At 31.4% G+C, this 70,420-nt stretch overlaps 7 protein-coding genes across 9 annotated transcripts in view; 2 read left to right on the top strand and 5 right to left on the bottom strand.

Moving 5' to 3' along the window:
• NADP-ME4 (NADP-malic enzyme 4) overlaps positions 1 to 1,834 on the bottom strand; it is a 6,451-nt gene extending 4,617 nt beyond the window's left edge. The window contains exons 1-2 of one of the 2 annotated variants that reach the window (XM_089720781.1): positions 1,530 to 1,834; positions 707 to 990 (exon numbers count right to left, since the gene is read on the bottom strand). In XM_089720781.1, the coding sequence (XP_089576907.1) occupies positions 707 to 990; positions 1,530 to 1,556 (311 nt within the window). In that variant the 5' untranslated portion in view covers positions 1,557 to 1,834. Of the gene's footprint in view, positions 1 to 706; positions 991 to 1,376; positions 1,506 to 1,529 lie in introns of those variants that run through there. The other variant, XM_089720783.1, reaches the window with a different exon arrangement.
• Positions 1,835 to 4,874: 3,040 nt separating this feature from the next.
• LOC105631545 (ABC transporter G family member 36) lies at positions 4,875 to 11,725 on the bottom strand. The gene is made up of 21 exons (XM_089720769.1): positions 11,326 to 11,725; positions 10,934 to 11,143; positions 10,766 to 10,850; positions 10,528 to 10,687; positions 10,353 to 10,429; positions 10,218 to 10,271; positions 10,022 to 10,112; positions 9,625 to 9,926; positions 8,904 to 9,499; positions 8,647 to 8,807; positions 8,410 to 8,519; positions 8,182 to 8,335; positions 7,969 to 8,088; positions 7,756 to 7,883; positions 7,329 to 7,661; positions 6,877 to 7,251; positions 6,664 to 6,797; positions 6,361 to 6,588; positions 6,045 to 6,216; positions 5,691 to 5,945; positions 4,875 to 5,599 (listed from the first exon to the last, which is right to left on the bottom strand). Exons 1-21 carry the CDS (start codon positions 11,595 to 11,597, stop codon positions 5,327 to 5,329), a joined length of 4,290 nt encoding a protein of 1,429 aa, XP_089576895.1. The 5' UTR covers positions 11,598 to 11,725; the 3' UTR covers positions 4,875 to 5,326.
• Positions 11,726 to 13,239: 1,514 nt separating this feature from the next.
• Positions 13,240 to 21,761, bottom strand: LOC149499401 (ABC transporter G family member 36-like). The gene is made up of 22 exons (XM_089720753.1): positions 21,604 to 21,761; positions 20,431 to 20,783; positions 20,121 to 20,330; positions 19,960 to 20,044; positions 19,704 to 19,863; positions 19,518 to 19,594; positions 19,285 to 19,338; positions 19,077 to 19,167; positions 18,223 to 18,524; positions 17,160 to 17,758; positions 16,859 to 17,019; positions 16,649 to 16,758; positions 16,413 to 16,566; positions 16,201 to 16,329; positions 15,967 to 16,115; positions 15,528 to 15,860; positions 15,073 to 15,447; positions 14,783 to 14,916; positions 14,468 to 14,695; positions 14,192 to 14,363; positions 13,857 to 14,111; positions 13,240 to 13,763 (listed from the first exon to the last, which is right to left on the bottom strand). Exons 2-22 carry the CDS (start codon positions 20,751 to 20,753, stop codon positions 13,491 to 13,493), a joined length of 4,374 nt encoding a protein of 1,457 aa, XP_089576879.1. The 5' UTR covers positions 20,754 to 20,783; positions 21,604 to 21,761; the 3' UTR covers positions 13,240 to 13,490.
• Positions 21,762 to 27,176: 5,415 nt separating this feature from the next.
• LOC105631547 (ABC transporter G family member 29) lies at positions 27,177 to 35,368 on the bottom strand. The gene is made up of 21 exons (XM_012213701.4): positions 35,068 to 35,368; positions 34,470 to 34,874; positions 33,990 to 34,199; positions 33,797 to 33,881; positions 33,541 to 33,700; positions 33,371 to 33,447; positions 33,210 to 33,263; positions 32,578 to 32,668; positions 31,744 to 32,045; positions 31,064 to 31,662; positions 30,696 to 30,966; positions 30,455 to 30,608; positions 30,189 to 30,341; positions 29,923 to 30,098; positions 29,498 to 29,830; positions 29,036 to 29,410; positions 28,817 to 28,950; positions 28,487 to 28,714; positions 28,222 to 28,393; positions 27,844 to 28,098; positions 27,177 to 27,749 (listed from the first exon to the last, which is right to left on the bottom strand). The coding sequence occupies exons 2-21, from the start codon at positions 34,868 to 34,870 to the stop codon at positions 27,477 to 27,479; spliced, it is 4,503 nt and encodes a 1,500-aa protein (XP_012069091.1). The 5' UTR covers positions 34,871 to 34,874; positions 35,068 to 35,368; the 3' UTR covers positions 27,177 to 27,476.
• A 10,919-nt stretch (positions 35,369 to 46,287) lies between these two features.
• On the top strand, positions 46,288 to 48,734 carry DTA4 (downstream target of AGL15-4). The gene is made up of 3 exons (XM_012213702.4): positions 46,288 to 46,917; positions 47,058 to 47,409; positions 48,289 to 48,734. Exons 1-3 carry the CDS (start codon positions 46,388 to 46,390, stop codon positions 48,562 to 48,564), a joined length of 1,158 nt encoding a protein of 385 aa, XP_012069092.1. The 5' UTR covers positions 46,288 to 46,387; the 3' UTR covers positions 48,565 to 48,734.
• Positions 48,735 to 49,836: 1,102 nt separating this feature from the next.
• On the top strand, positions 49,837 to 53,985 carry SHH1 (SAWADEE HOMEODOMAIN protein). Its single transcript, XM_012213706.4, has 9 exons — positions 49,837 to 50,021; positions 50,491 to 50,576; positions 50,703 to 50,748; positions 50,837 to 50,975; positions 51,743 to 51,806; positions 52,593 to 52,644; positions 52,844 to 52,987; positions 53,354 to 53,476; positions 53,589 to 53,985. Exons 1-9 carry the CDS (start codon positions 49,989 to 49,991, stop codon positions 53,640 to 53,642), a joined length of 741 nt encoding a protein of 246 aa, XP_012069096.1. The 5' UTR covers positions 49,837 to 49,988; the 3' UTR covers positions 53,643 to 53,985.
• An 8-nt stretch (positions 53,986 to 53,993) lies between these two features.
• Positions 53,994 to 60,368, bottom strand: LOC105631550 (casein kinase 1-like protein HD16). 2 transcript variants are annotated; one of them, XM_012213703.4, is made up of 17 exons: positions 60,152 to 60,367; positions 59,523 to 59,964; positions 57,719 to 57,850; positions 57,548 to 57,621; positions 57,346 to 57,415; positions 57,174 to 57,229; positions 57,020 to 57,091; positions 56,747 to 56,841; positions 56,574 to 56,640; positions 56,330 to 56,459; positions 55,967 to 56,185; positions 55,723 to 55,865; positions 55,225 to 55,399; positions 55,005 to 55,095; positions 54,767 to 54,924; positions 54,486 to 54,674; positions 53,994 to 54,402 (listed from the first exon to the last, which is right to left on the bottom strand). In XM_012213703.4, exons 2-17 carry the CDS (start codon positions 59,955 to 59,957, stop codon positions 54,343 to 54,345), a joined length of 2,166 nt encoding a protein of 721 aa, XP_012069093.1. In that variant the 5' UTR covers positions 59,958 to 59,964; positions 60,152 to 60,367; the 3' UTR covers positions 53,994 to 54,342. The 2 variants fall into 2 exon arrangements, with proteins under 2 accessions (XP_012069093.1, XP_020533916.1); XM_020678257.3 differs by having other exon boundaries at positions 55,723 to 55,853; positions 59,523 to 60,368.
• Positions 60,369 to 70,420: the final 10,052 nt, after the last annotated feature.

The raw sequence follows: 70,420 nt of genomic DNA, 5'->3' as shown, positions 1-70,420 counted from the left end.
ATCTTATGGCAATCAAAAACATGAAGAAAGAATGCATAAACTGAAAGCTCCAAATGAAAATTGAATAACTTAAGTAAAAACTGCTAAAATACTCTATGCAAGTCCTTTCTTCTACAAAGCACAAGGGACAAAAAAAAAACAAAAGAAAAAGAAAAAGAAAAAAAAAGTCTTAACAGGTTCTATGGTTGTGAGACAACTGCAAGAATCCTTAAATTATTATGCCCCTGACACTATTTCATTTATTTATGAAAAGAATCAAGTAGGGTAAAAATAAAAAGAAAAGAAGAACAAATAGGATTGCATAAGAACAAGAATCTATAAGGAATCACAAACACCGAAAAATAATAAGATAATATAGTAGATAAATATACAAATTTCTCTTTGAGAAAAGAAAGAGATAATTCAGAAATGAATGTCTAATTTTCACAAATACAGTATTTATCCTTTCAAATATTACTATTATTGTCAAACCAATAGTTGCTTCCAAAATAATACGCCAAAATAAATAAATAAAAGAACCAACCTAACCAAAACGGAGCCACAAAGTAACACAAACTTGTGCAATACATCAAGTATCGACCACACAACACGCTAAAAACATCGATATCATCGAGATCATGGCGTGACTGAATTAGTAAAAGAAAATGAAAGAAAAAACCAAGAGGAGATCTTCACATCGATTTTGACTGATAAAATCAGAACTTACCTAGCAACAGAAAGGGACCATGGCGTGACAAGCTGGTCCTCGGTGGCTGTATCCTCTCCATACACATCACGAACGCCACCAGTAACGGTGGCTTTGTCAGAGTCGAAGTCAAGTACGGAAGCTCCATCTCTGATTTCCTGCAGTGAGCTCTCCATTACAACGCTGCCGTTCCGATCCCTATTAGGATTCAAAGCCACTACTTTTAATGTTGAAGGAGCTGTAGGTACTAGTCCTTTCTGTTTCCCTGAGAAAGGGCTACACGAGCCTGAGATGCTCGTGTTACTCTGTTTAACACAAACCATAAACGAATAATAATTAGGAAATAAACAAAATTTATTTTTTGCTTTAAGTTAATAATGGCAATCATCAATAAATTATTAACATAAAAAAACTCGATAAATAAAGAGACCCAGAAAATGGAAATCATGAAAAGGGGTTGTAAATCTTAATTAAAATAATTAATTGCAAAATGTTTAGAGAAGTAGAGAAAAATATCCGTGCATTTGAATTCAAAACAAAATCTATAAGTGAACAAGGATAGATAGCGAAATGGATGAGAAGACAAAGCCCAGATACGGTTAATCTACAATATTTTCAAAAAAAAAAAAAATTAAAAGTTAAGTAATTTTCGGTTCTTCTTAAATAATCCAGATATAACAAACATACTCACAAATGCAAAATCAGCTAAAGAGAAAGCAAAAACAAAAACAGAATAATCTACGAAGTTGCCGATACAAGATGTAAAATGCTAGATTCTTTGATTCATTAATGCAAGTGCGTGAGCATGAAACTGTAAATAGAGAAATGAGTATGGTTTATTTACCAGGAAACTGCTATTCAACGAGATCATGGCGGAGGAAATGTGGAGAAAGACAGAGTCTTTCGCGTTCTAAAAACACTCTCACTCCGCAGAGGAAAATAGAAAACAAAGGAAAAAAAAAAAACAGAGAGAGAGAGAGAGAGAGAGAGAGAGAGAGAGAGTAGAGAGAGTCTTTAGGAGGAAATTTATAAAAGCTTGTCCTAGCACTGGGCTTCCCTCTTTCTGCGCCCTCTCTCTCTCTCTCTCTACTTAACGGGGCAGGGAGACAGAGAGAGGAGGAAGATGGAGAAATGGCAGCGAAGGAAGCTAAAAACGTGTCTGAACTCCCTTTCCCTCTTCATAAAATGACATGCGTGCAACTGCTTTTGTCCAAATATTACCGGTGTGTCCTAAAGTTTCATGTGGGACCCCGTTCTGAGTTTGGGGTTTAGATTTGTAAGAGTGAATTACCTACACCCGTGTGTGCGTGAGCCCATACATTACATCAAACCAATCTAATACAATTGTGGGACAATTATATTTTTATTATTGTTATTTGACATAATTAATAACTTTGTCCTTATATTTTAAAAATTATATTATTTTATCCATATTATTTGGATTCATAAACAAATTATCTATCTATCTAGTATTTGAGATTTAAGTTGTTAAGTCTAGTGATATTATAAGACTAATTTTATATACATATGAATTAAAAGGAAAAAATTAATTTTTTGTTTCTATATTTTCATATATTAAGTAATTCATCCTGGTATATTAAAATTTTCACTATTTTATCTAAGTATTTTGGATCTTTCAACTGCTTAAATCTCAGAAAATCATTTTATTTTCCTAAATTTTAGATATAAATGAAATTTTTTTTCCTAAAAAAATCTAGCTATTCTCAAAAAGAAAATATATAGTTAAGTTGATTAATTAATCATTTAAGGTAAAGTCAAGGCTATTATATATCAAGACAAGTAGCTAGAATCAAATATTATGTTTTTCAAATTAATTTCATTTACTTATATTTATTTCAAGCATTTTGTTAATTCTGATTATAAAAAGAGAAAATTTATGAGATGAGAGATTTGTTTTTATGGTAATTGTAGGATTGGAGTACCTTGAGATTAGCAGAAGAGTCTTGTCCTTCCCTTATTACCAACCTAAGATTCTCCATCAAAAATATTGATTTTCATGGCTGTTATGCAAATGTCATGAATGGGAACTTCTCCTCTACGGGAATCAAGAATGACAAGATTTTCCTGCATTTTTGGGGCTTCACTGAAAGATAAATTTCTTCCGCCCATACAACTGAGTCTGTTTAGTAAAATTAACCGATACAATGAGTCTGTTTTGTAAAATTAATTATCTTGATAGCGATCAATTATTTTAATAATATTTTAGCTATTTGAGTAAATAGTAGTTGTATGAATAGTTTTTCAGGATTAAACGTTTATACAATGCTATTTTAACTTTTAAAAGGTAGTTGAAACACTATATTACCAACCAGTATACGTTCAAAATTATTTAAAAAGCTGTTGCCGAATATAACAAATATAAAATTATATCACCATACTCTTATTCCAAATCATTTTTCAGACTTTAAAAAAAAAAAAAAAATGAAGCATTAGCACAAGTTAGTCATTTTCTTGAAGAAAAATATTTGAAAACAACATTCCAATATTTTTATCAATGGGAGAAAAGCAAAATTCAACATTCCAATATTATAATTAGTTGAATTTTGCTTATTGATCCAATATAATCCATAATTAATACTGGTACTTAAAATAATTGATCCAATAAAACCGATAAAATTCATGAAAAGTTTGAATTTATTTAATCTGAATCGAACCAGACCAAACCGACCTTACCTGGCTCGATTGATACCCCAACCAAAGCATTAGATGCCCTTCTCCAATCTGTTTTTTCCTGAAAACAATAAGTACACAGAATGGACAATTCTGTGGGCGAGGCTTAAGCAACCACATCTTGAGAACTCCTCCTCCGTCCCTCCACTAGGCAATGATGTTGCAACCAACCCATCCAACTTTAAGAACAGTAAAACTACAAGGACGACAACTATATTACTATTGCACCTTCAATCCTTGTTATATTTACCAAAAAAGCTAAGGCTATCACTTTCAACATTTTCTCTTTAATAATTTGAAAAAAAAAAATTATCCTTATTATTTGTAATTTTCTACTCTAAATTTAAATTATATTACTGGTGTTGTCTAGTATGGATTTATAATATATAACATCCCTATACAAAAACATGTCTCATGGCAAAAAATGTATCAATATCAATTTCCTGAAAATGAAAATGATTCTGAAAATGATTGACATTGAAAGATTTATGTACTGTACATGCATATATGTGATAATGTGAGGGCGAGAGAGTTTTGTGGCATTGGATGAGCCTAGCAATTAACGATGGAGTCGTAAGGGTTAGGTGGGAAACCAAATACTTGTGGGCAATAACAAGGGTAGGTGAGAGTTGGCCCTTAGTATTAGGGAGATCATCTCTATCCATATAATTATAAACATTTCCCTCTTCTTAATATGCATTAAAGGGCCTCCTAAGCAAGTGTTGCTGATGTATGTCTCACCTTTCTATTAGTTCTCTTTTATCTATATAATAAATATATTTCAACTTATTTGGGATCAATGGTTCGACATTCTTTTTTTCTTATTTCTAAAATTAAGAATTCGATATTTATTAAGAGCTAATATTGCTGAATATTTTTATAAAAGAGAATTAACAAAGTCAGTGAAGTATGTTCTAATTAGTTTTTTTTTCCTTAATGTCAATAAATAAGTATAAGAAAAAGCAAAATTTTAATAAATTCTTTCTTAAATTAAAAAAATGACACTTTAAATTGATGCAAGAAAACGGCATCCAAAATTTGACATGCACTTTTGATTTATAATTTGACCCAACCGGCTCAATGATAGGTCCGACTCATAAAAATTGCCAAACCACACAAGTGGTGGGAGATAAAACATGTAGGCATTTTTGGTGGGTCCACAAATGCTACAATTTCTAGGTAGAAATTGACCCCTTGCTTTTTGCCGGAACATGTGACTTGACTTCCATATTTGACAAACTCATTTTTAAGGACCATTTACAATATTTATTCATTTATAAATAGTTTAGAATCATATTATTAATCTTTTTTTTTTTTTTAAAAGAAACTTTATTATTAAGGAATTTCCACGAAATTGAGGTTCTTTTTTCAAATAATACTCTTCTGGTGAGTTTGGAATTGATTTTTTTTTTTTTTAAATTACACTATCAAATTGGTAGGCGTTGATATCATTTAGTTGCTTGTCTACTTCAAGATTTTGTAGGCCATATAGATCAAATTGACACAGCCAAATGATTTAATAAATTTCAATCAAACTATATTAAATTAAATTACATGAGTTACGAAATTTAAAATGGGATTAAAAATAGAATAACATTCAATTGTTTTTGGGTAGAGCTGAGCGGGGTGTGATATATGACTGAATAAATAATGGCAAACTGGTAATTTCAAGGGGACGCCAGGACACGTTGCTGAGAGAAGGGAAGGAGAGAGTCAGAAAGACAGGAATAATGTCTTTTGTGGTTCTCTATCGAAATTCGGTGCACGAGACTTCTGTCTACCCTTGTTAATTGGGCCCCACGTGTAAGCCGACATGTTCTTCTCACATCACAACCGGGAGCTCTGACTGGGCTTCACGTAACCTAACCTAACCTATTCAAAGCCCAAAAAAGACCAAACCCAAGCCCAAAATCAACATAAATCGGAAGAGTGTAGGACTTTCTTCTTCAACTATCTAGTTTGGAAGTTGAGTTTCTTGATACAGAAGGCAAAAACCAGCGCAAAAAAGGCACAAAATGCCACCAAGATTGCAGCGGTTGGACCCATGAAGTTGAGATCATACCCAAAATGGTTTTGCACATACCATTTGATGCTCGGGTCTGGCTCTATTCCGTTCACCTTTATAGTGTCTTCAATATCACCGTACTGTGTCACAATTAATCCATACACAGTCCACGCCACCGGGCAAATATAGTAGTACCATATCCACCACTTGGGAATTCTCTGCAATGTCACAGATTGGTTTCGAACATGTCTAAACGAGCAAAGACTTCAGTTTATAGTTAATGAAAGAAAGTAATGGAAATGAACTTACTGGTTTGGGGATGAAAAATCCAGAAAAAAGGGTGAAGAGAGCAAAAAATGCGGCAGCAAAGATAGCTGCAGCTTCTTGATTTGGCGTAATTGAAACAGTCATCATTCCGTAGTATGTGAAGTAGAGAAAGGAGAAGAAGGTGATGAAGAAGAACCAGAAGAACTTAGCCAATGTCCATTGGAAGCTCACCATAGAATATACTATAAGAGAATAGTATGTAGTTTGGATGAATACATATGGTATTTCAACAAAAACCTGCATTAAGAAAAAAATTAGTCTACAGAAAAAACTTATGCAATTAATTAAATTTTTCTGAGTTTTTTTTTTTTTTTTTTTTTTTTTTCCTTGTCTCACCTGTGCCATGGCATAGGGTAAAGCTGAGTACATCCCTGCAGCTCTTTCTCTATAGAATACAGTTCTTTCAACTGCTACAACAGGCTGCACTGTGTTGCAATTGTTGATTCCAACGAACATAACTGATACGTACATTGCTCCAATGATCATGGCTAAATCAGTTGTATCCTCTCTAAGTAATTCAAAAAAAAAAAAAAGATGAAAACAAAACTTATCATTATCGCTGCAACCCCAACCACCCCCCCCCCCCCCCAAAAAAAAAAAAAAAAAAAAAGAAAAAGAAAAAGGAAAAGAAAATGGAGACTGAAAATTATACCTTTTGATTCCAACCTGCCAGAATATTGTGCCCAACAAAATAGCAGATACTAGGCTAAAAAAGAAGCGAACAAGATTATAATTGGGACTTCTCCAATAAGTCCACCATTGTTTCCAGAGGCAGAGTTTGAATTGCCCCCATGTAGATTGTGAATACTGACTAGGGAAGTATAGGTCTGTTGCCCCTGTTGGTGGTGTCCTCAATTCTTCTACTGCAGCTTTGGTTTGCCTATAAAATATAGGAATCTTAATGTTAGCTAAAACATTGATAACATTTCACAATGGTTACCATTTCTATACTTACTGATACAGAGCTGATGATCTATAATGCTCAGCGAAATCTAATTGAAGTCGAACTTCAGTTGCAGATGAGCTTGCTTCGAGCATCCAGGCTGCTGGATTTTGTCTTTCTTTAATTCTAGGCACTCCTGGAATTGCCTGAAATTAACCACAAGAGAAAATATATCAGTTATATTTTTGTTAATCAACTATAGTTTTAAGGAAAATTAATGCATACCTCAAAATATTCAATCACTTTGTGAGAATGCTGGCCTAATGGTCCGGAGTAGATGAGTTGGCCTCCTCTCTTCATTAGTACTAGCTCGTCAAAGGCTTCGAAAATGTCGATGCTAGGCTGATGAATTGTGCAGACAACTGTTCTTCCAGTATCTACAGTATTTCTTACAGTTCTCATAACAATTGCTGCTGCCCTTGCATCTAGACCAGAAGTTGGTTCGTCCATGAATATAATTGAAGGGTTTGCGACAAGTTCAACTGCTATTGTCAATCTTTTTCTTTGTTCTGTCGATAGCCCTGTTATTCCTGGTAACCCAACTAGTGCATGTCTCAGGTTGGTCAGTTCAACTAATTCCATCACTTCTTCTACAAAAACCTGAAGGCAAAAATCCATTTAAAAACTTTGTTGTAGACTAAAATGAATTTTGAGTTTCTAAAATTCAAGATTCTTACCATCTTTTCTTTGTCGCTGACTTCTTTAGGAAGTCTAAGAAAAGCTGAATAGATCAAAGACTCTCTGACAGTGACCTGAGGAGAGTGAATATCAGTCTGTTCACAGTAACCTGAAATTCTTGCAAACGTTTCTTGATTTTTAGGGAATCCAGAAATCCTAATATCGCCTTCTACATAGCCTCCAGTTTTTCTGCCTGCTAAAACATCCATTAGTGTTGTCTTTCCGGCTCCACTTACTCCCATTAAAGCTGTCAAGATTCCTGGCCTAAATGCTCCTGTCACTTCTTTAAGTAACTGCAGCCTGTCTTCTGTCACTCCTTGACACTTCATTTCCTGAAACAAAGGCATTTCAGGTAGTTACGTAGGTAAACATCAACTGATTTACACTATCACGTTATTTATATGAAGAAAAAAGAAAGATTCTCACCGAGGGCATATCCACATAATAGTTAACACTATCAAAGGACATGGATAGAGGTGGAAATGGAAGAACCATTCCTCTCTTGGGAGAAACTCCATTCTTCGCTTCTGTACTATGTCCTGACAGGATTTCACCTTCAGTATTACAATTTGACGTCAGTAAATCTGAAGTACTTTAAGTATAAACTATATCAAACTGATTTAGAATTCCAATTCTTACTTGCACCGTTTCCATTGGTTGGTGATATCTTTGTTTTCAGTTCTTTCTCTTGTGATCCTTCCTTTTCAGATTGCTCATCGGCTACTTCTTCAGATATAATTGCTTGTGGCTTACCAAGAGCTGTTATCAAGAAATGGTATTAAAAATGGTGAAAGAAAGAAAGATTAAAATTGATTCTTGATAAATTTTAATCATAGATAAAAACAAACTTACGGTTTAAATACATAAGTGAGAAAGTGAACAGAACATTGAAGAGAATTGTGAAGCCAAGAAGCGCTGCAACTCCAATCCAATACCAGTCTTCATTCTGTTCTACACCAAAAGTCTCCAGCACTGATGCACCTAACTTGGTAACATTGTCTGCTGCCTGAAATGCAATTTTATTTAATTCCATGACTTATCTTTCTTATTGTAGTATATTATTTCGCATTACAGACATACCATTCGATTCATCCATCTTGGTGAAAGCATTTCATTGACTGTCAAGGCTTTGAAGCTGTAAGAAAGAGGTGAAATCCAATGAGCCCATGTCCACCATACGGGAATTCTTCCTGTTACAATAAGAGCTCAATTCTGTAAGTTCGCGATAGGAGAATTCTTAATTGCACAGATCAAATAGGAGTATATGGATAAGTTTATGAAGCTAATGCAATTCCCTCAAGAAAGTAAAATTTTTACCTTTTGGAAGCATAAAGCCTCCCAGAAGGAACAAAATGAGGAGAGAAAGTGCTCCTCCAGTGTGTGCAATTATCATAGTCCTGCACACTCCAGACATGAGCCTAAATAGTCCAGCAGCCATTTGTTGAATCAACAATATTACCAGAAGGTGCTTGAAAAATCTGCAAAGAAAAAAAAAACAAATTGTATATACAACTAACCATAATAGTAACACTATGCATACTAGTGCAGATCCAATCTTGACATGATAATTTTACCTGCTCGATTCTGGTGCAAATCCAATAGTCCAATATGTCACAAGAGTCCAAATAATAGAACAAAAAACAGAAAATGGAACTCTAAGCAAGAAATTTGGTATGGTGAATGCCCAAGGCGGATAAAATAGGAGATCTCTATGCTTGTAAAAAACAGGAAGTCTCTTTATAGCCATAGAAAGCTCTGCAAATCCATTAAACATGTTCACAATCATTGCAAATATAATTGCACCAACATATAGAGATCCATCATCGAATGTGATGCTAAGTGTTGTCTTCAAAAACACAGTTGCTGTAATGACTGCAACGATAGTAATTTGAACTCCCTTAAATATGTAAACAGGCAAAGTTCTCTTCATCAAGAGCTTTTCCCTATCCATAGATGCTTTAAGAAGCTGCAGTTTTGAGATTGTGTATTGTTTGGATACAAGAGCTGATTTATGACTTGCAGCCTTATTGTATGGAACTGAAAACTCATTGTCAAGCTGGAGGCCAAAACGGAAAAACTTGAACAGTCTTGCAAACTCAGTAACTGATATATATTGGTAAGGCTTACTATCATCTGCCCAGTACTGTTCTTGATCTTTCTTTGATGTGACCTATAGAATAGGTGAATAAAAAACACATTAGACTAAAGAATAAGGCTCTTAAGAAAATAATGTGAAATAAATTACATTAGATGATTCTAAATGCATCCCAACAGCAACAAAGTAATATGCTTTACCTCTTGCAAGAAATCAGCAGTGCCTTTCCTCTGGGGACACTTGAATCCACAGCTCTCGAAAAATGCAAGTACATGCTCTCGAGGGCCTTGATACACAATCTGACCTTCCGATAACAGAATGATATCATCAAAGAGATCGAATGTCTCAGGATCAGGCTGAAGGAGAGACATTAATACAGTGGCATCAGTAAGATGCACAATTTGCTGCATGCACTTAACAATCTGATGTGTTGTGGAACTGTCTAGACCAGTTGATATCTCATCCATAAATAAAGTTTTTGTAGGTCCAACAATCATCTCTCCTGCATAAAAAACATGAAAGAAATTACAGCTACACCACATGTTCTTGCAGACGCTAAAAGGTTTTATTTGTAAATTAAAAATAATTATAATTAACCTGTTGTTACTCTTTTCTTTTGTCCACCAGAAATTCCTCTTCTCATTTCATCTCCCACAACTGTGTCCTTGCAAATGTCAAGCCCCAAAAGCTGTTACATCCAGGAAATATAATTATAATTAGTTAATACTATTAATCATTGATCGATAGAGTTCGAAATCAAAACTGTATGTTAACAGTAGAATAATGAAATTACTTTGAGAGTGTAATCAACAATTAAATTGCTCTTTGCTTCTTCCATTGCGGTTGCCTGTACAGAAACAAACAGTATTTTTAGTTTATTGAATGTAACTATTTGGGTTCTTCACTAATTTTAGTTCCTTAAAAATACCTTCATAAATAGATCAACATCAGCGTCAGGGGCAATGCCAGCTTCCTTCTCCTTCCTATCAAGCTCAGTTAACAGGTCTAAAATTTAAAGAACAACATGAACATTAGTTGTTGAAATAAAATAAGTTTGAAGCAAAAGTGTGCTCATTTAATTTCACTTTTGATTAATTTATTACCATATCGATGACCAACTCCTTGAAACCTTGCCGAATAATCAAAGGTTTCTTTAACCGTTAAATCTCCTAAATGTACATCATTCTGGCTAACGTAGGCTGATGTCTTTCTCGGCTCAAATTCATCAAGTTGATGACCATTGTAGCTTATTTGTCCTTGTACCTGATTCACAAGCACAGATACATTCAAAACTCATTTAACTGCATAAAATAACCCTCAAATTGACTTGAAATAACTAACCTTTAACGTAGGATCTAACTTTCCCGCCAATGCAAGGCAAAGAGTTGTCTTTCCAGATGAAGGTGGACCTAACAATAAGGTCATTCTGCAAAAAGAATGGTGCTTTATGCAAATTACAATTTTGTTATGCAATGTTCTAAATGGTAATGGAATATCAGAAATAGGTACCTTGACGGTTTTATAATTCCTGAAACATCCTTAAGGATAGTGTAGTTTGTTCTCTGGGCTAATCTGATCCCACACAAACCAACAGCTGATTCTAAAATATTTCTTGAAGTGTTCAAAAGAGTTGGGAGAGCTCTTGTGCCCACATAGCAATCAGCTTCTATTTTTAGTTGCTCAAATCTAACTTCAACTTTCGGTAGTTGGATTCCAACCCTAAATTAAATATCAATATCTCTGTATATATGAGTATCTGTGAAATATCTAGTAATACTGAAATCATCTCGAGAGAATGAGATTGAAAGTTCTTGCAACCCTAATAGAGGCCTAACAAATAAAAAAGGAAAACAGAGAGAAAATAAATAAAATAGATGATGCCATTAATTAAGACAACTCACATGTCAATACGAGCTCTCAACTTTGTCAAGAAAGTGTCATTATCTTGTTCAGGAACCTTAAAATTTCTTTCAATAAACTGGTTCCTGTCGTTGACATCATCAAAGTTCCTAACATCAACCAACTTGCACTGTTGGTTTTTATTTTCTACTAAAGAATTGAGTAAGCCAGTCCTTAAACGAGTGTAAGTTGGCAGTTTTTGTATAGCTGACAATGTAAGAGCTTCTTCATCCTCGTTTCTTGATTGAGAAGCACTCGCAAAGACGTCTTCCATAGCTAATTATTCTTGGCCCTTATGCGCCAAAAGCAAATAACTTGTTCTTTAAATAAACAAGCTGAAATAACAATTTATGAAGTTTCTGTTTATGTAGGACTCTAAGTAGAAAAAGAGTCCTGTAAGCACAAAACTATTGATCAAACGATAATGTCGATAAAGAAACTGACTACAATTATTAAAAATAAGTGGTTCCAGAGTTCCGTGCCATGCAAAGGTAGTGACATATTTTATGTACCGATTTATCCGGTCAATTTCCAACACCAATTGCATGTCCGATTCAAATCTGGAATTGGACATCCAATTCAATTCATTCTCGTACTCATCAGTTTTGACATAATTAATATTATTCAAATAGTCATAGGAGGGATTACTACACTCAATGCCTCGCGAGCAAGAAAATAGCACCATAGTGTACTTTGAACAAATTCCACATCCGATAAGTAAATGTTGGTGGTTCCTGGGCTTATAACAGACCGCCTATATGGATATATATACACATCAATTGGCAGTCACAAACACAAACCTTTCGAAGCTTTTTGATTAAAAAATTCTCAGCAAACGGCAAATACATAAAGAAATGCAAAGACAAAGGGTGAAAGCAACCAATTCTGCAGCAACTGGTCTCGTGAAATCTGGTTTAAACCCATATTGGTCTTGTACATATACTACTGGGAAAATCCAATAGTACCAGACCCACCACTTGGGAATTTTCTGAAATTAAAAAAAAAAATGTTGAAATAATTAATTATTTTTAAATTTTGGTAAAAGGGTATGAAAAGAATGATGCAAACAGGATATGTTATGTGCGTAATATATAATCCACTCTTCTCAAACTCTCAATTCAGTTCTCTATTTTTCTTATATTTGGTTCAGTCTAATCCAAAATATATGACTTTTCAATCAATATAAAAAAAAAAAAAATTAATTTAACGTTTTATTCATTATAGTTTATATTTTCAGTTATATAAATTTACTTTAGACACATGCCATTAAATTGTTTAGTCATAGGTTAATCTTTTCTAATATTGTTGATTGTATTGTTACTAAATTTTTCTTAACCTCATCTCGATGTGTCGAGGTAATTTTGTTGTTTGTGTTTCTTATTAGTCAATTTAATAACATTGTTCTGCTTAATAATAATAATAATAATAATAATAATTATTATTATTATTCTAATAATAATAATTATTATTATTGTTAAGGAATTTCTATAAAGTTTGGAATTGAACTTTTTTTTTTCAAAGAATATTATTCAGGTCAGTTTGGAATTGATTTGATCCTTTTTTATTTTTTTCCAAAATTAATAATAACAATATTATTAATTAATTTTTGAAAAAAAAAAAAAAACAAAAAGAAAAACTCAATATCAAAGTGGTAGGCGTTGAACCATTTGTTGTATGCAATATAAATCAAATTAAACTAAATAGGAAGAGAATAAGACTTTCTTCTTTAACTATCTAGTTTGGAAGTTAAGTTTCTTGATACAGAAGGCAAAAACTAGGGCAAAAAAGGCACAAAAAGCCGCCAAGATTGCAGCAGTTGGACCCATGAAGTTAAGATCATACCCAAAATGGTTTTGCACAAACAATTTAATGCTTGGTTCTGGTTCTATCCCACTCATCTTTATATATCTTCAATATCACCATACTTAATATACTGTTTCTATTAAAAAAAATTTGACCATATGTAATATATATTTGTTTGTGTAATTATATTATTTTTACATGCTTTTCTAATCAAGTTTAATCTACTTGTAGTATGAAATTACAAATATATTTTTACCCCCTATAAAACAAATTCTTGCTCCTTCACTGGCATATGAATACAAGATTTATATATATCACAAAGCACAACTTATGATTTGGTTTACAAAGCCTGGAATTTTTATTTCTATCTTGTTTGGAAATTCAGAAATCTTATGCAGAAGGCATAAAGAGATGCAAAGAAAACGGTGAAGGCAACCAATACTGCAGCAACTGGTCCCATGAAATCTGGTTTAAACCCATATTCGTCTTGTATGTACCATTTAACTGTAGGATCAGGTTCAATCCCGCGAGCTTTAATGGTGTCTTCAACATCTCTATATTGGGAGACAATTAGTCCATACACTGTCCACGCTAATGGGCAAATCCAATAGTACCAGACCCACCACTTAGGAATTTTCTAATATTTCAAAACAAAAAAAAAAGTTAAAATAGCTAATTATTTTCAAGTTTTGATAAAAAAGGCATGAAAAGAATGATAATAAGAACATACCGGTCTTGGGATGAAGAAGCCAGAGAAAAGATTGAAAAGAGCATAAAATGCTGCAGCGAAAATAGCTGCTACTTGCAGGTTTGGAGAAAGGGAAGCAGTCATCATTCCATAGTAAGTAAAGTAGAGGAAAGAGAAGAAGGAGATGAAATAGAACCAAAAGAATTTTGCTGCTGTCCATTCAAAGGCCACCATTGCATATACAATTGCTGTGTAATATGTAGTTTGAACTAGCACATATGGCATTTCAACAATAATCTGCAGGCCATTGGGTCACTCAAATTCAGTTTAATTGTTTTCAGATGAAAAGACCAATCAAAGTTTAAACATAAACTCACCTGTGCAAGAGCATAAGGTAGTGCAGAGTACATCCCAGCTGCTCTTTCTCTATAAAAGACAGTTCTTTCAACTGTTACTATGGGCTGTACTGTTGAACAATTGTTAACACCGATAAAGAAAACAGACGCATACATGGCACCGATGATCATTGTCAAATCATTTGAGCTTTCCCTGAATAGTAGACAAACAGATCAAGTTAAAACTTTTTAGCTGCTAAACTAGTGAAGTACACAGTTATTAATATGCTAGATAAGAGTGACAAAATAGAAATAGACCTTTTCCGGCCAACCTTCCAAAATACAGTCCCAACAATTAGAGCAGAAATTAAAGTGACGAAAAATCTAACAAGGTTATAATCAGGACTTCTCCAATATGTCCACCATTGTTTCCAAAGGCAAGATTTGAATTGGCCCCATGTAGGTTGAGAATATTTAGATGCAAAATAAAGGTCACTTGCTCCTGGTGGTGGTGTGCTTAATTCCTTTACTAAAGCCCTGTTTCTCCTGCTCATAAATGTTACTTGCTATTATTTGTTTATCATTTATCAAACTTCAAAAACCCAGATAATTTAGCATATGCTGTGAACATACTCATATAAGGAAGATGATTTGTAGTACTCTGCAAAGTCAATTCCAAGTTGGATTTCTGCTGCTATGGAGCTCACTTCAAGCATCCATGTTGCTGGATTGTACTTCTCTTTAATTTTAGGAACTCCAGAAATTGCCTGAAATATGCAAAAATGTGCATTTAGAACATGAAAAAAAAAGTTGATTTACTGGTACTAGAATCGTGTCTGCAGTCGCGGGACTGCCGGTTTGAATCCTGGTTAAAGTCAAATTAACAAAACAAACAAGGAAAATGTTTTAGGAAGATGAATTACTTCGAAGTATTCGATGATTTTATGCGAATTTCGACCCAATGGGCCTAAGTAGATAACTTGTCCTCCTCTTTTCATTAGTAGCAACTCATCAAAGGCTTCAAATATGTCAATGCTAGGTTGATGGATTGTGCATACAACAGTTCTTCCAGTATCCACAGTGTTTCTTACAGTCCTCATAACAATTGCTGCTGCTCTTGCATCGAGTCCAGAAGTTGGTTCATCCATGAAAATGATCGAAGGATTAGCTACAAGTTCAACAGCAATTGTCAATCTTTTTCGTTGTTCTGTTGACAATCCTGTAACTCCCGGAAGCCCAACTAGAGCATCCTTTAGATTGTTTAGTTCTACCAACTCCATCACTTCATCTACAAAGCTCTGTATGAATAAAACCCACAATTGTTTCAGCACTTTTATTCATTACCTCATAGGCTTTTTATGAGAAGTATTAAAATTACCATCTTTTCATGTTTTCCCACTTCTTTCGGGAGTCGAAGAAATGCTGAATAAATTAAGGATTCTCTAACTGTGACTTGTGGCGAATGGATATCCGTCTGTTCACAATATCCAGAAATTCTTGCAAAGGTTTCTTGCTTCTTGGGGAATCCCGAAATCCTAATATCGCCTTCAATGTATCCGCCTGTCTTTCTTCCTGCCAAAACATCCATCAACGTTGTTTTTCCAGCTCCACTGACTCCCATCAGTGCTGTAAGGATTCCAGGCCTAAATGTGCCTGTTACACCACGAAGTAATTGTAGCCTGTCTTGTCCGACTCCTTGATCCCTCATTTCCTATTATTAATCAAAGATACAAAAGAGTTTAAGTTCTTGTATTCTTATACTGCTTGATAGCCTTGTCAAGAAATAAATTGCAATTGGAAAAGGAATTAAGTCTTACAGAGGGCATATCCACATAATAATCCACATTATCAAAGGACATGGCTAGAGGAGTGAAAGGCAGGACCATTCCTCTTTTGGCAGCAACATCATGAGCTACAGATGTATTTCTACTTGAATGGTTGCTCGTTGTCCGGACTGCCATCTCTCCTAAGACATTCCAATTTTAATATAGTATGAGTCAGGAATTCAAGAATTAATGCTAAGTAGAGAATGCAATTTATACATATCTTACTTGAATTGTTTTCTTGAGAAGGAGATAATGAATTGGCTCTTCTTGGTTCAACCCTTGACCCTCGCACATTACCAATCTCCATTTCCATTGCTGTTTCTTCGGAGATTATTGCTTGTGGCTTTCCAGGAGCTATTATACAAAAGTTTGATAGTCATGCACTCAAAAGAAGAAAATTCAACATCAGACATTGAAAGGAGACTGATACAACTTACGACTTAAGTAGGCAAGAGCAAATGTAAAAAGGACATTGAAGAGAATTGCAAAACCCAAAAGAGCAACCGCACCAATCCAATACCAGTCCTCATCAGGGAAGATATCAAAGTTCTCGAGCACTGCTATGCCTAATCTAGTAACATTATCTGAAGCCTGCAGATGGTAATGTCCTTCAATAACTTGTAGAGAAAAAGAATGTCTATTTGTTTAAAATGACTTCTTTTGATCAACTTACCAGTTTGTCCATCCACCTGGAGGCGAACATTTCATTCACGCTAATGGCATTATAACCATATGTTATAGGTGAAACCCAATAAGCCCATGCCCAACCTTTTGGAATTTCACCTGTCATAAAATGCAGCAAAACTTATACTAGTGATGTCACAAATTAACTAATGTGGTACTAAATTTGCTCTTATTTAAAGTTCTTGGCTTTCATACGAACCTTTAGGAAGAATAAAACCTCCAAGCATGAAAATAAGAAGAAGAATCAGTGCCCCGCCTGTGTTAGCGATGATCATAGTCCTGCAAATACCAGCAATAAGCCTAAACATTCCAGCTGCCATTTGCTGGACCAGAAACACTAGTACCAAATGCTTGAAAAACCTGCAAATGTCATACCCAAAAAGTTCAGTCACAATTCAAACTTCAAACTCTTAATCTCGCAGTACTGAAGATGACTCTGGTGCCACCTAGCCAGAGGTAATTAGTTATTTTACTTCAATTTTACGACACTAAACAATTACCTGCCAGCTTCAGGTACAAATCCTATGGTGAAATATGCGATAACGACCCAAACAATAGACTCCAGTATAGCAATAGGCACCCTTAGAAGAAGAGTTGGGAGAGTAAAAGTCCAAGCGGGATGGAACAAGAGATCTCTATGCTTGTAAAATACAGGAAGCCTTGTAATCATCAGTGATAGCTCTGCATATCCATTGAACATGTTATGGATGACACTAAATGTAAGTGCACCAACATAGAGTTGCCCATCACTTTCATTTCTTGTGTGCATTTTTGTTCTTAAAAACACAGTGGAAGCTATGAATGCAACTATAATAAGTTGGACAGCTTTTGAGACATAAACGAAGGCATTTCTTTTTATCAGTAGCCATTCTTTGTTCCAACAAGCTTTAAGCAGTTCCATTCTTGGAACCGAGTATCTTGTGAATACTAGAGCTGCTCTGTGGCTCTGGGACTTGTCAAATGGGACTGAGAGTTGGTTTTGCAGTTGCAATCCCACATGGAATCTCTTGAATTTTTCTGCAAATTCAGGAACTGATATGTATCTGTATGGCATGCTTCTGTCTGCCCAGTACTGCTCTTGGTCTTTCCTTGAAGTAACCTGTGACGATTACTCTAATTAATTAAATATGTGTAAATTTTTTTATAATTTGACTAACATGGTAATTGGTAAAATAAAAAAATTTAAGCTATGGACTCAAAATTTAAACTCTTCCACTAGAAGTGAGCATTCAAACCAAACCAAATCAAATCAATACTTGTCAAATAAACCAAAATTTTGTAAAGCATAAATCCAACTGAACCAAATAATGTACGTGACAAAAGACTGAACTGATTATGTAAAGGACTGAATGGAACCGAACCAAACTGATTCGATTCAGTTGACCTTACCGTAAGGAATTCAAGTACTCGTCAAAGGCATAATAAGTTCAAAAGAAAGCCCATCAATTGATCAAATGGGATGGGCCTGGAGAGAGGCTTGAAGGCTTTCTTTGGATTTGTTAAGCTACGATACAAACTACGATAATAAGGTGCTTCCACATAAATAATATATGATGATCGTACCTCTTGCAAGAAATCTGCGGTTCCCTTTCTCTCGGGGCAGCGGAACCCACAGCTCTCAAAGAATTCAAGGACGTGGACTCGTGGGCCCTGGTAGACGATTTGACCTTCCGATAAGAAGATGATGTCATCAAACAGATCGAACGTCTCAGGAGCGGGCTGCAGTAGGGACATGAGTACCGTAGCCTCAGTGAAGTGTACGATCTGCTGTAGGCACTTCACTATTTGATACGTTGTGGAGCTATCTAGACCTGTTGATATCTCATCCATGAATAGTGTTTTTGTGGGCCCAACAATCATCTCTCCTGTATTAATCAAAGATTAGCTTAACCAACTGTATTTGGTTTCCAGTCAAAAAGAAAATATCAATAGTTTGCTTAATAAAAATTTAGTTTCCCTGCGATATTGGAACATGTCTCTTAATATTTTTTTCTTTTAAATATTTATGTAAATTAAATTATTATATAAAACAATATAAATCTTTCAAAGAAAGACAAAAATATGGAAAAAAAATATGATACTAGAATTTGAATTTTTAATATTAAAAATTTATATTTTTTCAAAAATATAACATCATTCAATATGTAACATATGATATTTTTTTTTAAATAAAGCATTAATTTATTTCTTTACTTTAGTACTAGGATATAAAAATACTCTTAACTTTGAATGTTAGTGTAACTTTATCATATTTCAACCATAACTTGAAATTAAATTTTAAGGTATATTTGTCAATAATTTAAAAAAAAAATTTGAAGAATTTGTAGCGAATTACGAAAGTTAAGGTATTTTTGTTTATGACGTAGGTACGAGGCCTTAAAAAAAATGCATACTAAAATACAAATTAAATACTAAACCTGTTGTTACTCTTTTCTTCTGACCACCAGATATTCCTCGTAGCATTTCATCTCCTACAATGGTGTCTTTGCATATATCAAGTCCTAATATCTGTTACATTAACAGAAATAAAATTAAAAATTGATGATAATAATAATAAAGTGATTGTGAGCCCCAAAATTGGAAATGCAATATTTACTTCACAACTTTGGAAATTCTTCAACTTACCTTTAGAGTATAGTCTGTAATAAGATTGCTTTTCACTCCTTCCATTGCAGTTGCCTGGAAAATTACAGATAATTATGGATTATTCAAATTATATTTCAATAATAATGATGAAAATGAGGTAACTTTGCCTTTTGCTTTTGCTTGATATTTTGAAAAAAAAAAACAAAATTTCCAATTTTAAAAATCCATAGACTTTAAAATTTAAATTTCACATAAAAATGAAGAATGATTACCTTCATGAAAAGGTCCACTTCTGCCTCTGGGAATAAACCAGCATCCCTCTCTCTCCTTGCAAGCTCTTTTAGGAGTTCTATATATTAATAAATGTAATACAGAAAATTCAATTTAACTAATTAATTTGGTTCGATAAATTAGGAGTACTGAGATGCAATTTTGCTTTCTAAAATATAATTAATTACCCTCTCTACTACCAATCCCCTGGCACCTTGCAGAGAAATCCAGGGTTTCTTTGACTGTCATAACTCCAACATGAACATCATTTTGGCTAATATAAGCAGATGTCTTTCTGGGCACAAATTCATTGAGCTTATACCCATTATATGTTATCTCTCCTGTAACCTGCAAGTAAAATTCAATTTTGATTTTGTTTATGTATGCTTTATTCGAATAATAAATTACCTAAAATTAAGCCCAATTAAAATTAGGGTCACTAACCTTAAGATCTGGGTCCAACTTTCCTGCCAGAGCTAGCAACAAGGTTGTTTTTCCAGAGGATGGTGGACCTAACAATAGTGCCATTCTATAACAAATGGAAAATATGTCAGAAATTAACAATCGAGCGTCTATCTCATGATATAAAAATGTCTGACATTTACCTTGACGGTTTTATAATCCCAGATACATCTTTCAGGATTGTAAGCTTTGTTCTCTTGGCAAAACTAATCCCAAACATGCCAAGACCTGATTCTACCATGTTCTTGGCGCTATTTAAAAGAGTAGGAAGAGCTCTGCTGCCAATATAGCAATTTGCTTCCACAGTTAAATGCTCAAATCTAACTTCCACAGTAGGAAGTTGAATTCCAACCCTGCAATTACAAAATATATATATATTTATATTACTATATATAAAATAAAAAATACAGATTACATGCAATTACTATTTTTCTTGAAAAATTTAACAGTTACCTATCGACTCTCTGTCTCATTTTTTTCAAGAACTTCTCATTGTCCTCCTCTGCAACCTTAAAAACAGTACTGATAAAAGTGTGTTTATCATTCATGTCAAGCTTTCTAACATCAACTTCTTTATGCACTGTTGTGGTTTCTTGAAGCTCATTCTGTACAATAGATTTCATAATAGTTGTTCTTATCCTGTCATAAGTTGGTAACTTTTCTATAGCAGCCCATTTTAGAGCTTCTTCATCTTCAATGGCAGTACTGTGATGGCTATTTCCTCTTGAAAATACATCTTCCGTGTGCCAACTTCTTCTGCTAACACTTCTGCTCATTTTCTTGGGCTTCTTTGCCTCTTTGAAGTTCTTGCAAAATTAAAAATTATTGCATCAAATTATTGTTAAATTTATAAGAATTCTTTATCAAATTACGAAAATCATGTTCAAGAATTAATTTGTTGTTAGGACTCATTTATATTTTGTTTGGTCGCTAAGAAAAGGTAGTAATAGAAAGAAAAGAAAGATAAAAACTTTGGATTTTTGCACTCAAATAATTAACAAAGTCTAAGGGTCCTAGCTATTGTTGAATTTTCTGAGTCGATGAGGTTAAACAGTTTCAAACATTTGACTCTGTGGACGGTAAGTTCACACATCATTTAAAGAAAACGCCACCAAAATTTCCTCTTTTTCAATATGCATGTACTTTGCGTAGCTACCAAACACAGGGATTATATTTAATTTCAATAATGTGAAAAAAAAAAAAAAATCCCAGATCAGTTCAGTTTGGGTTCTAAATTATTTGTCAAAATAATTTAGTGGAAAAAAAATGCGAACTTTGCATAAAAATGGTTCCAAATAATTTGAAAAAAAAAAAAGAAAAAAAAAAACTTTTGTTGGCAGATAAAAGATTTTAGAGTATGACAATCTCATCACAAAATCCCATCATTACCAACTTAACATGGACATGTCACTGAAATCTTCAGATGTCTAGGCGACTTCAGTTTCAGTGCAAGTCTTTATTATTATTATTATTTTTTCATTGCAATTATTTTTAAAATCTCTTTTTTGGAAAGCAATTTCATATATATGCAAAAGTTGCATAAGATGGGATAAAGAAAAAAAAGGGTAGAAGTTGCATGGAGAAAAAAAAAACAGAAAGAAAAGAACAGAAAAGAAAAGAACTTACCCTGGTTTAATTCTTGAATATACAGAATAGAAATGGAGTTAGAGGAGAAGGCCTTCAAAGATGGATTCTTTGAGAGAACTAATTTGGGGTTTGCTAAATCCTGAGAAGCTCTCCTCTCTCTCTATCTCTCTCTCTTTTAGTTGTAAGGAGAATAGCATGCAATGGAAGTTGTAGGGTAGGGTATAAATACAAGAGGAAATGCAAATTTCAACGTCGACGACTAAATGGAACGTTATTAGCTGCTGGAGATTACATACAGAAGGTGCATGTAAGTCTAATTGAAATTTTTGTATTTTGATGATATTGATTTTACTTCCTATAAAACAGAAATAGAATATTTCATATATTTGAAAAATCACCAATAACAAATCCCAATGAAAAGAAAAAAAGATATTGACGAGATCATGTATTCAAAATTGGGCACTTGTGTGTGTATTTTTTATTTTTTTTTATGATGAATAATTAGCATGTAATAATTAACTACATTTTTTGGTATTATCATTAATATCATTAATAACTAGTGTTAGAATCTGCGTGATGCGCAGAACAATATTTAAAAATGAAATAATTTTTTTATAATTTCGACATAAATACAACACGAATATTAGATGGTTGATACGAACAGAACACTTTTAATCAGCTTAATATTATAAATAAGTTAATTGGATAGTGTTGACCCATATATAACTTTTGTAACCCACTTAATATTATAAATAGGTTAAGTTTTGTGTTGACCTATATTCAATCTACATAACTGTTTATAGTATTTTTAACTTTTAACCTATTTAACTCCAATTATATTTAAAAATAAATTTTCACACGTAAAATGCAAAAATTCTTCGAGATTTATAATTAAAATAAAATAGAAATACAACAATAAAATTTAAATAGGTTTTAGTTGAAGTATTTATATCTAGCACTAGAATTACCTCTTTACTTTTAAATAAACGGGTCACTCTCCTAACTCGCGTGTCAATCTGCAACACAATCCGTTTATATTCGTATCATAAATGAGTGACTTGTTTATGACACGAAGTTGTTTAATCTCAACCCTGACCCATTTATTTTGCGTGTCGTGATCCATTTTGGCACCCTTAATATGACCTGCATCAAAAAATGTACACACAGTATTAATGTATTTTCAATAGTGATAATAATTTTGAGAATTTAACTAATAATATTGAAATAAGAAATTAAGTATTTTTTATTTTATGCTCATGATTTATTATAAATAATTGTTTATTTATTTGAAATATTAATGTATTACACTTATTTAGTGGAGTGTGTCATAAGTGTATGGATCTCCTACTTTTTTAAAAATTGTCGAATCATATATGTTTCCGTATTGCGTGATGAAGTGTTTTTTTAATTTATTTCTGCATTTTTTTTTATTAATGAATAATCAGAAAAAATAAGAAAGGACTAAATCTTTTTTCGAAAAAACTTTTATTACTTATTTTTTTGATATAAAAGAAAAATAAAATTAATTTTTCTCTATAAATTTATTTTTATAATTCTTTATTTTCCTTCTAATTTGAAGAGAAAATTATTGGAATTCTTTTCCCTTATATTTTTTCTTTCAAAAAAATAAGTTTTGCCTATTAATATTAATTTAATTTTTTTCCTCTTATATGAATTAATATTAATATTAATCTAGCTCCTTGTATAAATTAAATATTTCTTATTTTATGGCTTGAGTTATTTGTATTTTAATTTAATTTAATGTATCTTGATGGGATGTAATTAATAGATATTATCATGATAAAAACATTATCTAAAAATAACAACTTATCTTCTTACAATTGATGTCATTACACCTTATTTTCTTATAACCGTGCTAAATAATTATTGTCCTCCTTATACTTGACAGTTTCATAGTCTTACATTTGACTTCCATAAAATGCAACTGCTCTGCATTTTTTATATAAATATATATATATCACTAAATTGAAAAAATTTATAAAGTTAGACAATTAGGTTAGTGATTATGTAATATATATAATGTTTACACAATTAAGTTTAATAATATAGAAACTTAAGAGTTTCGATTTATCTTTCAATGTTTCTAAAATATCTAAAATTAACGGTTCGATCTCATCTTTTGATGTCTCCAGAATATTTTTTGCATCTTAATAAAATAAATCTTAATCTTAATTTAAATATAATTAATGTGTGTCTCTTTACAAGTATTTTTTTTAACCCTTTAATTCCATCAATCGATGACATCACTGATATTTCTTTTGTCACAAAACCTTTTTCATATGAAAAAATAAAAAAGAAAAAGAATTGATAGATAGACATATTTTAACTAAAAAAATTGGTTACCTTATTAGAGAAAAAAAAATTATGAGGAATCTATATTTTTTGCGTTAATTATTATATAATTATCGTATTAAATTCGATAACTAGTGAGATTAATTTATCATTATATGCCAAAACACAAATTTAACCAAAGTAATTAAGGTTAGAATATAATGGTTTAAATCAATTTCACATGCTTGAAACAGAATTTGCGTTAAGCAGATGCAAATAGATTAAGTTATCACAATGGAGCTTAGTCGAATTATTTCTATTTCTAGGGTAATTCAATTCCTATACGTCTTTCAATTACTTGACTTAAATGCTTTTTATATGTCAACTCAAAAGTCCTAATGCCCAAAATTAGCTTTGGGAAATGTCAATCGAACCTTCTACTAATTAACATTAATTTTTTTTTTCATTAGGAATTTAATGAAATGAAATAGTATTATTATTCCATCCATACATATATAATAATACCTTCACTTTTTTTTTAAAAAAAAAAAAAATAATACATTCACTTTCTTTCTATTTTTTATGAAGTAATAAATTATCTTTTTTAAATTTATCTTTATTTATATTAGACATGTACAATATAATAATATGTCATAAATGATAATCTGGTCAAATTATTTTTGGTATCCCATGTCTCATGTTACTGCCAAATTAGCCAAATTGAAGGCTATTTTTAGGTTCTCAGTTAAATTTTTAGTACAAATTAAAGTTATAATTAAATCATTTTATTTTATTTTTTATTAAGGAAGATTAATTGGCAATGGCATACAATACAATTGTTGGAACTTGCACAGAGTAATTTTCTCGAAATCATAAATTTAATAGCTTAGTAACATATGAAGAGGACGAAATCCTTCCTTTGAGGAGTTTTTGTTCAATCCTTATCAACAAAATCAAAAGGGACTTTTTTCTTTTCTTTTTTTTTTTTTTTTGGTTCATTTGTTGGAAAAATGTGCAGTAAAAATGATGTCAATATTAATTGGAGCTGTGTGAAGAATAAAGACAAGTACATACATAATTGCAGAAAATTTTGAATCTTTACGTAAGCTTAGCTAATTGGTGTAGTCTTCGTTTTTTACTACTATTTTGATTTCTTCTACACATTCTAAGTTTTCGATCTTGTCAATATAAACTATGAGACAAAGAATACAAATCTAGAATATGTTCATTACACACGTAAGATTGAACAAAACTGAGAAACAAAGAGGTTGAAAATCTTGCCTTTCTTTATTAATAAAATGATTTATATATAAGAATTATAGCTCATCTAATCTCTTTGTGCAAGGTAAATTCCTAAACTTATGTAACAAGAATAATCTCCTAAAAATAAAGTATCAAGATTTTACAATAGAAAAGTATCTACAGAAAGGAAAAAAAAAAAAAAAAAAAAAGAAAACAAAATCGTGAAAATCATGGCCATAGAATCATGAGGATCATTCAATATCTTCCAAAAAATATTTTCAGAATATGGACTCAAAAAAGAAATAGTGAAATTTTCACCCGTCGTATAGAGTTAGAGATGAATTGGAGATAAATTGAGTACTCGTTAAGATATTCGAATCCATCTCAAATTTATTTAAAATTTCATTTTTACTATCTGAATTGGTCATAAATCCAATTAAAATTATTTGTTCAACGCTTGATTCATTCAACTACCCATTTAGTATTAAAATATTTTATTTATTTTTGAAATAAAAAATAAATAAAAAGTTTAAAAGATTTGATTTGATAATATATATATATATAAAATAATTATAATACTAAGTATAACTAGATAGACATAATTATAATGCAATTCTAATTACAATATTAATTAAATGAGTAATAAATAATATTTACTAGTTGTGGCTTAGTTAGCTACGTAGACTGAGCACGTGGGAAAAGTTCTCGAATTCGATCTCCACTAAACACACCTGTAAAGAGGGACAAACAACCTTAACTGTGGTAATTTTTCACCACATTAAGATATCATTCACAGATCCCAATTTCATCACTTATTGCAACTTTGGAGAATGATACCTTAATTTAGATTTGTGTTCATAAATGATGCTTTAATTTGGATTTGTGTTCATAAATCCATAGTCAAGAAGGATCAAATTTCTCTTTAATGAGATAAATGATACATGAAATTAGAAATAAGATTATAAATGATAAATGAATTTGGAATTTTTAATGTTTATACAAACATGATATATCTATTGTTTTTTTATGTGAATACAATCTCCACATTTGATGTTTAGATAAGCAATTGATATTGTATTAAAAATAAAATTTGGTTATTTTATAATAGAAGACTTAATTTTTTTTATCAGAACATTTATAAATTTATTCATTCCTCAATCAGGTTAGTTAATTTTTGAAAATATTATGTTGTTTTACACTTTTTTTTTCCAATTTGGTTAATTAAAGATGTTCGACTTATTACATGTTTAATATGAAATATCAGTATAATTAAATCAAATCATTACCTAATTAAGGAAAAGAAATTAATTGCATATATATAGTTGTAAAATTATTTGAAAAAGTTTAATAATTAATGTCACTAGATTCGAATAAATAAATAAAAAGATATAATCTATTTGGTGAATAAATATTTTATCACCAAATGATGTGTATTTCGAGGAAAGATATTTTGGGTGAATCTACATTTATTTATTAAAATAGTGTTTATCACAAATAGTGTTTTTTACAACATTTATTACAAATGAACAATTATTTATCATTTGTAAATAGTATTTCAATTGACATTAATTTTTGCAATTAGTTTTTTACAACATTATCATTTTTGTCAAAATCTCATGGACTGTGGCCACAAAAAATATCAGTTACCAAACACGTACACGTGTTTTCAGTTTGCCCGCATGTGCGCACGCGTGTGATATAACTCAACAATATAATATAATATACTCCAAAAAGATCGTAATGTCAGACTAAGGGTGGTGTATGTGTTCCAGTCGACAGTTTGACAATAAAGAGCTATTCTAATTCTGACGTTTGTATGTAAGAATTTATTTAGAGAAAGGCCAATAGCAAACATTTGGAAATTAAATCAACTGACAACTTTCTCATTCTCGGGAAGATATCATTTCAGAGTTGTGCAGTAATGTAGAAGGATCCAGCGTTGGATGGTTGTCAGCGAGTCAAATTTTTGCTGGGAGTGATTTATTAATCATAATTAATTATATGATTATTAACCTTAATTTATCTGATATTAAATACGAATAAAGAAAGACATAATATAACTAAGAAGATGTTCAAAATTGTTGCACACAAATGAATTTCATTGAAGTAATTTATGGAATACAGATATCCTTGACATTTACAAAATACACCTATCCAAGCTTGTTGCTTGAATGTTTTAATCATTATCTTTACTAATTAAAAATAAATCATAATACAAAATCCAGAATATATATATAATCCTATAAAATCAATACAATTATTACACAATAACCACCAGTTCTGATGGCTTCTTGTCCTCTATCAGTACTCTATCTTTCTATATATTTATATCTACAAATTTACTTCTAGAAAAACTTTATATATAGTGATTAATATCTCTATCTTGTTTGGAAGTTTAGAGTCCTTATGGCATAAGCATACACAAATGCAAAGAAGACTGTGAAACCAACCAATACAGCAGCAACTGGTCCCATGAAGTTTGGATCATACCCATAATGATCTTCTATATATGCCTTAATTGAAGGACCTTGAAGTAACCCAGGAACTTGAATAGTGTCTTCATTATCTCTGTATTGTGACACAATAAGTCCATACACTGTCCATGCCACTGGGCAAATCCAATAGTACCAAATCCACCATTTGGGAATTCTCTGCAATTAATATATTGAGTTGTGAGTCAAAATGCATTACTAGTTGTTGTTGTTGTTGTTGTTATTCAAATGGTGTTAAAGGAAATGGACATACCGGTCGTGGGATGAAGAAGCCTGAGAAAAGATTGAAGAGTGCATAAAATGTTGCTGCAAATATGGATGCTACTTGGAGATTTGGCGTCACGGAAACAGTCATCATTCCATAATAAGTGAAGTAGAGGAAGGAGAAGAAGGAGATGAAGAAGAACCAGAAGAATTTTGCTGCTGTCCATTCGAAGGCTACCATAGCATACACAATTAGAGTATAATATGTTGTTTGAATGAACACATAAGGTATTTCACAAATGACCTGCAAGTAATGTTAATACTATTAGGACATAAAAACACAGTAGCAATCATTGAATTTGCAATTGTAAGAGCCTGAAGATGATTTCATAAATACAAACTAATTAGAAAGAAGCTGAATGCTTACCTGTGCCAGAGCGTAAGGTAATGCAGAGTACATTCCGGCTGCTCTTTCACGATAAAAGACAGTCCTTTCAACTGATATTATTGGTTGTACAGTCGAGCAGTTGTTAATGCCAATAAACAACACAGCAGCATACATAGCCCCAATGATCATACTCAGGTCAGTTGTGGTATCCCTGATACACAAAACATAAAATAGAACAATTAAAATTGACGTTATTTTGTATTGAATTGTACATGCAAGAGAGAAAATTGTTTAGTCTGCTTACTTTTTAGTGCCAACTTTCCAGAAAATTGACCCAACCATAAGTGCAGCAGCTAAGGTGAAACCGTATCTAACAAGGTTATAATCAGGACTTCTCCAATAAGTCCACCACTGCTTCCATAGGCAAGACTTGAATTGTCCCCATGGAGACTGAGAATATTGAGATGCAAAATAAAGGTCTTTTGCTCCTGGTGGTGGTGTGCTCAACTCCTTCACTAAAGCCTTATTTCTCCTGTTCATATAAAAATAAATATCTAAGGTCAAAATTCAAAGAATTTGGCATACAACATTAGCAAAATGGAAATTTGTATAATATTTTTTTTCTTTGACTTACTGGTGTAAAGATGATGACTTGTAGTATTCTGCAAAGTCGATTCCAAGCCTGACTTCTGCTGCTATAGAGCTCACTTCTAGCATCCATGTTGCTGGATTGTACTTATCTTTGATTTTAGGAACTCCAGGGATAGCCTGCAATGCCATAAAATTAGACAATTTGTTCTTATATCTTTTGGGTACTTCAAAGGACGAAGAAAATTTCAGGACAAAAGAATACCTCAAAGTATTCAACGATCTTGTGCGAATTTCGACCCAATGGTCCTGAGTATATAACTTGTCCTCCTCTCTTCATTAGTAGCAACTCATCGAAAGCTTCAAAGATGTCGATACTGGGCTGATGGATTGTGCACACAACAGTTCTTCCAGTATCCACGGTGTTTCTTACAGTCCTCATAACAATTGCTGCTGCTCTTGCATCAAGTCCAGAAGTTGGTTCATCCATGAAAATGATCGAAGGATTAGCAACAAGTTCCACAGCAATTGTCAATCTTTTTCGCTGTTCTGTTGACAATCCTGTGACTCCTGGAAGTCCAACTATAGCATCTTTTAGATTGTCTAGCTCTACTAACTCCATCACTTCATCTACGAAAGTCTGGAAAGATTAAACCACGAGATTTCTTTTAGCACTTCATTTTTTTTATTATTTTTTTTTAAAAAGTGATTTAAATGGTGAACATACCATTTTTTCTTCTTTGCTAACTTCTTTCGGAAGACGAAGGAATGCTGAGTAGATTAGAGATTCTCTTACAGTGACTTGAGGTGAGTGGATATCATTCTGTTCACAATATCCTGAGATTCTTGCAAAGGTTTCTTGATCTTTAGGGAATCCTGAAATTCTAATATCTCCTTCAATATATCCACCTGTCTTTCTTCCTGCCAAAACATCCATCAATGTTGTTTTTCCAGCTCCACTAACTCCCATTAATGCTGTTAGGACTCCAGGCCTAAATGCGCCTGTTACTTGGCGAAGAAGTTGAAGTCTGTCTTCTGGAACTCCTTGTTGCTTCATTTCCTGTTACCACCAATTAAGGTTAGTCACAAATAATAGATAGAAGCTCAAATATATAAAAAAAGTTGGAGAGCAATAGGGATTTTGATTCTTACAGCAGGCATGTCCACATAATAGTTCACGCTGTCAAAAGACATGGCTAGTGGAGTGAAAGGAAGAACCATCCCTCTCTTCGGAGCAATACCATTAGCTGCCTCAAGAGATGAATCGGCATTTCTGCTCAGTCCATTGGGGTTGGATCGGCTGCTCATTCTATGCATTGCCATTTCTCCTGATATATTTTTAATTTCAAGTCTCTATAAGGATTTCTACTATTGGGAAAGACAAAAAAAAATGAATTTTTTTCTTTTTTGTTTCTTACTTGTATTGTTTCCATCAGCAGAAGATAATGAGCGAGGGAACGAGTCTCTTTTTGATGTTGTCATTCTCAATCTTGGTTGACCGTTTGAGTCTTCTTCTTCTTCCATTTCCTTTGCTGATTCCTCAGATATTATTGCTTGTTTCTTTCCAGGAGCTATTATACCAAAGCAAAAAACACATTTTAAAAAAAAATTACCACTTCAAAGAAGAGAATATATTTACATCCTCCAAAAAGAAACCTTCCTCAAAAGGAAGAAACAAACTTACCATTCATGTACATAAGAGCAAAGGTGAAAAGAACATTGAAAAGAATTGCAAATCCAAAAAGGGCACCCGCACCAATCCAATACCAATTCTTGTTTTGGAAAACATCGAAGCTTTTGAGCACTGCAATGCCTAAACTTGTAGAACCGTCCGAAGCCTGTAATGCAATCATTTTCTCTCTATCAAACACAAATCTAAATTCTATTTCTTTTATAATTCCATTGATAATTTGAGAAACACATACCGTTTTGTTCATCCACCTTGGAGCATACATTTCATTAACAGCAAATGCATTGTAACCATAACTCATAGGAGACAGCCAGTAAGCCCACTCCCACCAGTTTGGAATTTGACCTTTTGGTATAATAAAACCTCCAAGCAAGAAGATTAGAAGTAGAATAAGCACTCCACCCGTATTCGCAATAATCATAGTCCTACAAACTCCTGCAATCAATCTAAATATCCCAGCAGCCATTTGCTGAGTCAGAAATACCAGTAGCAGATGCTTGAAAAACCTGCAGAGACAGCATTCAACAGTTAGAACTTACAAACAAAAGTGAAATAACTAAAAATATAATCATCTTAAAGAAAATGGGAATGGTTTGGATTTACCTGGCAGCTTGAGGAGCAAGTCCTATTGAATAATATGTAATGCAGACCCAAACCACAGATTCTATTATTGACATAGGCAGAGTAAGCAGGAAAGTTGGGAGAGTGAAAGTCCAAGCTGGATGGAAAAGAAGGTCTCTTTGCTTGTAAAATACTGGAAGTCTTGAAATCATCAAAGAAAGCTCGGCAAAACCATTAAACATGTTAATGATCATAGTAAACAAAAGTGCACCAATATATATTGCTCCATCTTCTTCGTTTCTTGAGTGCATTCTTGGTTTTATAAATACTGTTGATGCTATAATTGCAACAATTATAATTTGGACTGTCTTGGAGACAAAAACCACAGAATTTCTTTTGATCAATAGCCATTCTTTGTCCCAGCATGCCCTTAGTAGTTCCATTTTTGGAACAGAATATTTTGAGAATGCTAGAGCTGCTTTATGGCCTTGAGACTTGTCAAATGGCACTGATAGCTCATTGTCTAGTTGCATTCCTACATGGAATCTCTTGAATTTTTCTGCAAATTCAGGAACTGATATGTATTTGTATGGTCTATTTTTGACTGCCCAATATTGCTCCTGGTCTTTCTTTGATGTAACCTGTAAGAATTACACGAAGTCAATTAGACATCTTTCTTTGACGGTTGTAAAAGATTGAGGTCAAGGTAAACAATGTTTTACCTCTTGCAAGAAATCAGCAGTTCCCTTTCTTTCTGGACAACAGAATCCACAGCTCTCAAAGAATTCAAGAATATGTTCTCGTGGGCCCTGATAGACAATACGACCTTCTGATAAGAGAATCACATCATCAAAAAGATCAAACGTTTCAGGGGCAGGTTGGAGTAGGGACATCAACACTGTAGCCTCAGTTAGGTGAACAATCTGATGCATGCACTTCACTATTTGATATGTTGTGGAGCTATCAAGACCCGTTGATATCTCATCCATGAATAATGTTTTTGTGGGGCCAACAATCATCTCTCCTATATAAAATAAAAAATTATGCTCTATTAATTATTAGAACAAATCCAAAACTTTAATCTGTAAAAAAAAAATAAAAAAAGCAAGTGTTCTGTCGTCTGCCGTATGCCCTTCGCTATCTGAATAGAACTGTACTCCTCCGAGTACACGTAGATACTGAAGATGATTTTTTTATTTATTGTGTTGGATTCAATTAATTATCATCAAAAATGTAATTAATTAATAAAATATAATTAATGGTTTGGCACAGAAAAATGGGAAAGCACCGTTTTCTCCTTTGATTTTTGATTACAGGAGTTGTTGAGAGTCAACTGAAAGATTTGGTCAAACATATATTTGTTTCCACATAAACTCTTAACTAAATATAAAATATATATATATAATTTGTTGACAATTTTTTACCTTTTCTTCTTTGTTTCTTAAGCATGTGACAACTCATTCACTTGCGTGTGCATAATTATCAAGCAAAACCAGACTAGTCAAAAACAATTAATCTCTTAATTAATTGATTAATTAACTAATTAATCAACTAACCTGTTGTTACCCTTTTCTTCTGACCGCCAGAGATCCCTCTAAGCATTTCATCTCCTACAATGGTGTCTTTGCAGATATCAAGCCCTAATAGCTGTTTAACAACAGAGAAATATGATAGTAATTAATTAATATAAATGTTTGTTAATTAACAAAGAAAATGTAGTTAAATTGTGGTTTACCAAAAATTTTGTTAACCGGCCAAAAGGATAGGGTGTCATAGGGTAGGTAAGGGTACGTAGGGATATTTACAAGTTGCAAATTCAAAGGGATTGGGCCATCTCTTCTGATTTTGTTGGTTTCCAACTCACAGAAAAGTCTTCAATTAAGATTTCAATTTTGACCTCTCCTACCCAATAACCCACTTGCATTTTCCTCCCACCATCCTCACATCCTTTATTTAATAAAGAAATTCTTAAGAAAAAAACTGAAAATATATTGTTTTTCTCTATTAATTTTATTTCAGGATTCGTAGATTATGTCTTAACACTTGAATTGCTTGCTCTTGGTATGTTAAAAATATTTAGTAATTGAACATTTTTTTAGAAGGTAATTGTACTTATTTTTGAGTAAACTATAAAAATGAAATAAATATTACAGAAATTTTATGAAAAAGTCAGAATTTGCTAACTTACTTTGAGAGTGTAGTCGGTAAAAAGGTTGCTTTCTGCTCCTTTCATTGCAGTTGCCTACATATTAGAAAGTACAATTATAATTGGACTTAGTAAATTGGAATTACATATTTGAAATAGACATAATAAATTTAATTTTAAACGTGACATTTTCCTGGCTTTACCTTCATGAAAAGGTCAACTTCCGCCTCTGGAAATATTCCAGCTTCCTTTTCTCTTCTTGCAAGCTCACTCAAGAGATCTACATAACACAAAATTAATAAACTAATGTTAATTGGTGTTTAATTGCATAAACCCAAGATTACTCAAATTTCGTTGAAGTATACTAAATTACCATATCGAGTTCCAACTCCTTGACATCTTGCAGAGAAATCTAAGGTTTCTTTAACTGTCATAACTCCGACATGAACATCGTTTTGGCTAATATAAGCAGATGTCTTTCTTGGCACAAATTCATTGAGCTTGTACCCATTATATGTTATGTCTCCACTAACCTGTTCAACCAAAAAAGAAATATCACCATTATTCTCCTTTTCATACCAGTAAATATTAATTAAATTATAATATTATATGTTAAATATATTACTGACCTTGAGACTTGGGTCCAACTTTCCGGCCAATGCTAGCAAAAGGGTTGTTTTCCCAGAAGATGGTGGACCTAATAATAGAGTCATCCTAAAAAAAAAAGAATAAATAATAAGAAAAAACCAATTATTTACATAATAATTATCATACTATTTCTTTTTCAATATGGGTATTTTAATTTAATTTAATTTAATTTACCTTGATGGTTTTAGGATGCCAGAAGCATCTTTAAGAATTGTGAGCTTTGTTCTTTTAGCCAAATTAATCCCAAGCAGTCCAATTGCAGATTCTGCAATGTTTCTAGCAGCATTTGGAAGAGTAGGAAGAGCCCTGCTGCCAATATGGCAATCTGCTTCGACAGTTAAATGCTCAAACCTGACTTCCACTGTTGGAAGTGTAATTCCAACCCTGAAATTAATTAAAAAAAATGAAAAAGTTAGATGATTAATTAAGTTTTAGGTAGATATTAAAACATATTGACAGTTTTAAGTAAAAATGCAATCCAGATATATAATTAAATGTAATTAATTTTCTATTATCATGTAGAAATGATATAACTAAGGACTTGAGGTTAAAATATTTGATTCAAACAAAGGAAGAAAAAACGGAACATATATACATATATTAAAAGAATTATAATATTAAAAGGAAAAAGAAAAGGAAAGAAAGAAAGCTTACTTGTCAATTCTCTGCCTAAATTTTTTCAAGAACTTGTCATTATCTTCCTCTGCAACCTTAAAAATCATGTCAATGAACTTTTGCCTATCATTCACATCGAGCTTGCTGACATCAACTTCTTTATGAATCATTTTGGTTCCTTGAACATCATGGTCAACAAAAGATTGCATGATAGTTGTTCTTAATCTATCATAAGTTGGTAACTTCTCTATAGCAGCCCATTTGAGAGCTTCTTCATCTTCCTCAGCATGGCGAGTACTTCTCCTTGATTGCCTTCCACCTGAAAATACTTCTTCCATGCTCTTGCTAATGCTCCTGCTAAAGCTTCTTGTCATGTTGTGGCTTGCTCTCCTAGTACTGGATGCTCTAATTCCTTTATCTATACCTTCCATTTTTTGCATTTTTCTGTGTTTAATTTAAAAATAAATAAATAAATAAAAGCTTACGTTAGTAGAAGTTGGATTAAAACTCAGAACTACTTGGAATTTTACAGTGCTAGAGACAATTTCAGTAACTTAATTGGTTGGCTAGTGTTTCTTTGATATCTTTTCTCGCTACCAAACGAAAGGGTAAAAAAAACTGCAAGAAAAGCACTTACTTGAATCAGTTCTGGTTGAATGACTTGAAGAAGAGATGAAGCTGAAATCTCTTAGTTATCTAGACACAGGAATTAAAGAGGAGAGGGGGAGAGGAAGACGGGGTTGGTTGGATTCTTGAAGGTTGTATTTTGCTATGCAATTTCTGGTTCTCTCCAAGAAAATCTTGAGAAGGTCTCTCTTTCTTTATCTATGTGTGTGTGTGTCTCTCTCTCTCCAACTCCTCTTTGGTTCTGGTAGTAAAGCTTAGGCAGAGAGAGCGATGGTAAGTTGTGTAGAGAAGTTAAGAGGTATATATACAAGAGAGAAAAGGAAATAGGTTGCCAGGTGCGAATATTCAATTTTAAACTTCATCAATTAAGTAGAATAATATAGAATAGTGCAATGCAAGCAGTACTTGGAAAGTCTTGTTTGGTAACTAAAGTGTATTCAAACGTGATTGGCCAAACCCACTTTCTTCTCTCTTCCATGCAATCTTACTACTTTTTAGTACACTATTCCACAGTCATTCTTTAATCTTCTGTACATCAATTTGAGTCATTAAATATCTGGATTTTTTTTTTTTTTTTTTTTGACAAATCTTCTGATTTTTGAATGGGCATGTGACAATTCTTGTTATAATCATATTAAATTTGATAATTCTACCATAATAATAAAATGTAAACCAAATTAAAATGAAATAATTAAGATTAGTATAATTTACTATTGTTTCAATAACAAAAAATCTTAATATGAAATTAATATGACAAATTGATGTAATAAAATAAACAAGTGAACATATTAAATGTCCTAAAAGTATTTCATAGACATTTTCTAATAATTGATTTGATTTTATGCCGTTAATTAAATGCTTTGGATTCGAATATCATTAGTAACAGTTCCCTTTATTTTTCAGGACCTATGAAAGAAATATTCTTCCTTTCAATATGTTTTTTGATAGTCTTCCTTTCAATGTAATCATGTGATCTTGCTAAACATGGAAGCAAGAAAATCTAAAGATACCCGCGAGCTATACAGTTGAACTACAATCCAAAATAAACTTATAAATAATAAATAATTTGATTTTCATAATTGTTTTTAGCATGACAAGGGTAGGTTTGGTAGGCTAAAATGCTATAGTCATCAATTACTCACTTAATTATAAAAAATTACCAAGTTGGGTTGGTAAATAGTAGGGCCCCCTCTCCCTCAATTCTTATATTTTAGAAATTACAACATTTTGTACTCTATGGCTGCACATCCAAGTGGTAATTTAAAATAATAATAATAATTTGTCCAAATTTTTCTTGTATGTTTGAAAGTTAGAACACCATCCACGGGTGAAGAGAGGGAACTGGGGGAAGCCTAGGCCCTCCCAAACGCCAATTTTTTATTTTTTTTAATTAAAATTTTTTTTGCTTTATAAAATAGTGGAAAAAAAATTTTTTTTCTTGAATTTTTTTTTTAAAACCCTAAAATTTAAAGTCTAGCGCTGCCCCTGGACCATCCGGTTGTTATTACATAATTAAAGTTAACAAACTTTAAACTCTGTCCTTAATTAGTTTTATGCTAATGAATGTATGTACATTAATTGACTTTTCATCCATGAAACATCTTGGTTAGGCACCATGGATGATGAAACCTTTTTGTTTTTTTTAATTAGTTTGAATATTTCAAATACTCACGTTTTCACAAGGAGTATATTATAATTAAAAGGTATAAAATTGGTCAACAGCAATAAAGAAATTTTTACGACCATGTAAGTATGACCTCGCTATCGATGGTAATGAATATGCATGTGTTTTTGTCTGTAGAATTTCTTGTCAGTCGACAGACACAGTTCACATATGGACCTCAATATCCAATTATTAGGAATGGGAAAATTTATTTGTCCGTAATTGAGATTGAAAATTACCTTTTATTTAAATTAAATGAATTTTATAAAATTTCATGTATTTTTTATTTACAAATTTAATTTTTTGTGCTTGGAATTAACTAAATTGACGTGAAGTTCCGTTTCAAATTTTAAATCTTAATTAATTTGAAAAAATTAATGTGATGAAAAAGAAATTTTAATTATTTGCCCCAAAGTTCATTCAGATTTTTCAAAATTTGGACGACATTTCTTTTTTGCTTTGTCAAAATTTTGAATTTAATCCAATAAATTTAATTTTCATTCAATTACATTACTGTTTGGCTAGAGCTGGTAAAGGAAAGAAAAAAGGAATTCTCCTTTTCAGCATTAGAAAAAGATAGAACCCTCATTGATTTTTGCATTGCCAATGGCTCCAAGTTGGAAGGAATGATTTTTGAAGAGGAAAATATAAATAATTTCTCACTTCAACCAAACAATCTAAAAGCTTCTTCCCATTTTTCCTTTTCCTTCTTGTCTTTTTGTACTTTTCTTCCATCTTTTTCATTTAAACCAAACTTAAAGAAAATTGCCATTGGGACAATAATACAATAATCAAATTCTTGTTTGATAATATAAGATTAAAGCATTTAAATTTCGATAATCTCATAACATAATATATAATTTATAAAAATAAAATCTATTTATTCAATTAATTAAAAAAACAAAATCCATCTTAAGACTACAAAAGTTCACAAAATAGAAACTAAAATGTTACGGAGTTGCATATAATATTGCATACATTGATGATGCAAAAGATTTTGTTCTTCTCACATGATCTTGCCTTGGTCAATATACAACACCCTTTTACCACCCTTTCTGAACTCGTAAGCCTTAAGGGATGCTTCTTCATTAAAGTTTGCTTATTTCTTTCCCTTTTTTTAATTCCAAAATCCTCTTGTTTAATTGAAAATCATCTTGTGATGCCATTCTTTGAATATGAAAGCTAAATCAAATTGTTAATTAATGGAAGTGTAGTGCAATAAATATCTTGTCTCAACTTAATTAGGTTCAGTTTGTTTTTATTTCAAAAAATAACAATCATTTTGTAAATTCTTGAACTAAGAAAAGCGTAGGCGCTACGAATCCTTTTCTAGCTTGGAATTAGTTTCATTGTATTTCTTTTGTGTTACTCTCTTTGGTTAGTCTTGTTGTATAAAAAAGCCTATCGGTTTGGATATAGCTGCTCTCGAATCTTATAAGTTTTTTCCCTTTTTGATATCATTAAAATAAGATTAATATTCTAATTATATCATATCGTCAAATGATCCCCGTTCCTCCTTGGATGCAAAGGGGTTGGCTTAGAAGATTGAAAATAAAACTTAAGTCATGTAACTCTGCAATTACTCTTTGCCATTAAGTTATCCACGTTCGAGTTGCTAGTATTACTGTTTACTGATGTATAGTAGTTCATTAGTAATATTATTAAAAATAGTTATAAAAGCTGGCTAAGGTGTAAATTTATTAAATTATTACAAAAATAGCCATCTTGTGTAATCTAAGAAAAATTCTTTGTTAAAGTCGTAGAAGATACAATCCAAGACTTGTTCAAGCCCATAATTCATTGAAGCTTTCTTATTTATGGTTTCATCAGTCCTTTGGAGATATCAGTTTTGCTTATAAGCTTCACATTCTTCCTTTTTTTTCTTTTTTTTTTTTTTGGCTCCTTCTGCGAAAATGATGTCACTGAAAAATTCAGAGTACTTGGTCTCTTATACAATTAGATATTTTACTGTCTTATTGAGTAAACTTCTTCTTGTAATTGTTCCTTGTAAATTCCGACTACAGACTATTCAAATTTTAGACTTTTATTTTTGTTAATTTTTAACAATTTTTATTTAAGAAATTAAAATTGACATATAAAGATTATTGAATAAAATTGACAAAATTCAAAAAGTTAATTCTAATAATTATAAGCAGAGTCGTGCAAGAGTTAATGAGAGTTATAAATAAAAGTCATAATTAGAAATATTTATGAAAAAGAAAGAAAATATATTATTAAATTGAGAGTAATTATCATATACTCCTTAAGTTTTGCACAAATATATTAATAAAGACTTCAGTTTTCGAAATTACATTAATTAGTTTTTGCATTATAATTTTGTTTCCAACTGTTAGTTTTTCAATTGAGTGACAGTGAAATGTTAATAGTAACATTAAAAATAATTACTATATAGTCCTTATGGTTTGATAAAATATATTAGTAAGGACCTCAATTTTCATAACTTTATACAATAACCATTCTTAAAGGTGTTATCGATATTTCACTACTTAATGGAATAACTAACCATTGAACCTTATAATATAGCGGAGATATAATGCAATGATTAAATAGTGTAATTTTGAAATTCGATGTCCTTACTAGTGTCCTTATGGACTATATGTAATTACTCTATTAATTACTCCATCCATCTCAAAATAAGTGTCATTTTTTATCTCAGTACATACATTAAGAAATGTGATTAATGGTCTAAATTGTATAGAAGTTAGTTTACAAAATGTCTATTTTTGGTCTCCAATTAAATTAAGCGAATAATTAAGGAACAATTACATTATGAGTAGAATACTAAATAAGGGTAAATTAGAAAAGAAAAAAATTAGTGAAGTCTTATAAAAATGATACTCCCTTTGTCCTGAAAATGCTTGTCCTGTTTACTTTTGCATAAAATTTAAGAAACACGTTAATTATAATATTCAATCACATAAAGTATCCATACTTTTCAAAATTGTCCTCTTTAAGACAAAAAAAAAAAAAAAAAAAATTATTCCTACAATTTAAAACCATTTATATAATAAAGGCATGAAGGAAAAGTAAATACTATCTCTTAAGTTAAGCGAATAAACATTTTAAAACATTTAAAAATAAAATATGATCAAACGTTTTGAGACGGAATAAATATTTTCAAGGCGTACCTTGAAGGGAAGGGAAGGGAATATTATTATTTTATGAATTCTCTGACTAATGTTTTGAATTTGAGCAGCTCCATCACACATCACGTCACAGGTGTTGACGATTAAATGAGTAGCAATGTCGTCTCTATGTCCATGTCCATTCTTATTCTTCAAGTTTTGAAGTTAATTTTAGGTTTACAATTAACCTTCAATCTAATGCAAATTTTTTGCCGTTGATTTAGAAAAATTAATGTGCAAGAATTAATTAAAATAGACTTTCTGTTATTACTGAAATTAAAGAAAATAAACGCTAAAAATCTGTTATAATTTTGACAAATGATCTTCTCCATTGGACTTCCAGTAAATAAATATAAAAAATAATACTAATAAGAAAAACCAGTAGGAAAAAGGCGCCAAAGTTAGTTAATTGTTATAACAGCTTAGACACGTATACAGTTCTTTTTCTCTCTCTTTTACTTCGAGAGAAGCAGCTATAGTTAGAAGAGTTTAGTTTAGTAATTGTACTACAAATATCGTCTTTTAAATAAAATTGCAAAACTTCAGCAATTGAAAGAAAAAGGGAAAATCAACTAATAATAAAAGGTTATATTTGTCTAAATATTTCATTATTAAGGCTATTAAAATAATTTATATTTTAAAATATCTTATTTTTATAAAAATTTAATTTTCAAACAAGAAAAGAGATAACCATCCTTGTAATCATGGCTTCTATCTTCCTTAATGCAATGCAAAAAACGGTAAACTCCTCTTCCATGGAATTTTGCTGTTAATTCGTATTTTGAATGCAGGATTGTCAAAGTCATAAATTACGCCATAATATTAGTTTATGGAGTTATAGATTTTTTTTTTTTTTTATGTCTGGGATATAAAAAAATATATTTTCAAAAAAACATTTAGCTAAGCCATTCCATGTCAGCATACCATGTGAAAATATATAATTCCTTCCACATATATACGTTTGTAGGTGAAGACTTTGTTTGGTATATATGTTAGTTGAGCTATTATTTCTTCTCCTACACCAATACCAATTCTTTCCTTTGGACCATTTTGGTCTTCTAGGTTGAACTACTGTCCCAAAATGGTTTTATTTTATTATATAATATATAGTTTGTCTGGTAATTATTTGACATGAATATGCATTGATGTCAAATTGTGAGCACTAGGTTAAAATTTTATATATATATATATATGTAAATGGGTTTTCACTACTTATTATAATTTGTTATTTTCACTGCTCTTGATATTGACCGCTACATTAGCAGAAAACTTTTTAGCTATTTTTAAATTCAATTTCTTTGATGTGTCAAAATTATAATGATTTTGTTTTCTGTGTTCACATACGTTTTTTGATCTCTTTTCACTGTAACAGCTGACTTTTTTCGTATCGTTTGGTAGGCCAACTATTCCTTTCACTTGTGACTATGTTGTAATAAAAATGGTAATTAAAGAGTAGGGTTTGGTGTAAGTACAAAAAATCGATTTAAATTCAAATTATGTTTAAAGTTAACTGTGTTTCCAAACACGAGAGGAAGGGGTTTGCATTAATAAGATTTTCAGTAGGAAGAAGAAAAACGAATCCTGAAATAGACAGAAGAATCCCCCGTTGCCACTAACTGATCCTTCTGTGTTTTCTGTATCAATGACTTTTTCGCAAACAAGAACCTCAATTGTAGATCGTTGATGACCTCATAATTTGCTGGTGGACACGTATGTATAAAATTTTATCCTCGGAATTTTTCTTTTTAACTAGTTAAGCAGAATATTAATTAAAAGGAATACAAACATTTTCTCTGCAATTTTCTTGGAATCCCAATTTAGAGGATGCCTTGTATTTAATCCAACGATCAGGCTTTCTAAAGTTATAGAGTACTTTTTAATAATAATAATAATAATAATAATAATTTAATAGAATTAAATCTATTTAGCGGATAACAAAAATAAGGTTGTGATTAACGACGAAACCTGGGATTAAATAATTATCTAGTACATGCATTGTTACGGTAGGGTAGGTGGGCCAAAAACTCAGTTGTAAATTAATGAGCTCCAAACGGACAAACAAACTAAACTATCATGGTTTATATAATATTAATTAATTAAAAAGACAGGGTTGCAATATTTTCAATCCTTCATCTACTTTTGGTTGTTCGTCAACTTCATTCCAAAAACATCATTTTCAAATGAATTATGTGTCTCAATAATTGTATCTTTGAGGATTTATCAAATTCTTTCTTTTTTTTATTATTTTTTTTATTATAAGACGTTGTTGTAAACTCAATTTTATAATTAATAAATTTTTCTTAAAACATTTTTTTACGATATATTTCATTTTATTCATTAATTGATCTAGGTAATTTGTCAAGTATAATTAATTTATCTTTTATTTTTGCCACTAAACTTAAATTAAATAACCGAAATGATGACTTTGGTTTTTAGTATTTCATATTCCTTAAAATATGAAAAATTGACAATAAACCAATCCTTAAATTACTGAAAAATAACATAGCCAACTCAAAAAAGAAGTAGAGTATTTTGGCCACAAGTGTCAAAGATGAAGAGCAGCAAGTCTTCATTAACAGTAACATGGTATATGATGTTGTCCAATTTAGGAGAAAAGACATTGTTATGGAAAGGAAAAGCTCATATCCAAACACCTTAGAAATTTTTGTTATTAAACAAAAGGTCGTTGAGATCCTTTGACTTATTGACTCTACATACCCCACTTAATATTTAATTTATCCGAAATTTTTTTATAAATTTTGTTTCTATAGATTTTATAAAAATTTGGTTAATCAAATAAAGCATAAATAATGTTCCAAAATTTTAATTAGCATTAATATTTTCTTTTAAAAAATTACAACAATTAAAATTTTACTGTAGTCAAAACACACTAAATTCCATTTTGATGATCACAGGATCATTCGTAAAGTCGACATCTTAAGCAGAAAATTTAATATAATAATTGCTTCTCAACTATAAAGAAATTAATCTCTCGTCTGACAATTATAGCTCAAAATAAAAAATTTATAAAAAAAATTATTATATCCTAAACAAATGGTAAAATCAAATATTAAAACGTGGATTTGCTGCCACAATAGCTTGGTGGGGGGTTGGTGGAAATGGAGCCACCGACGGCGCAAGTTGAGAGTAGACTGTGGACCGCTGCGTCAAACACTTATAGTAGGCCCCTTTACACCTACCAATCACAATCAGCTTTTTTTTTTTTTTTTTTTCTTATTATTCCTTTTAACAAATTATCTTCTCCCAACTCTTCATTTTTTTGTCTATTACCATAATGCCAGGAATACCATTGACATGTATTAATATGTGCATTAGGCTACTAAATTTATATTATTGAAAAGACAGAAAAAGAAGAGTATAATGTTAACAAATTAAATTAAAAGGCATAAATTTGTTTTTAGTAAATATTATTTTCTTCCTTTTAAGTGGACCACGTTTATTATTATTATTATTATTATTATTATTATTATTATTAGTGCTTTTCACAATTGAAAAATCTTAATTGAACCAAACATTTAATCACATGGCCTCCAAAATGTTATTTGATTTAATGTATGTGTTTAGCCATCAAACTAAATTATAAAAATAGCAAACAACTAGACATATAAAATAGTATGAATGTTAAAAAATATTAAGTTAAGAATAAATAACTATTCAGTCCTTATATTAGATTATAATTACAACATTAATATTATATTTGATAAATATACTGATTAGTTCATGCGATATAGTGCAACTTCTATTTAAATTTGTAGTTTTTGCTATTAAATGCTAATGAAAATATAAATGTGACGGGTTAAATAATAATATTATATTAACTATATGAAGTAAATAGTGAAGTATTATAAGATTTTTTATGACAAAAATATATTTTTTGGATAAAATGGTTAAATAATTTGATAGAATGAATAATTAATTATCAATATGTGTATTAAATTCAAATAGTAAAATTATTATTATGGTCAAATTTATCTTTAAAATTAATTCCATGTCGTCTAGTCAAATTTATCTTAATTGCATCTGTATAGAGACAATAAATTAATGTTGCTAGACATGTAACTTTTTTTTTTTTTTCATTTGTTAAAATTAAATAGCAGCACTAAATCAAATTTTATGACAACTTTTCTTTGCTTGTTTTTTCCTGTCTATGGGAAGAAAATGAAAGGAAAAACAAACCGTAGAAGAAGAAGAAGAAGAAGAAGAAGAAGAAGAAGAAATACTTTCAGAAGGCGACACGTGTTAAGCATTTTGATTTTTGACTAACCAGAGGGAAACGGCGTTGTCTTATCATTTTAATTTCAACTTATTCACCAGGTGGCAGCACAAATAGACCATTCCATTGTCACATTCACAGTGCTTTTTTGAAAATTTAACACAAAACAACGTATTTCTTTTATTAATCATTTGATTGGAAATATAAAAGGAGTAAAGTTTTCTTTTTAATTTTTGGAAATGAAAAAAAGGGACAATTATTATTTTAGGTTTATTTTTTTCATCATTAATTATTTTTTTCCTATATTTTTAAACATAGATGATTCTATTCCTAATGTTTGATCAACTATTTTATATTCCTTTTTTTTTTTTTTTTTGCACTTTTCTGTTAAAAGTTGTTGAAACAATTAATATTTTTCCATATATTTTATCAAAATTATTTATTTATTATTATCATTTTAAAAATAAAACTATTTTATCTTTAAAAACAGAAAAACAAAATAGTTAATTTTGGCAAGCTACAAAAATAAAATAGTAATTATTTAACGGAAAAATAAAAAAAAAAATGGATGAAAGGATAATATAATTGGATGAAATCAAATATTAAAGATAAAATCATTTACTTTTAAAAATATAGAAAATAAAATAGTTAATTATGGTAAATTATAAAGATAAGATAATAATTGTCCCAAAAAAGATTAATAAGACTCATGTGTCAATTTAATAAAAGTTCAATCCAGTGAGTTCTGAATTGCTCTGAACATAACTTTGGTTCGGGCTCAAGGAAAAACCTCACAAAAGGCTTGGGCTAGCCTGCTAGGAGGCTCTTTGAATCCCAGCAAAGAAGAAAAACATCTAAACTGGAGAATTCTCGGCCCAGTTAGATAGATGGCCCAAACCTCTTAAGTCTTAATTTGCAACTAATCAAGAACCCGTGCAGTCTGATCCATCAATTTATTTATTTCTCATATTTCATATTCTCACTTCTTATTAATATTTTATCTCCCTATTTTTCCAGTTAAAAGACACCAATAACCTTATTTGTATCAAACATTTTTATCATCTTGGCTTCCCAAATTCTCATATACCAGGTACAAAAAAGTCTTTTCTATGGAGGACTTCTTCACCCTAATAATAATAATAAGCACTGTTCAAATGTTTATCTCTGCTAATAATTTTCTGATCTCCAATAATTATTATATTTCATTTTAAAATAAAATAAATTAAGCGAAAAGTTTAATTTCTAATAATATTTCATCTTCTTGAATTCATTATTTTGCGTTTACAAATGTGCAGCCAATCTGACATAGAACCAAAACCATGGTTAAAATCGAAATTATAATTATTGAATCCAAAAATTGAGGACTGACAGTGCATGGGGCTGAAGGCCCACGTAAATTTATTACAAGCACTTAGCTGCACCTTCTGAGATGTAAATTACTAATTAAGACACTCACGATCATCATCATGAGCTTCTTTTATTGGTGCATATATCATCCCTGCTTTTCTTTTTTTTTTTTACCCCATCAATTTCAATCTTTAGGTAACAGTGATAATTATGAGCTCACACACACTTGTCTGAATTTTTTTTTTAAAAAAAAAAAAGAAAACAGAGCAATTATCATAGTCTAAATCTATAGTTTTAATCATATTTAGAATGAAAATCAATTGATACTAGACAAATTTTGAAATATATAATTATACAGAGTGGATATATGAACCCACCATTTTCTTCTAGAAAAGTAAAGTAAAGATGTACAGAAACTTTTGCAGAAAATTAAAACGAGACGCTTAAGTAGTTAATTATCCGATAATGAGGCTGCTTTACTGTACGTATATTATTTCTGTATGTCAGCAAGAAACAATGGTTTTTTGTCAGCACAAACATGAAGACACTGAAGAGCCAGGCTAGTGCTAACTCTGAGAGATGAATAAGAGAGTGAAAGTTGTAAAGATAGAGAAATTAAATTAAATTTGTACAAAGAAAAAAAGAAATAAAAGAAAAGCATGTAAAAAGAAAGTGAAAACCCATCCTTAGTGATGATTCTTCATGTGTCTACAATGTTCTGGACAATCCATCATTGCTGCTCCTTTCCACTTTTGCTTTCTTTTCTTTATTTATGCATAAAGAAAGAAAAGGAAAGAACGAAATAAAATTTATAACTTAAAAAAACTCACATATACTCCAAAAAGAAATATATATCAATCAAGAAAACAGAATTATTAATTGTTAGGCATTAGCTAGTGACTGACCTTCTTCTGTTTTAAATACTAGTATCATATCTTATATGGCATTTTCACCAGAACCCATGCCTGAAAATCTCATTGATTTCCGTGCACCGCCGCCATCTCCGATTGCCTCTGGTCGGAGATCTTCTGTGGCCAATGATGATGTGCTCACTGAATTTCTTGAGCATTCGCTACGTGTCCCTGATTTAGTTTTGCCTGATAAGATCTTTCCTAGGCAAAAGATTTTTGAAACACCTCCAGTAATTGATTTCCAATCATTGGATACTGCAGAAAGTGATTCAATTCCTCGGATTTTGGATTCTCTAGCAAGAATTGGGTGCTTTCAACTGGTTAATTATGGAATTCCAAGTGATTTAACAAGATTGGTGCTGGCCATGGCTGCCAGAATTTTCAGAGTGCCGCCAGAGAAAAGGGTGGCTATCACTAGGTCGCCGGAAAGGCCGTATGGTTTTGAGGAAGTTCATGGGGAAGAGGAAAGTGAATTGAGCGAAGAGTTTGTTTGGTGTAGAGACAAAAAGTTGAAGTTAGAAATGGAGGGAATATGGCCATCTGGATATTCAAATTTCAGGTAATCATCATAATTGTCTGGTCTTCAATATTTCTACATTTTAACTGAATGTTATTTTTTTTCTCTGGATAATATATCTTGCTGCGTTATGATCTTTGCATTGCAAAGAAATTACTCTCTTTTTTTGATATAATTTGCAGTGAGAAAATGGAAGCACTAGTATCTGATATGGAAAATGTGGCAGAGAAAATCCTGCAAGTTATCAATGAAAATTCTCAGAGAAAGACAATAAATATGGAAGGGCTTGATCATGTTGGCTCATTGTGTTACCTATACAGGCATAGATCAAGAAACATTCCGGAGGATCGATGGGCTAGCTCTTTAGGATATGATGTGATCAGAATGCTAATAAGAGGAACTGATTACTCTCATGCCTTGTGCTTGCACACATGTGATGGCTCTTCAGAGTTTCATGTTTACTCCAAGAAAGGTTGGATCTCCTTCTGCCCAGAAAAAGATGCCATAGTTGTCACTGTTGGAGATCAAACACAGGTACTTGTTCCATAAACTGCTATAGAAATATTGTAACATTATAATTTATCAAAATACGCAAAATCTATTCTGATAAGAGTTTAGTGGACAAGTATATATCAAACATTTAAATCCTGATGAGCCTTTTTCTCCATTATAGATAATTAAGTTGTTAAGTCTCTAACATGTGAGAAATCTTGTGTATTAGGACAATTAATCTAGCTAGTTACTTGCTCACATTATGTCAATCGAGAACATAATTTTAGTTGTAGGTTAAAGGGTTAAATCTCTATATTGGTGACCCATGAGAAGTAAAAGCTACATAGGAATACTTTAAGTTTTGCCTTTAGAGATTCTTATCATGATATTGAAAGCGACAATTGGCCTCTTTACAACTGTTATGTGTGGTAATAGTAACTATTTTCAAATTCAAAAAAAAAAAAAAAAATCTAACATATATAATGCATAATGAATAAATTCATTTTGTACTTTCGGCGATTATTCTTGTAGCTCCTAAATTTTGCGAGATATTCATTATGATCGTGCACTTTACATTTCAGTAATAGTTATATTTCTCGCTAAAACGAAACACGTGAGTACAAAGCCATAATAGAATCCCCATAAAGTTATTTCACTTTGGCAAAAGACATAATTTTTCACTGAAATGTGAAATTGTAAAGTCATAATTGAATACTCACAAAGTTTAAAGAGCCACAAGAAGAATCGGTCAAAATTCAGGGTCAAATTTATCCATTAGCGCTCAATAAAATTAACCATTAATGTACAATTAGTGCCTTGAGCTATCATTATGTCTTCTTTTATGTCCAATGAAAGATATTTGGTTCTAATTAATCAAGCTTTGTGATAATCGATCTTTATATGTTTGTGCTCTTTTCACAGGCTTTAAGTGGTGACCAATACAAGCATGTGTTGGGAAGGCCAATCTTCAATGGTGAGCAAGAGAGCTGCATTTCAATGGCATATCTCTACTCTCCTCCAAGCAGCTCCTCCACCACCGGCTCCTCCACCACCAGCTCCTCCACCATAATTGGCAGTTCAACCATCCTTTCCAAATCAGAAAAGGGAAAGACTATTTCCCTTGTTCAACAAATTATAGTGGCTATATTTTTCACTCTTTTATACCACTTTTTGGTTCATTTTTACAAGACAATGTGATGTGCCCTATATTTATTTATTAAACTACATATGGAAATATGTACACATTTTCTTCTTTTTTTTTTTTTTCCTTTTTCTTTTTTGTTTAAGTATATATGGATATATAAACACTTGCAAGTTCATGATACTTATTATCTATTCGATATTCATTGGTTTAAATTTAATTTTTAGATAACGGTGTATTTTCATATATTCATCACAGCATTCAGATAAATTGCTTAAGGTGTATTGTAAACTTGCTAGATCAGGTTAAGAAAAAAAGACTTCTCAATTTTTATTATAGACTTAAATAAATTATTACTTCTTTCTATCCCACAAGATAGATTTTTTTTTTTTTTTTTTACTTGTAACAAATTGTAGTTCTAGTTCTTCTTAAATATATATATAAATATAATTTTAATATTTTTTATTTTATCTATATTTAATATGCATTATCGACAAATATATTACTATTAATCAAATTTTAAAATAAATAACTAATTAAAATATAGACGTTTCATATTTTTGTATTATGAAAAAGTTATAAAAAAAATTATGATTTAACCATATTAATTGTATTTTCTTTGTATGTGTGAAAATCAAAATAAAATTATCTTTTATAAGACGGATAAGTATCATTGTTAACATGATCAACATTTTTTTTATGCGATTACCAAAAGAAATTATTCCAAATTTTCTTAAAAAGAATAAATGTTTAATCCCTAATATTATTTATAAATTACAATTTTGTCTTTTTTTATTTGATAAATATATTGATTAACTTTGAAATTTAATCCATATTTCATCCAAAAAGTGCATTTTTACCACAAAATATTCGATAATATTTAATTATTTAATCTCTACATTCAATATAGTGGTTCTTTCATTAAATCTTAAAATTCAATAACCAATTAAAATATAAATATTTTATATTCTTGATTTTAATCATCGAGTATCCATTGGTCCAGCTAATTCAGATCCGTGCCAATAAATGGATATTTTATATTCTGAAATTAAGAAAAGATGCCCAACAAATATTAAGATTTATAGTCTTTCAATTTAAAAGTGTACTTTATCATAAAAATTTTGTAATATTTAATTTTTTAGTCATTTACATTGAACATAGCGTTATTATTTATCTCCCATAATGTTATTTTCATTGGTATTTAATGGTGAAAAAGGTGTTTTTTAAAAAAAAAAAAAAAAAAAACAGACTAAATAATCAAAGGGTAAACTTTAGAGATTAATTAATATATTTACCAATAAAATTGTGAAACTCCAACACTAAAGTTGAGAGGCATGGATTAAGTGGCGCAACGCAAGAGACCCCACACGATGAAGGAGTACTAAAACCCGTCTCCTTCTTCAGGACAACAAAAACCCTGTCAAAACTGCACAAACAAACACTATTTTTGCTGTTGCATTCCGTCACAGGATCACTAGTTATGGATTCTCTCTGCGAATTCACACTTGCAGAGGTACAATATAAATCAACTCGTGTTGTTTTTAATATTTTTATGTTGGATTTTTTTTGGCCTTTTCTTTTTAAATTATCTGGGTTTGTGATCTCACCACATAACCTGCAAACTAGTACGCTTTAGTTTCAAATTCTTGCTTAAATTCTCTGTCTTTGTGCTTTGAATCATTGATTATAATGGTTTTCTTAAATGGGTTTGTCTTTGTTATCATTTTGGATGAATATAGCTTTACTTAGCAGAAGGGGTTTCTCAATTACCAATTGATAGAGTGTGATATAGGATACATAGCCATTTCACAAAATTGACGGCTAATTAAATTGAAGGCCAATATTTAAGCCCCCTATCAGTTGTCTCAAAGGTTCTTCTGTAGATTTGTATTAATCATTCCTCACTTCCATTTCCATTGAAAAGTGATTTTTTTTTTTTTCTATGTAACTGACTTGAATACAAACTTTGAATTTGCTTGAAGATGGTGGAAATGGAAAATATATACAAGGAGATAGGAGAAGAAGCATTGAGTCCAGAGTTTTGCCAAAGGCTTGCAACAAGCTTTAGGTGAGGTCATTTTTTGGCAAATTTCATTGCATCCTCAAAGTTAAGAAAAGTAATATTTGGACTCTGATATATGTATCATGTGCTTTATAGAATTGTTTTTAATTGAAACATTATTACACATTTCAGTTTTGCACCAAATCGTGCTGGAAAGCCAGCAATAACATGGAACCAGGTATTTCTTATCCTCTTCTCTTCCAAAAAATTTTTATTTTGATAATTAAGCCTTTAGTAACTTTTATCTTTCTCTTCTTGTGTTCTAGGTGCAAAGTTGGTTTGAGGATAGACAAAAGGAATCACAGCCTAAAGTTGCTCCATTGCCTGTGGCTTTGAAATTATTTGTTGATCTTTCTCCTACAAATATCTCAAGTGATGCACCTGAAAGTTCTCAAAAGTCTAAAGGTCATACTGTAAACTGGCATGAGATAATTGTATTAATTATTGTTGTAGATGTATTCTTTTTAGTGGTCTTTCCTTGTGATTAATTTTTGGAGTATAGAATCATTATTAATAACTTCAATCTATAGAGTCTAAGAGAAAGGGTTAGAAATCTTGTCAAGAACATAAGTTCTTGTTGTTCAACTGAGATTGAGGGTTGTTCAAGGCATGAGCTTGCTTTGCTTCTTATATAGAGGAATGCTTATTTCTTGCTTCAGTACTGTAAATAATTTCTATTCTCCAGCTCTCCGCTTGTAAATAATTTCCCTGCCTAATTACTCTTCGTCTTAATGCTTTGCCTTCTGGTGGATATCTTTAAATATTCTGCCTCTCAATTGTGACATTGTCTTTCCAAGCCTTCTTTCTAGATTTTCATTTTCCCCCATTTTTCCTTTGGGCAAACTAGTAGGTTATTTTTCATCTGTCAGGTCCTTTGATCATTATCACTTCTTTCCTTAACCTATCTGCTATGGTTAAGTGTGGAATTCCTATTGCAAATTTTCAAATATGAAAGAAGAAGTCCTATTCAATGTTTATATTGTACATGTGTCCTGCAATGAATTTCAGTTGCTATCCTGGACCAATATGATTTTGTTTGCACTACCAATATAAGTGTGATAGTATAGTTGTATTATTGGAAAACTTATGTCTGTTTCCAAATGCAGTTATAACTTTTCAATTCAATTTTTCCAAACTCATTCGCAACTTGGAAAATGCCGACTTTTATACAGGTGGGAAGGTTACTGATCTTTCAGAGTTGTCCTTTGAAGCTAGATCTGCAAAAGATTACGCTTGGTGAGAATTCATCTGCTAAAAATGCAAAACTTTGTAGCTTGATAACCCATAAATTTTTGAACAATATACAAGATTTCCTAGATTTTATTTGAAATCTCTTGGCATTATTTTCTCTAAGGTTCGGATTGATATATTTCGTACCATGCACAAGATGGGATGCAGGGGGGGATGTCATTTTCAGATCTATTTTTAATTGCTTAAGTATGACTCTTGAATTTGTAAAATACTGAAGGTTTAGATAATGGGATTCAGGTGGGAAAATCTGATGCAGAAATCCAAATTTTGCCTGGCTTTTTTATTTGCTTGTCCTATGATGGGCATGGGAAACATGCAGATGCAAGAATATGAACAATTCTCTTCTTTCTTACAAGCCAGTTATCTTTTTGAATATTTGTATAGATATTCACTTTTTCTCTTCTCTAATTCAGGCATGATCAGGTATTTTAACTTCTTTTTCCTTTGGACTTTGAGTCTCTTTGATCGCTATTCAAATAAAGCTAAAATCTTCTCTGATTATATTTTACCTTTTTACATAAATAATAGGGAGAAGATGGAAAAAAAAAAAAAGCAGAAGTGAAATGAATATAAGTATATCATTACTTTGGTGTATATCTATTGATAACTGATTTAATGAGCATTTCAAAAGACTATGCTTCATCTGTAAGTGCTTATTTGGCTAACTAGAACTTTGTTTTGGCCATAGCGAAAACCATCATTAAGTTCACAGCCGTGGTATTATACTATATTATTAAAACCAGCTTTTGTAACCAAAATTTCTGTCTGCAGGTATGATGTTGCTGCTTTCCTCACCTACAGAATTCTTTGTTCTGGTGAACTTGTAAGCATATTCTATAAAAGAAAGATAATTCTTCAGTCATAATAACTTTTCTAATACTGGATGCATTTCATGAAATTTTGCTCACAGGGTACTCTGTGTATATACTTGATATTCCGATACTTAATATTCCGTTTACTACTAGAGATGTCATTTGCATTCATTATTATGAATGTTTTGAATGTTTCTTTCTGCAACACAGGAAGTACGTGTACGATTTGCTGGATTCCGTAATACAGATGATGAGTGGGTGAATGTGAAAAGGGCAGTGCGAGAACGATCCATTCCTTTGGAACCTTCAGAATGTCACAGGGTGAAAGTTGGAGATCTTGTACTGTGCTTCAGGGTACATTTCTATTTCCCACTTTTGTTAAGAAAGAACTCCTGCAAGCTGGTTAATAAGGAAGCGATTATAGGACTAGGAGTTAAACAGAGGTTATACTCCTCTCATGTTGGCTTAAACTGAAAATGTAGCACAGTTGATGTTTACAAATTCCACAAACATAAACACCAGTAACTCAAGATAAACTGGGTTTCTTTTGGTATGTCGAAATGGAATGCAATCAAATGCAGTTCTGGTATGAAAAAATTATTCATTTGATTACATTACATTACAATATACCAAAAAAAGCCTTAGAGTTATGTTTTCTTTTTTTCTTTTCTTATTTTTTTTAACCAGTTTTAACTTTTTGCACTCATGCCTGGTTTATAGGAACGGCTAGAACAAGCAATCTACTGTGATGCCCATGTAGTAGGGGTGCAAAGGCGATTGCATGATGCAAGAGGAGGCTGCAAGTGTATCTTCGTGGTTCGCTACGATTATGACAGTTTCGAGGTAAATTTACAACATGCCACTGTCAATGCCAGGCATTAATCACTTGGCTATCTTGAAGATAAGAACAAAAGTAGAGAATGGTGGCTGATTATATTAACATGTGCAATAACAGGAAGCTGTTCAGCTGGAGAGGTTGTGTTGCAGACCAACCGAGGAGAACCGCTAGTGAAAACTCATTAAGATGCAAAAGGAGGCTTGGAACTTCCATTATAGTCTTCAATTTGAAATTTTCATAAGCTGGGAAAGCTTGGAATCCCACCCCACCCCACCCCCACCCCCCGCGCGGATTGATCCAAATTACAAGTCACTAATCAATTTTTCAATAGTATATCCTATCTGATAGTCCCTTTTTTCACCAATTATCTTTTTCTTTTTTTTCTTCCTTTGCCATCCTGTAACAACTAAGGCATTTGATCGTACTTCTGCTCAAGTTGGCATATGCTTGCTCTTTAGTTAGTTTGATGAATGTAAACCCAAAATGATAGTGGTTGTCATTCTATTTGAGCAAATGGGCAAGTGTTAAAAATAATAATAATAATAATAAAGCCAATTCTGCCACCCTAAAATAAGCAAAGTCAAAATCCACATAAAAGAGGAATTTGACTTCTACATTATGTCCTAATAAGAGTAATTATTCAAAGACTGTACAGAAGTTGACAAAAAGACGCCCATTATCCCTTTCGGCTATGGCTGTCTGATCAGACATTAACAGGAGAAATTTCACACAAACGACAGACAACTCACAGCTTCTATACTTTGATTACAATTGATAAAAACCTATGTACTCATCAAAATTTCTGTAAGCCTAGATAAGGAAACCACGGTTTTTCTCCTTTCAACTGGATAACTACAGGGAGAGAGACCGATCATGAGACTGTTCGACCGTAACAAATCGATGCTATATATAGATTCTTTGCCCACTTCTCCTGCAAGGCCCATGTAAAATTTTAGACCTCCCAATATAAGTAAAATCAGGAACAAAAATGGTATAGAAATAAAGATATCCCACCTTGACATGAGTGCTAGGAAAAGCAGAAGTTCGAAGTGTCTCTTGTGTTTCATCTGTAGGTTTCCTTCTGGGCACACTAAGAACAAAAGCTGCCTGGTCCAAATTTGCTGCAGTTGCTGTGATGCGATATCCATGATCCCACCTCCGATGTATTCCTTCACTTGGATAGAGAAAATCAAGTTCGACAACCTGAAATTAATACCACAAACCAGTCAGGTAATCATGCCTACTCTTAACTAAGAAAATAGTGAGATACAATATATCCAAACATTAAATATGACCTGGTGCGCAAAGCCTGCACCACGAGACATAACAACTCCCCATCTATTCCCTGCAGTGGCCATAGCAGTAACGTGGAAACCCTCCTTCCATTTTTTGCTAATCCACTTAAAAGGGAACGAATCACTAACTTTATATGACTGCTGCAAATACAGAGTGCCTGAAACTCAAATGGAATAAAGTCAGCCAAATGGAAGTACATGTCACATAAAACCAAACATTTAAATAAGCTGGACTAACCCTTTGACATCACAACTAGTGAACTTCCATTAGAAGCTCCAGCTATGGAACTGATATAATAATTCTTCTCCCAATGCTCCATTATCCATTCCTTCACCAATAAACCAAACAAAATTCAGGGACATTGTTATTTTATGCACTTTAGTATGAACAGCTGTTCAATTTAAGTGTAAGCACAATAGACAGTTGCTTCAAGCAGATCAAATGCACAAGCGCATACCTTGTGAAGAAAATGTGGTGATAGTTCATAGACTTGTGCAGTATAACCAGTTCCAGCATCCATAACAAGGGCCCAGAGACTTTGAGATGAAGCTACACTGCTAATAAACAGGCCATCCTCATTTCCTTTTTCAATGTGCTGGGCAAGCCTTGCATCGGCCACATTATAGTGATACCTACAAAAGCACATGAAACAAGCTTCTCAACACTCCATTGTTACAAGATCACAAACAAATAGATCAGGCTTAACAGAAAAGAATACGAGATTAACCCCCTCCCACAAAACAAATAGATCACAAAAACAAAAAAAAAAAAATTTAAAAAAATGAAATTGGAAACAACAAGAGGCCCCTCACTCATGACAGCTCTTGTCTTTATAAAAATTTCATAAAGAGAGATACTGCAAGAAAAACTTAAAAATGCCCAATTATATCAATAAAACAATGCTATAAATTTCTCAATATATCATAACTGATGACTTGAAGCATGCAGTTTATACCTTTGCTTCATAGGTCTACGAGCATTATACACACTAATCCATTGCGTTGCTGGCGTGCCCATACGAACCCTCTTCTTTGGTTGTTCATCATCTTCTTCTTCCATAGTCAACCGACCTCTCTTATGACCAACCTGATAAATAAGCTTTAAAAGACATCAGCATAGATTAGGGATATTACAACTTTCATAAGTTCAGATATATCAGAAGCTCACAAGCTATAATAGATGCAAACAATCTCATGTACCTTTTGAGCACCTTCTGTGTTTATGGGCCTGATATCTGGATTTGGACCGACAATACCATCAAAAAGGGACACACATTTTGCATAATTAGGTTCTTCATCAAATTTTAAGTTCACCACATATTCAACAAACTCTCTGAAAGGTGGTGGACAGAAGCAACAGAGAGAATCTGGAGATGTTGCCATCTTCTTCTTACAAACAAGAAACCCTTTATTCTCTCCCTAAGAACACCATCATATAAAAAACATATTTAATCTTGAGGCACGAAAAAATAAACACGCACTTGTATAACGCCTTACGTAAATAGTGACCGGGAGAAATTTGGTACAAGGTATAAGCTTTATAAGGTTAAAAAATGGACTAACCTGATACCCTTGCCAAGGTAAACGACCACGGAGAAGGAAAATGAGTGTGTAGGCAAGTGATTCTAAATCATCTCTCCTGCTAGCTGTTCTCCCCAAATGGGCATGTACACTAGCATAACGAACTGTCCCTCTGGCAGAATAAAATAATGATCAACCAAGAACCAATTAATCCAAACAAAGGAATGCACACAAAATACTTAGATGAATATAATAATGCCAAAAAGAGTGTAATCAAGAGCCACACCTGAAAACATCAGGCCTTTGGTCATACTCAACGTGTTGACCAGTAGAAGTATCTCGCCATCTGGTAGCTGATCCCAAACAAAATGAAGACATTGAATAATGGGTGAGCAGTGGATATGCACGCATATCGTAATAGTTTAAGCAGAAATGAAAATAAGCTGAATTACAAATCACCTAATCCAAGATCAACAAGAAACAACTTTTTTTCATCAGGACTTCCTGGAGACCCAAGCAGAAAATTCTCTGGCTTCACATCTCCATGGACATAACTGCAAAGTTGGGCAGATTGAGAGTCATACTTTCTTTTGCAATTTGAAAATAGAATATCAAGGTGTTATCAGACTCATAATGTGATTAGCATATCAAACAAACAAAAGGATGTATACGCCAGCCATCCACTTGCCAAAGCAATTGAACAGAAACAGAATATGCAACTGAACAGCTTACCCTCTTGAGTGCATCTTTTCCAATATTGATATTGCTTCAATGGCAATACAAGCAACCATTTCAATGGACATTCTGTAATTTAAAACAATTTCAATATACACAATCTAAAATAATACAAAAAATTGATAGCAAAATATCAAGGAATTGAACTCACGTGTGGGAGTTATTATTCCAAACATCCCACAAGCTTGGGCCCAGCATATCCATAACCTACAGACAGAAAGATTTTCCATTAAAAACCATTTTAAAACCAGGGAATGGAAAATTATTCTAGAAATGGAGTTCCAATTATCCCAAACTAGCAATAAAGGCCCAGGATGGCATACCATAACATAATAGTCACCCTGCCGACCCTTGTAATGTACTCGTGGTATACCATGACTGCCCCCAAGAATGCTGCATAAGTGATTAAAAAAAATAAAAATAAAATTGATTTAGAAATATTACTCCAGCAAAAGAAAAATAAAATATTTTGAAATACTAATATGCAATAACCAAGAAGGAATGACAATTACAATCATTAGTCACCTGTAAACCTGCCACTCATGTGGTGGTCCATAATTACATCCTTTACTACTTCTATGCTCAAATTTTAAGGCCACCTAAAAACAAAAGGCTTGTAAATAGTGGAAAATACAAGGTGAAGAAAATAAATTAACAAAAATTAGCAATCCAAAACAATAATGGTAACAGCAATACCTCTATGGCTCCAGGGCCAGTTCTATCATTTGTATTACCAGGAGAAACACGTCGACCAACATACACTTGGCCGAATCCACCCTTACCTAACTTTCTCTCTAATTTGTACATTGGAGAACCCCCAACCTGAACCTGTGAACATCAAAGCAAAGAACAGTGATTCATCGTCAAGGAACAACAGAAACCCAGCAAAAAACATTGTTTCATGAAAAATTTAAAAAAAAAAAAGAAAAAGAAAAAGAAAAGAAAATAAAGGATTGAAAATTAAAAAAGTAGAGGATAATTTACTAAGTAGAATAACTAAGAAATATACTTGCTACCAATAGCAGAGAAACCTATATGTAAGGGTAGGTGTAGAAACATAAAAAGCACATGAACGATGAAAGCTGTCGAGGACTTGCACTACAATCATCTAAGAATAAGTTATATTAAAAGATGTATTGAATCACAGTGAATAGAGAGATGTGAACTTTAGAAGTTTCATGTTCATAATGTGCAATAACTGTCAGAAGCAATCGGAGGAATAACTAGGGAAACAAAGAACACAACAGGGACATCGAAGTTACGCTCTTCAGATAGGCAGAGCATACACCATGTTGAGAAGGAAAAAAAAATCCATCAAATAGAGTCCAATTATGAACTCATGTATAAACCCATTGCATAGTGGATATGAACAAGCAGTCACATGAGCTAAGATCGTCAGTGAGAAAGATATCAAGAACAAAATTTTATGATTTGAATCTTAAATTCATTGAATCAGTTAAATAATTCAACCGTGCAGGGGATCACTCCATTAATCAACTATAGAATCCCATTATGAAAAGAACTGTCAAGTAATTGAAGTTAACATTCTATAACCAATCAAGATAGGTTATCCCCAAGCACATACCACTGGCAATGACAAAAATGATGAGCACGGCCAGCCACTAAGCACACCCATATTCTCATAATCACTAAATTGATTATTCTCTAAGTGTCACTGCATGCAAATCTATATTCATTAAAAGAGACGTATATGGCACATAGAACAGAGGAAAAGATAAGTAATAACATGCTATTGAGTGATAACTCTCATGTGATATTGTCTAAACCTACTTTTGAAAGGCAATGCAATCTAACACCAAAACGAAGCCTCCAGCCAAAAAAAATTATTAAAATAAGCTTATAGAGGTTAGCAACTACCTCTTGCCACGTCCAGAAAAGGAACCTGAAGCCAAGACTTTATGAAGAAAAACTAGGATTAACTATTATCGTGTGAAAAGATCATAAATATCTACAGGAAATAATATACTTCCAGAAAAAAAAAAAAAAAAAAAAAAAAAAAAACCAACTGTAAAAATATCAGAAATGTGTCATTTAAGATCATATGACAGACAAGAAACACAAAAGCCGCCGCTACAGAAACACTCAGGTCACTCTTGATTTAAGATCTCATAAGCACATGCAATGCACAAAAATATATACTTGCGAACTTTGAAATGCTACACTCAGAAACCAGATCTTCTAGATGCAACAATCAAACCTAGAATAACATAGTATGTTCAACAGAATCCAGATCAGTAAAGTTTCCTTCAAATACCACTAAAAAGAGCTCCTTTTTCAGTCCCAAATCTGAAAACAAAATTTTTCCTTTTACTCGATTGTTAATTCCTACCGTTGGGAACAATGTAACCATCAATTCAAACACAACAAAAGAAAGCAATTTTCATCCAAATATCAAACCTCCAAAATATTTACGATCCAAATTTATATACATATATCCAGAAATGCATTTCAAATGGAAGTAAACTAAAACTCGACAAACCTTCTCAGGAAGGGGAGCAGTGCTCCCCTCATCTTCACCGGCATTGACTTTACCGTGACTTTTCCCGCCACTATCATAGTCATCCATAGGTTTCTCTCCCACTTCCTCCTCCTTTTCTGCCTCACCACCAACAGCGCTAACACCAGCAATTCCCACTCCTCCCACCACTAATCCCCTATTCTCCTTGTTAGCCGCCGCCGCTGCCGCTGCTACTGCAACAGCAACTAAGTTTTCATCTACCGGCTGTTGTTGGTCTTTATCGTTATTGTTATTGGTATTATTATTCTTAGGTGCAGCCCCTGCGGCCGCTGCTGCCGCGCGCCTTCTGCGTGTTCTTGTAGCAATGGCCTCCCCTGCCTCAGTCGGATTTGGTTGTTGCTTTGCTGCTGCTCCCCGGCCTCTGCGTGCTCCGCTACGCAGCCCCGGCGTCATCATTCATTCTCTGATAATGATTTTCATCAAAGAAAAGAAAAGAAGTAAAACACTCTTAATATTACTGGCTCTTGCAAGAAATTACACTCCCTCGCAAAAAACCAACTTGATCAATTCAAGAACCCACAAACAAAGCAGAACTAAAACAGCGCCGTCCGATCGCAGCAAACCAGAAAACCAAAAGGCAGATAAATTACCGAAGTAAACAAAACGATCGCCGCCGGAGAAATTGATATCTAATGTGGTTATTAGCAGAATGTGAAAAAAATAGAACCTTTAGGGAGGAATTGAAGAATCAAATAACATCAAAACAATAAGAAATTAGGTTTTGGATTAGGGATCGCCTCAGAGTGAGATAACCTGAGAAAGAGAGAGAAGGACGCTCTGAGTACTTTACAGGGCGAAAAGAGGCGATGGAGATATTTTATGTGATATTCTGTTAAAGAGTGAAAATATTGAGTTAGGAGATAATTACGTGGCAGACTACTGATCTTTGATGGGAGAAAATGAACGGTTAGATTAGGGGGTTCTTCAGAGGAATTTAATTATGTCGGAAATTTTATTTAATTAGAAAGAAAGGGAAATTACCACAATGGGCTTCCCGTGGGATTCACTCTGACAAACCTAGCCCACGTATTGGTGTTTGGATGTTCAAGTGTGTGCTTATTCACGTTGTTGTAGTGGAATTCTTTGATATAAGCCGTCCGATCTACACCTTTGAATCGACGTTGTTGGGACTGGTCAGTGGTCATACTGGTGACTGATTTCAACCGTTCGATCGGAGATGGGAATTGATTTTGGTTTGATGATGCCATTGGGAAATTAGGAACAATTGATAGATAATATTATTTTAATATTTCATTTATGCTGCTAATAGTAGTCATAATGATAATGACAACAAAATAATTTTTTATATTGACACCTAAAAAAAAAACATAATATAAAATAAAAGTTAAATTTTAACCTTTACTAACAGTGAGATGGGAAAATCACCAGATTATTTAGTAGAAACAGTTCAATAAATGAATAATAAATTGTTTGGACAAAATACGACAAATGCTAAATAGTTCAATAAGATATCCAAAACAAAATGAAACTCTGAATTTTTTATTTATAAAAATTATATTATTTTAAATTTATTTTATAGAAAAAAAATCAAACCCTAGTATAATAAATCAATCAATTTAGCAAATCTATAGATAAACGATAAAACTCCATTGATAAATAGCAACTCGGTAAATATTTAATTTGATAAATATGTAAATCGTTCTATAACTATGAAGTATTCAATTGATAAATTTAGTTGAGGCACTTTTTATATCTAAAAGTCGCCAGGTTAAGCTCCACCGCGTTGTCTGGTTCAGTCGGTTGAGCTTAAGGTTCTTAACTTTGTGCTCGTGGGTTCGAGGATCCGGCGGACTTTTGTAATTTTTGAGACCTTTTACTTGCCTTTTTATTTACTTTATGCCTTGGATATCCTGTGACTTCTGTTTACTAACTCTAGCCCAACCCATAAATTTTTCAATTTTGGACCAAAAGCTCCATCCTTCCAATCAGCTGGCTTTTATCTTAATGCGCCATTGGCCCATTACCAGTAGTCAGATACTGTGAAAGCTTGCATTTTATTTTAAATACTACTACTAAGGTCCAAATTAGGATTAAACGTGATAATCTTAATTTAAAATATTATAAATCACAACTTCACATTCGACTATATCATTGAATTGAAATCAAAATCATGAAATTTCCTAACATTTAGACATTTTAAGGCAACCAAATTTATCTAACATAATAAGCCGATTAACATTTCTCATTTCAATTTCGACCAGATCCATTATATATCTAAATTTATTATTAATTTATATTGAAATATATCATAAGTTTTGTATTTTTTTATTATAATATAAGTGTAATGAAGTTTTTCTAAAAAATTTATGGTACATTGCTTTAGAGAGATGAGATGGGATAACAGAGATCATTTTTCTCATAATCAGATATCTCAAATTCCAACTCTAAATATGGAGTCCCTTTAAATATCCAAAAGAGAGCGTTTTGCCTCCCTTTGTAGACCTGTTCCTTTTGTAGACCTGTCTAATACGAACCCAGATTAGTCGGGCCAATGGATTTCAGATACAAAATAGTTAAAAACCAATTCTTTGGGGTGCATTACAAATACAAAATCTATTCCAGATCAGTAAAGTTAATAATTGAGTAATTGTGACTTGTGTTGGGATCTAGTATTTCATTCAGTATTGGATATTTCCTACCCAACGTAGAAAGCCAATGGGCCCAATATTTGTGAGGTTGAAGATGGGACTAAAAGGGTAATATTATGATCATTCATGGTTGTCTTTTAATTTTTTTTTCCTTGTTCTTGACACTATAAATGAGTCAAATTGTGAAACATTAAAAAATTTTAAATAAGTTTAAGGATTTGAGTTGAGTTCAAGCTTTAAAAGCGCACAAGCTATTTCATAGTACTTACGTTGGTGCTTAAGCTAAAGTTTAAGTCCGAACACATAAATGAACTACAATTCTATCCTTTATTATAAATTAAAATTGAACCAAGTTCGAGTTCGAATTCAACATGAATCAAACCAAAATTGAACTCAAGTTCCACTCCTTTTTTAACGAGCTGAGCTCTAAGTCTACTTTTTAAACTCAAATCTATAATTGGAGATCACTGAATTCTTATTTAGTAGAATAAAATTATACCCTTTATTTTATTCTTTTTTTTATAACAATTAGTGTATTGAAAAATATCAAAAAGAAAAAATCTTAATGAGACTATGGGCATTTCTTTTTCAAAATTTAGAATTCATTAATGATATGTATATCTGGAACTATTTAGACAGCCAAATTATTTGATATGAGTTCTATTTTTTCTTCCAATGGGCAAAGGATTTTTGGATTGGTTTATGGTCAATTAATTAATATTATCATTGGATTGAGTGTGTAAGAAAGGGGATTGACTTACCTAGATCGGTTTACAATGAGAAAACAAAAAAGGAATAAAATAGGAACAGTTTTAAAATTTTCTATTTTCATTGGTTTGGTCTATAAGAAGGCCATAGACCCAGTCTAAATAAGTATTTTCCGTAAGAATAAGCATGCAGTTACGAGTATTCCTAAGCTACATCAAAGATTCACTAGCATTATCCATTCTTTATAGTTTACCCCTTAGGTATTCCAGTTTTATAGATAGTGATGTTTATGTTAACTTATGCAGATAGATTATTTCAAAGAAATTGTAACAATTAAATTGATAAAAAAAAATATTAGATTAATATAAAAGAATATTAATTAATAATTTTACTTGACCTATTCCTATATATATAGAGAGAGAGTAATAATTAATTTCGTTTAGCATTTTGCATAATAAAACTTAAAAGTTTGAATTCCGTTTACCTTAAGCATGATGTTTCCCAATTGCTAAACATCCTTAAAATGGTGGTAAATCAATGTCTGAGAAAAAGTAATGCCCAACCCCATCATGGATAAGATAAGATCAAGTAATAAAATTGCTCTAACCCACAACAAAACCCTAAATTGCAAATGTTGATCCTGAAAACATTTAATTAACTTTTGTCATCTAGATGTGTGGAGTGGAGCCACCATTTTTAAACTTTAAATCATACACGAAATGTAGGGCTGATGGTCAATCATCTATTAATAATATACTATGAACTCGTGCGGCGTCAGGTTTTTAAGAGAGGAACACGTCCAATATGAATTTTCTTCATTCACAAGAACCGAATACTCAATCTCTTATTTAAAGGAATTGAGTCATTTCCACTCAGACCAACTCCGTTAATCCAAAATTTTTTTTGATGATTAGAAGAAAATCATATAATTTAGATACACTGATACACAAGGTATTAATTAATTAATTTTGATAAGCATAAGATCTAAGAGAACTGTATATTCCAAGCCAGAATCTCCAAAGTAACAACAACTCATTTTAAGTGGCCAAAAATAATGCACTAACTTTATTGTTACTTTAGCATGCAACACAATATATACACATAGTGCTTTTTTTGTGGCGTGAAAATGTTGATCACGATGTTGATTAATTAGGCAAGAAATCAATTTTAATTATATTTCTCTTCCTCATCTACATGTGATGTATTAATATGAAATCGAGCTATTGATTATTTCTTTTGTCATTTCATAATTATATTTAATTTTAAATACTATATAAAACTTTTTGAGTGCTAAAGTATAATGTTTCCCACTTCCTCATGCATTATATAAAATATATGTATATATGCTAAGATTAAGTAATCTAATTAATTAAACAAATTATTTTATAGCAAATTTATCCATTTTATTCTAATTATGGAGCTCCTGTTTTTAGGGATGTCTTTTGTCCAATACCAATAATTATAAGGTATTGGAGACGGAATCTTTTGTACAGTACAAGAGATTCCTGCAATTGATTGCTTTTTAAAAAATAAAAAAGCATGAACCCACATCAAAAAGGGTTGAAATACAAGAAAATTGAACACAAAAGAAAAAAAAGAAAAAAAAAATCCACATTCTTATCCAACTGAAAAAGTGGATAATAGCAAATGGATGAATATACTTTGTCGCAAAAGAACAATTTTCCATGAGTTAGTTGTCATTAACAGAATAATCCATATTTGTAATGAGATTGATTAGTTGGGTTAATACTTGAAGTCTTACAATCTTTTAGAGACTTTTAAATACTGATAAATCAAAATTGATAGATGGTGATTTGGTACAGGTTAATTAATATTAATTAAAATTATAAAAAATATTTTTTTATAGTACATTACTAAATCAATATAGTAAAATTAAACGGATTTTGGTAGGTTTAAGAATCGAGACACAAATGGTAGTGAGAAATGAATTTAAAATAAATTTGTAATTAATGTAAAAAATATTCACATAAATGTTAATTATAAAAAATGTTAAGCGAAAGTGTTTGTAAAAAAAAATAAATAAAGAAATAAAGAAAAGTTAACGAGGGTGGATGTGTAATTAATCACAAACGATCTGATTTGAGGCAAATGTCACCTCTGTCCCCAACAAAGGTTCCTTAGTGCCCTAAAGAATTAAAGCAGCTTAATAGTATTATACTATAATATAATATTTGGATGAGCACAAAGATTCAAGACTTCCATGTGTTTTAGCTTTAGACAAAGGCACTAAACTCATTCTAAAGCCACCTAAAAGTATAAAGAGAGCTTCATCATCAACTTTAATTCTACCTTTAACTTCCAATATATGATGGTCTTCAACTCAATCAAAGCAAATCTCATTATATATATATATATATATATATATATATTATTTTATCCTTTTTTAATAACAACCCTACAAATAAATTAATACATAAAGTTCAATTTATTTTTTTTTTATGTTTTTTACCTTTTTTTTCAAAAAATTATATATTAATTTTAAATATATATATTTCTAGATACCACGACAAATATAAGATTTTATAAAAAGAAAAAACCCGATACCCAATAAATTAAAAATAAAATTTTACAATTTTAATGAGCAATCACCTTTGCCAAGCCAATGTATCCATTGGTGTCCTCAAGACAAACGGCAACCTAGCTATTTTATGAACCTTAACCCAAATTATAAAGAACCAATTGATAAATTAGAGAAGATGGAAAAGATGCATCTCAATTCTTTTGCTTTGATTGACCACTTTGGATTTCTTTTTTTTTTTTTTTTTTTTTTTAAACACACTTTAACGGCCTTAAAAAGTGTCTATTTTACGTGTAGAAAGGTCGTCCATTGACGGAACTTGTTGATTAAAAATCCTGTAAAAAGATTATTACATATGCCATTCCACGTGTCTCAAATCAAATGGTTTTGCATGGCTCAACAACTAACTCTAGAATGTTCAAAAGGAGCCAATATCCAACCAAAAGATCAAAAGATCATAGCCATAGGAAGCATGATCTCAGATTAGACTATAAGTAATTGTTGGGATATCCTCTCAAGTCCCACATCGGATAAAGAGGAGAAGTGGAACCAAAATATAATGGTTTAAACCCAATCCATTAGTATGAGGCCTTTTGGGAGGTGCCCAAAAACAAATCCGTGAGGGCTTGGCCCAAAGCGGACAATATCATACTAATTCGGGGTTGGATGGTACGCGCGGTCCCATCAGAGATTAGAGAAAGATTATTATTATTATTAATATTAATATATTAAATATTATAAATTACTATTTGAGAAATAGAGAGAGGGAGATATTATTATTTGTTTAGTACAGAAGAGAAGAGAGTTCAATTATTGAGCAACAATATATATGGCAGCCTTTCACCCACTTCCCCCTTTAATTTCCTTTTCCTAAGATCGTTTTCAGTCACAATGTTGCTTTTTTTTTTTTTTAATCTAATTAAGAAAGTTTTAAAATTTTTTAATTAATAATTATTCCACCTGATTGCTACACAAATTAAAGTTGAATCCACGTTTTACTTACTTACGTGCATTACATGCAAATAAATCCATCCATTTTCAAGATATTTTATTGTAAAATTTATTACCCAGATACGATTAACTATAAAATAATCTTAATCACGTTGGATTGCATTAATAATTAAATGCGTTATGTATCTTTCATCTCTTATTTATTTCTCTATTTACTTGACTGCCTTTGTATTACAATCATATCAAAATATAAAATTGTCGAAATATACTTATATCAATTCATAGTTTACAATTGAAAAGCAAGTTTGAATAATTAACATTGTAATTAGAGCTTTTTATTTTCCTTAATGGAGGAGTTAGAGAAAGCTTGACATGAAAGAAATTGACATTTTCTCTGAAAATCTCCATTTGAAGCAAGCAATTCCTTTCCAAGCGCATGGTTTCAGGGAAATCTAAACAAGGGCACCTTGTTTTCCTCTCAAGTACAAATTCAAAGAACATTTCTGCTTTTCGTTTTTAAATTATTGTGAAAAAAAAATTAAAATTTATGAAGGCTCACCCACAATAAGCCAATTAGGTTAAAGCATGGATTGGAAGATGACAGGTCTTTTTATGGAATTAATATTTATAAAAGAAAGTTATTTAGTGAGAGTTTGTGGTTTATACGTACTTCAATTATTTGTGTTTCACAGCTTTATCAATGATTGTATCTGCCTTTTCTCACTTTTCCATTTTTCAAACAACAACTATAATCAAAGACCCTACTTCCCAATTATATATTTATAATTTATATAAATAAACAAATTATCAAGAAATCAATTTATATTTTATATATTACAGTCTCTGCACCTGAACAATGCTTTAATTTGAACAAATTTTTATAATTACATTTCAAATATTTCATTAATTATAAATTATATCAAAGTCGACAATTGAAGTACACAACTAACATTTTTTGCCATTCATATTATTAATTAATTTAAATGCAAAACAATTTAGGGCATTTCATATGGGTTTTATTATTATTATTTGAAATTGTATATGGTAGTCAGCTAGTGCCAATTCTCTTGATTTTGGCGATCAATAATTGCATATCATAAGCTAAGATCTAAGACTTCAATTCCTTAATGGCATAGAGTTCCAAATTTTAAATATGTATTTTTAATCAATAAAGTTAAGAACGGTCCAAGGCCTAGTTGACATTGTTGAACAGACAACAAGAGCTGGGACCTTGTGTTTGTGGTACAAGTACAACTCTCTGTCGCTAAAAATATCTTAGTTATTGTATCCACAAGACTCTCTACCAAAGAATTGGAAAACTCGATTTAAATTAACAGCTGTAAAATATTATTTTTCAAAACTCTCAAATCTTCAAATTAAGGTAAAAATTAGATTCCATGTACTTTCCTTTTTTTTTTTTTAGTTTCAGAGTATTCGTGAATCAATTTAAATGCGTAAAAATAATTATTGCAGTAACTTTTTGTGAAGTTTAAAGGGGAAAAGAAGTGTGAAGATTTTCTTTTTTTCTTCTTTAGACTCATGTTAAACTTGCTTCACTTGTTTTTTTTTATTATTATTATATTAGAAAAAGATAATTTAAATCTGAATCTATTGCGATATATTACTTTCGCTTATCATTTGGCTATGCATTGAAGTGCAATTTGCTTTGACTTGTTAATTGCTCCAAAAAATATACCGACAAGAATTATGAAATAAAAATATCCAAATAATACAATTTTACACATGGTTCAATAACATAATATTCTATGTTCGTCGTAAGCAATTAGTTCATGGATATTCGGCTATGTATGTAAGATTTAAGAAATTTATCTAGCAAACCATTTTGACGATTTATTAACCAGTTTATCTTCTAATTTTCGTTAGGATGTCTTATTAGATTTGCGAACAATTATTATTTTAGTTATAATAGTTTTATTTTCCGTCTAATGTTTATGAGAAGTTCATATTTTTCTTGTATTACTTGTATTGATTTGAAAATTTTGAAGAAATTCTAATATATTATATTAAGAAAAACATATAGTATGCCTTTGAAAATATTAAGAAAATTACAATTAATGTCTTATAGAAAAATTAATCCATTATGTCATTTTATATAAAAATCATAAATTTAATTTTGTAATATTAAAGAAATAAATTTAAATCTAACTTTATTATTCATTTATCATTAAAATGTGTCGTGGTGTCCATAAATTTATTTATTTATTTTAATCTGATTAAGAGAGGCAAATAATTGAGTTGTAAATTCAGAGGGTGGTCTTCCTATACGGACCCACAACAATATTAAAAATGTTCCAGATATTTACTTGCATGAGCTCAGCTTGAAAATGTTACACGGTGACTTTGGGCGATATATGGGCCCTACATAAAACATTTGCATGCAATCTAACATTAAAAAAAAAAAAAATTAATTAATTTTGTTAGATTACGAGAGTGCTCTTAGATCGATGAAATCTATTTTAAAATAAAAAGTCATGTTTGATTTGATTTATAAATTAAAAATTTTATTTTATTTAAAATAAGCTGGAAGCCATCAGTAATTTGTTATTTTAATTATCTGCCAATTTATCCTCACTTATTTTTTTAATAAACTTTACTATTTCGCATTCCATTAATATATATATTTTTAAGTACTTATGATGATCAAAGTCACTTTAATCAATCAATGGAGGGTGTGGTTCCAATACATAAGTTTTTTAAATAAAAAATCGAATATTTGATATTTGATTTGTATGAAAAAAATCATTTTAAAATTCTGTTTGTTTCCGTAAAATAATTTGTAGTAAAATATTTTTTACAGTTTTTGATTGTTTAGAGCGCTCAGAAAAATAAATTAACGAAAAATATTTTTTTGTCATAGGAAAATTAAGTCATTTTTTTAAGGAAAACAACTTTTTTTTTTTTGAGAGAGTAAAACATTTTTCAGATATTGACAAACTTTATAAATCCACCGGTCACCATTTACCACCGACCACCACCACCGACTACCGGCAGCTTTCATAATTTATATTCTTTTTTGCATTCTTTTCATATTTAACAATAAAATATTTAAATTATAAAATTTATATTATTAATAATATTTTTTATGGTTTTATGAGACAAAGACTTTAATATTTTTAATTAATTTTCAATATTACAATCAAACAATGGAAAATAAGACATTTGGAAAATATTTTTCAATGAAAATGTTTTCCATGAAAATATCTTTGGACAAATTATTTCTCTGTAAGTTATTTTACGAAAATAAATAGAATCTAAATTTAGTTGAAATGACTCTATTTTCAAAATAACATCGTACGGGCTGCACAACACAAAAGTGACTTTCCCGTTAACTCATCAAATTGGTGAAAACTCTTGACCACTCGAACTCAGAACTCAAAACATCTCACTATCATAAGTAAAAAGATCAATCAAATCACATTCGGTTAGCATTAAGTTTTATTCGTTGATTGTTTATATCTATCATAAACTATTGATCAGTCTTATCCATGATAAATAATGAAAAAATAATATTTAAAAACAAAACGAGAGTTTATACATCCAAATGATTCATCGTTATCATTATTAAGTTATGATGGTGGATTTTGATAGGAGAGCGAGTTCTTGATTGTTAAATGCAATTCTTTGCTTATTATATCAATTAATCTGTTTAAGTAATAGACTTCCAAAACTTTTACTAAATATTGAAAGATAGACATACCGTACGTAAATCATTCTCTCCAATCATTTGTCATTTTATTAAGAATAAGTTGACATTAAAAACAGATTAAGGATTACTTATTTTTGTAATTTATACTCATATAAATTGCCAAAAAAAAAATATTTTTCTAACAATATTTATTTAATTTATTTATTTTACATCGCATAAGCAAAATTCAATTTATAAATTCCTTTAATCTTAACATAACTTTTAAAATAAAGTTTTAATTTTTAATATGATATTAAAGTCCATTCTTTTTCGACTTTTTTATAAATTATTATAAAGATAGACGGTCAAAAAAATTCTTCTAAAATTATATTAATTTAATTTCTCT

The sequence above is a fragment of the Jatropha curcas genome, chromosome 1 (assembly GCF_041381405.1).
Source record: "Jatropha curcas cultivar XTBG-Jc1 chromosome 1, XTBG_Jcur_1.0, whole genome shotgun sequence".
Classification (NCBI taxonomy): Eukaryota; Viridiplantae; Streptophyta; class Magnoliopsida; order Malpighiales; family Euphorbiaceae; genus Jatropha; species Jatropha curcas.
Note: the sequence above shows the minus strand (reverse complement) of the source record. Positions and strands in the feature narration are given on the sequence as shown.

Excerpts from the sequence above, each read along its gene's own strand:
- LOC105631545 (XM_089720769.1), bottom strand. The coding sequence starts at position 11,597 with ATGGAAGACGTCTTTGCGAGTGCTTCTCAATCAAGAAACGAGGATGAA. Across the intron at positions 10,430-10,527 it reads AGGAGTTGGTCATCGATATG|ACCTGTTAACTGAGCTTGAT; the intron begins GTAATAAATTAA and ends TTTAAATTTTAG. Across the intron at positions 8,336-8,409 it reads CAAGATGGATGAATCGAATG|GCAGCAGACAATGTTACCAA; the intron begins GTATGTCTGTAA and ends ATTGCATTTCAG.
- LOC149499401 (XM_089720753.1), bottom strand. The coding sequence starts at position 20,753 with ATGAGCAGAAGTGTTAGCAGAAGAAGTTGGCACACGGAAGATGTATTT. Across the intron at positions 14,364-14,467 it reads TGGAAGGTTGGCCGGAAAAG|GGAAAGCTCAAATGATTTGA; the intron begins GTCTATTTCTAT and ends TCTACTATTCAG. Across the intron at positions 13,764-13,856 it reads GCTTCTTCATCCCAAGACCG|AAAATTCCTAAGTGGTGGGT; the intron begins GTATGTTCTTAT and ends TTGAAATATTAG.
- LOC105631547 (XM_012213701.4), bottom strand. The coding sequence starts at position 34,870 with ATGCAAAAAATGGAAGGTATAGATAAAGGAATTAGAGCATCCAGTACT. Across the intron at positions 33,882-33,989 it reads GGCATCCTAAAACCATCAAG|GATGACTCTATTATTAGGTC; the intron begins GTAAATTAAATT and ends TTTTTTTTTTAG. Across the intron at positions 33,701-33,796 it reads AGTTGGACCCAAGTCTCAAG|GTTAGTGGAGACATAACATA; the intron begins GTCAGTAATATA and ends TTGGTTGAACAG.
- DTA4 (XM_012213702.4), top strand. The coding sequence starts at position 46,388 with ATGGCATTTTCACCAGAACCCATGCCTGAAAATCTCATTGATTTCCGT. Across the intron at positions 46,918-47,057 it reads TCTGGATATTCAAATTTCAG|TGAGAAAATGGAAGCACTAG; the intron begins GTAATCATCATA and ends TATAATTTGCAG. Across the intron at positions 47,410-48,288 it reads CTGTTGGAGATCAAACACAG|GCTTTAAGTGGTGACCAATA; the intron begins GTACTTGTTCCA and ends CTCTTTTCACAG.
- SHH1 (XM_012213706.4), top strand. The coding sequence starts at position 49,989 with ATGGATTCTCTCTGCGAATTCACACTTGCAGAG. Across the intron at positions 51,807-52,592 it reads TCTGCAAAAGATTACGCTTG|GTATGATGTTGCTGCTTTCC; the intron begins GTGAGAATTCAT and ends TTCTGTCTGCAG. Across the intron at positions 52,988-53,353 it reads ATCTTGTACTGTGCTTCAGG|GAACGGCTAGAACAAGCAAT; the intron begins GTACATTTCTAT and ends CCTGGTTTATAG.
- LOC105631550 (XM_012213703.4), bottom strand. The coding sequence starts at position 59,957 with ATGATGACGCCGGGGCTGCGTAGCGGAGCACGCAGAGGCCGGGGAGCA. Across the intron at positions 57,230-57,345 it reads AGGGTGACTATTATGTTATG|GTTATGGATATGCTGGGCCC; the intron begins GTATGCCATCCT and ends TTCTGTCTGTAG. Across the intron at positions 55,400-55,722 it reads CGTAGACCTATGAAGCAAAG|GTATCACTATAATGTGGCCG; the intron begins GTATAAACTGCA and ends GTGCTTTTGTAG.